The 72,089-nt window shown below is 38.6% G+C and overlaps 1 protein-coding gene and 1 long non-coding RNA gene across 2 annotated transcripts in view; one reads left to right on the top strand and one right to left on the bottom strand.

Annotated features, from left to right (window-relative positions):
* The first annotated feature begins 26,225 nt into the window (after positions 1-26,225).
* On the top strand, positions 26,226-39,804 carry LOC128641686 (uncharacterized). Its single transcript, XR_008399579.1, has 3 exons — positions 26,226-26,778; positions 27,181-27,266; positions 39,158-39,804. It is a non-coding gene; the product is annotated as an uncharacterized LOC128641686 (long non-coding RNA).
* A 19,073-nt stretch (positions 39,805-58,877) lies between these two features.
* RPL27 (ribosomal protein L27) overlaps positions 58,878-72,089 on the bottom strand; it is a 14,746-nt gene continuing 1,534 nt past the window's right edge. The window contains exons 2-5 of the mRNA XM_053699578.1: positions 71,695-71,777; positions 69,410-69,579; positions 62,523-62,633; positions 58,878-58,978 (exon numbers count right to left, since the gene is read on the bottom strand). Of these exons, the coding sequence (XP_053555553.1) occupies positions 58,930-58,978; positions 62,523-62,633; positions 69,410-69,579; positions 71,695-71,775 (411 nt within the window). The 5' untranslated portion in view covers positions 71,776-71,777 and the 3' untranslated portion in view covers positions 58,878-58,929. The remainder of the gene's footprint in view (positions 58,979-62,522; positions 62,634-69,409; positions 69,580-71,694; positions 71,778-72,089) is intronic.

Here is a 72,089-nt window from a genome sequence, read left to right as displayed (position 1 = left end):
GCCTGAATCATGATCTCAATGACCGATTCCAAAAATCCACGCTTAGATAAGATTAAGCGTTCAATCTCCAAGCAGTCAGCTTCAGAGAAACTAGATTTGGATGAAGGAAGGGCCCTTGAAGAAGAAGGTCCTTCCTCAACGGAAGTCTCCAAGGTGGAAGAGATGACATGTCCACCAGGTCTTCATACCAAATCCTGCGAAGCCACGCTGGTGCAATGAGGATCACCGACCCCTTCTCCTGCTTGATTCAAGCAATGACCCAAGGTAGAAGAGCGAACGGAGGAAATAGGTATGCAAGACTGAAATTCCAAGGTACCGCCAGAGCGTCTATCAGTACAGCCTGAGGGTCCCTTGACCTCAACCCGTACCTCGGAATCTTGGCATTCTGCCAAGATGCCATGAGATCCTATTCCGGCTGACCCCATTTGAGAATACGGCTGGAAAACACCTCTGGATGGTGTTCCCACTCCCCCGGGTGAAAGGTCTGCCTGCTCAGGAAGGAAATTGTGGGTCTCCGCCCAATGAATGATCTTGGCTACCTCTTGTATACTTGAACTTCCTATACTAAACTACAGATTATTTTTCCACATATACATATTGTGGGACTATTCTATATGAACATAATCGCTCTTGGTGTTGAATATACATAAGGTTTACAGCTATTATTGGAAGATCTATTTATATATTTTTTCATATACACATTACTATACCTGTATAACCGTTGAAGAGACAACACACCTTGATTGGATGGGAGTTTTCCAATATACAATTTTATCCCTTTAGGTTTGCATATGATACAGATGCAAATTTAGGGATATTGTTCAGTTCTTTTTTCTTTCTACCTCTGTCATGGCCAAGGAACTCTGAGTTCCTCCCTGATGGTTGATGTAAGCCACTGAGGTTATATTGTCTGACTGGAACCTGATGAACCGAGCCGAGGCTAACTGAGGCCAGGCCAGAAGAGCATTGAAGATTGCTCTTAGTTCCAGAATGTGTAGAACAGACTCCGACCGAGTCCATGTTCCCTGAGCCTTTAGAGAGCCCCAGACTGCTCCCCGTCACAATCACCCTAGAGGGTCTGCGAAAGCAGGTCCCCTGGGAGAGATGATCCTGAGACAACCACCAAAGTAGAGAATCCCTTGTCTCCTGCTCCAGCTGTAATCGCGGAGACAGATCTGCATCATCTCCGTTCCACTAGCTGAGCATGCTTAACTACAGAGGTCTGAGGTGGAAACGGGCGAACGGGATGATGTCCATTGCCGCTACCATCAGCCCGATTACCTCCATGCACTGAGCCACTGATGGCCGAGGAGAGGACTGAAGAGTTAGACAAGAATCAAAAATCTTTGATTTCCTGACATCTGTCAGAAAAATCTTCATTGATAAGGAATTTATTATGGTTCCCAAGAAAATTACCCTTGTATATAGAACTAAGGAACTCTTTTCCAAATTCATCTTCCATCCGTGAGACCGCAGGAAAGCTAACAACATTTCCGTGTGTGATCTTGCTTGTTGAAAGGAAGGCGCCTGAACCAGAATGTCGTACAGATAAGGTGCCACTGCAATGCCCCGCAATCGGAGCACCGCCAGTAGGGATCCCAGAACCTTTGAGAAAATTCTGGGAGCTGTGGCAAGACCGAATGGAAGAGGCACGAACTGGAAGTGTTTGTCTAGAAATGCAAACCTTAGAAACTTGTGATGGTCCCTGTGGATGGGAACATGCAGGTATGTGTCCTTTAAATCCACCGTTGTCATAAACTGACCCTCCTGGACCAAAGGAAGAATGGAACAAATAGTTTTCATCTTGAAGGAAGGCACTCTGAGAAATTTGTTTAGACTCTTGAGATCTAAAATTGGTCTGAAGGTTCCCTAATTTTTGGGAACCACGAACAGATTGGAATAGAACCCCAGACCCCTTTCCTGCATAGGGACAGGAACTATCACTCCCAGGTCAGAGAGGTCTCGTACACAGTGTAAGAATGCCTCTCTTTTTGTCTGGTCTACAGATAATATTGAAAGCAGAAATCTGCTCCAGGGAGGAAAGGTCTTGAACTCTAGCTTGTATCCCTGGGACACAATGTCCACCGCCCAGGGATCCTGAACATGCCGAACCCAAGCCTGAGTGAAGAAGGAAAGTCTGCCCCCCACAAGATCTGGTCCCTGATCGGGGGCAGGCCCTTTATGCTGTCTTAGACTCAACAGCAGGCTTCTTGGATTGCTTTCCCTTGTTCCAAGACTGATTGGGCCCCCAGGAAGGCTTGGACTGCTCCTGCTTGGAGGAGGGAGTGGAAGGATTTCCTTTGAAATTTTGAAAGGAACAAAAATTACTCTGACGTCCTTTTTGTTTATTTCTCTTATCCTGAGGGAGGAAATGTCCCTTTTCTCCCGTAATATCAGAAATTATTTCCGTCAAACCAGGACCAAACAAGGTCTTTCCCTTGTAAGGAATCGCCAAAAGTTTAGACTTAGATGACACATCCGCAGACCAAGATTTTAACTATAAAGCTCTGCGAGCCAGAATGGCAAAACCTGAAATCTTAGCTCCCAGCTTAATAACCTGAAGAAAAGCATCTGTAATAAAGGAGTTGGCCAACTTAAGGGCTTTAATCCTATCCTGGATTTCTTTGAGGGGGCGTGTCTGTCTGAATGGATTCAGACAATGCATCAAACCAATATGTGGCCACACTAGTGACCGTAGCAATACAAACTGCAGGTTGCCATTGTAAACCCTGGTGTACATACATCTTCTTAAGTAACCCCTCTAACTTTTTGTCCATAGGATCCTTAAAGGAACAACTATCCTCTATCCCTTGGGTACCGTCTGCCAAGATTCCTTGATAGAATCTTCTATAGGAAACATATTTTTAAATATAGGGGATGGAGAAAAAGGAATACCCGGTCTCTACCATTCCTTTGCATTGATCTCTGTAGCCCTATTTGGTACAGGAAATACCTCCACCATGGAGGGCACGTCAAAATACTTGTTTAGTTTACTAGACTTCTTAGGCTTGACTACGACAGTAGTGTCGGAGTCATCCAGGGTAGCTAAAACCTCCTTAAGTAACAAACGAAGGTGTTCTAGCTTAAACCTGAAGGATACAACTTCAGTATCAGCAGGAGGAATTACACTGTCTGAGTCTGAGATTTCACCCTCGGATGCTACCGAATTATCCTCCTCCTCAGGCTTCTGGGAGGGTGCATTTGAAATAGCAACAACTGTGTCAGTAAACTCACTTATTGATTGTTTACTTTTCCTCTTGCGCTTTCCCTGCAGCATGGGAAAAGCAGACAACGCATCAGAAACCGCAGAGGACATGAGAGAAGCAATGTCTTGCAAAGTAACTCCAGATGGAGTAATGGAGGAAGCGCAGGGCACTGGCTGTATGGACGCTAAGTTTCGGGACACTTGAGGAGAAAGCTGTGACATATTTTGAACATTGTCAGAAGGCTCCTGAACAGCATCCGCCCTAGACAATGTTGGCTCAGAAAAAAGTATTTCCCTATAATGTAAAGTTCTCTCAATACATGAGGAACAGAAAGGGATTGGTGGTTAGCATCAAAATATAAAGAACATGCAACATATTGCAGGGTCTCTTGGTCCATCTTTATTCACCCCAAAAAACTGAATAATTAGATAGAAATTTGATATTTTTTTAAAAAATACCCCACAAAAAACAGTTACTGTTCCTTTAAATCTTTTAAAATAGACTGCTTTATTTTTTAGCAAGAAAATAAAATGAGATAAGTACTAATTCAACACTCCGGACACCTTTACACCTCAGCTTAACTTTGCTGAGGTGCTTACCTGCCTGACTAATACCGGAGATTATAGGCTGTTAGATGATCCGGACTCAATCTATTTATTCTGGAGATGAGGTCCGCAATACGGCCAAAATCTAAGACAAAGTCTTCCGTGTCACAGAACACTGGAACTATGAGGGAAAAGTGCGCAACACATTTTGGCGCTTCCGTTAGCCCCGCCCATCGTGGGTGTTACAAGGAAGAAAAAAAAACTTCCCTCAGGTCTTTTAACCATAGTAATGCCGTTTTATCGTTACACAAGTTAAAAACACCACCTCTGAGCCTGTTCCCTGTCCCCAGTGCCTGCTATTACTGCCCAAAATAATTATTCTCCAAGTCATAAGAGAATCATTATATTATGTCCCATTATATAATTTATATTAAAGTGCCATCTTTTATTCTGAATGTTCCCCAGAAAATAAAAAGTCAGCACTTAACTTTATACATCTGCCCGGCAGCAGGGCAGCTCGCTAGGTTTGAGAGGCAAGATCCCTCACATGGACTTGTGGAAAAAAAGCAAAGACTGAATAATCTTATTCAGGCTTTAGAAATAAGGCAGAATCAGTATATGGGAGGCGCAGTGACAATTATACCACACAAGTTCCCATTGCTCTAAAGCCACCATTGCTCTACTGAAGAGACTGATATGGACTACAGCTACACACTAGGACAAAGCAGCACAATCTTGCACTACTTAAAAAATAATAAAATCTTGCTTGAAGAATCTTTTTCTAACACCTAACTTTACCACTTCTTTGCTCTAACGTAGGCAAAGAGAATGACTGGGGTTAGAGGAAGGGAGGTGATATTTAACAGATTTGCTGTGGTGCTCTTTGCTGCCTCCTGCTGGGCAGGAGTGATATTCCCAACAGTAATTAGATGATCTGTGGACTCATCGTGTCATTAGAAAGAAATATATATTTTATATGTATTTATTTTATATTATATACAACAGATATATGACTATCACTATACAAACAGTCGGTCACTATTCCAACAGAATTGTGATCCACTATTTATAATGCAGAGGAAATGTTATATTAAACTGTGAGCATGCTCAGAACAGGGCTGCTAGAGAAAAAAATAGCACAAACTATGTGGGAGAGCAACCCGATGGAGCGTGTCACCTTCTTAAAAGTAATAGCACATTTAATCAAGCCATAGTAAGATCATTAGGAGTTACAGAACACAATCTTTTCAAATGTATACAGTTATAGCAAACACCACTGATTAGTTTAGCAATGGCAAGATATGTAGGTAGTGTGCGGGGCCCACGTGAGTTGCACATGTATGGAAAATGGCCCGCGACTCAAATGAGTTTGACACCCCTGTTATATGGCAACAAACCTTTTGAATATAATATGAGATTTGGTCATTTTATTAGAATAACTAAATTAGTAGTTTCTATGTAACAATATATAATGGTTTTGTAATACAGTTCAACATGCTGAGAGGACTGTGGTTAGATCCTATGCAGCAAAAATAATAATTTCACTTTTAAGGAAAAACTTATAAACATTTATGCCAATGCAATAATAACTTGCACTTTTAGGGAAAAAGTAAATAAACCTTTATGCCAGCAAATTAGGCATTATGCAGTGACTTGTTTGTTACTTGCACTTTAGGTGAGATCAGCTCAGGTCTGTGCTGCAGTATATTCTTGTGCAGCTGAATTCAGAGTGAAAGCTGGCGGAGGGATCTCAGACTTTCTGCTTAGCAGTGATTGAAGAGATTCAGTAGATATCCTTGTGCAGCATGCAAAAATAGTTCCAAAAGGCTGAACAGAACAAGAGACAGAGGATTCCCAGACTGGCAGTTGTTGTCTCACTGTAGCAATAGAACAGAATATAACAGAAACTTGGAGTTCTCAATACAATAGTATAGTTGGTTGACAAGCCACAAACTTGCATTCATCAAGCAATGAATCAGGTGCTTGATGGTGATTAAAGGGACATGAAACCCAAATTTTTTTCTTTCATGATTTAGAAGGAGCATACAATTTTTAACAACTTTCCAATTTAGTTCTATTACCTAATTTGCTTAATTCTCTTGATATCCTTTGCTGAAAAGCATATCTAGATAGGCTCAGTAGCTGCTGATTGGTGGCTGCACATAGATGCCTCGTGTGATTGGCTCACCCATGTGCATTGATATGTCTTCAACAAAGGATTCCTAAAAAAATGAAGCAAATTAGATAATAGAAGTAAATTAGAATTGTATTCTCTATCTGAATCATGAAAGAAAAATGTTGGGTTTCATGTCCCTTTAAGTAGGTGTCTGGATACATTGTACTTCCCCTTTTCTTAAAGGTGTAGTAGTCTCTATTTTCTGAATATTAAATGGACATTAAATACCCTTTAAAAGGAGTCCACAGCAGGATGTGTTAGATAAAATACAGTACACATATAGCATGTCAGAATTAGCAGCCACAATCCAGGGGACCAAGGAACAGTTCACTAAACTATGGTTTTATTGGATCATGCAGAATGAACAGATAAATTATATTTAACCCCTTAGAGACCACAACGTACCCTGTACATCGCTGTATTATGACTTCCCTCCCTCCTGCAGGCCCACTGAAAAAATGCAGTCTCGCAAGACTACACTATCAAAAAACAAGCCCCATTAAAAGACCAGAGACATACAGGATACGTCGCTGGTCATTAAGGTGTTAAAGTGGGGACTACAGCTAACCTCAAAGACCTAGAAATAGGCATAGCTTTAGTAAGAGAACGAGATCTACCAAGATTTTCACTCTAAGGAGTAAATGGAGTGACCAGACATACCTCACCCTCACCTCAATATAGAATTAACTAGCTATAGTTAGATCTAAATGTAGACGACCACAAAAAAGGACCACACCATTGTTTTGCAATGTTTTATTTGTTACATAGTTTGTTTACAATATAAAATGAAAACTAAAAGAGTAGAGTACAATATAATAGAAGAGATAAGATTATTGCAATGTGAGATCTAATTGTAACTGGGCCAGGGGGATTCTGTCCTCGACAAATGTAAGTGTTCAAATAAATGTAAAAGGAGGTATAACTGAGCATCCACTTAAGATGGAGAGGGAAATTTCATCACCAACGAGGACACTAATTCACCAGATGGAATGGACATATGTGCAAGACTCTACTAGGATATGCATAGGAATGTTTCCCACAATCCAAACTAAGATACCTCCTTCTTTGCTCAATTATGTTGGGGTGGGCTGATGCTTGGTACATAATGTCAAAGAATTCTTTGTTTGTCACTTGTTGACATATGTCATGTTGTAATCTTGTTTTTTTATATTATTAAATAAAGAAATATTTCAAATAAAAGGAGGCCACAAATTCAGGGTAATTATATTTCACAGGTTTGTGGGTAATTATACTGTATATCACGGGTTTGTTAGTCTCCCACAGGGGATTAGCCTAAGCAAGAGCTGTGTCAGAGAGTAATGAGATGAGAAACCCCACCTTAGCTCTATCAGAGGGAAACGCTTGGGGTAACATCTCAAAGTATATGCCCACCTGGTTAAAAAAATATCTGCACTGATTAGGATCGCCTTCATATCGCTGGGGTAGAGGTGCAGTACCAAACATGCTCCTGGTAGGACTAGATGCAGCAGCGGTAACAGGAGCAGCCATAGGTTGTGGAGAGCTCTAAACCAAGTGTGCAGTGCGAGTCAGAAATGTTTGCAGGGCTAGTGCAAATTGATCCATGCGGTGATCCTGTTCCTCCATCCTGGAAATGACGTTGAGTAAAGGTGGATTATTAGCACCATCAGGATTCATGGCCCTTGTGTAATGTCAGGGTACCAAGAACCAGACAGAGAACGGAAATGCTAAATTAATCACAACTTTATAAAAAAAATAACAAAAAATAACAAGTCCAAAAGTCAAATGACAAGCCAGGAGTCAAAGCCAGAGCAGATAGATAGTTAAACGAGCCGGGTCAGGAATCGAAGCGAGTAGTCAGACGAGCCAGGGTCAGGAACACGAAGATCAGTGAAGTCAGGAACAAGCCAGGGATCAGGAACCAGAAGGGATGTCAAACAAGCCAGGTTATACACAGAAACTCAATGGCAAACAGGAGTGAGGCTGTTAAATAGGAAGTAATGACATCATCATTTTGGGACTGTAATCTGCCTCTCTCTGATGATGTTATCCAGTTTGACCATAAGAGGGAGCCTTGAAGTAGTGAGCAGCGTTACACACTCTGCTACAGGCAAGGAGAAAACACAGCTGAGTCTAAGATAAAAAGCTGCAAATAGCTAGTAAAGTCAGGGTGAAACCCTGACAATTTGGGACAATGATTCATTGACTGGAACATGATGGACCAAAGCTAAAGCATTTGGAACAATGATTAGTTGACTGGCACAAGATGGACCAAAGATAAAGAATTTGGCTGGGGGCATTGTTTTATATTGTGTTACATTTGCATTATATAAAATAAAATTGTTTGTTAAAGGGACAGTCTACTCCAGAATTTTTATTGTTTAAAAAGATAGATAATCCCTTTTTTATCCATTCCCCAGTTTTGCATAAACAGCACAGTTATATTAATATATGTTTTACCTCTGTGATTACCTTGTATCTAAGCCTCTGCAGACTGCCCCCTTATCTCAGTGCCTTTGACAGACATGCAGTTTAGCCAGTCAGTGCAGACTCCTAAATAACTCCATGGGAGTAAGCACAATTTAATCTATATGACACACATGAACTAGTACTGAATAACTGTGAAAAACTTTCAAAATGCTCTGAGCTAAGAGGCGGTTTTCAATGGTTTAGAAATCAGTTTGAGCCTTCCTAGGTTTAGCTTTTTAAAAATACCACCAAGGGAACAAAGCTAATTTGCTGATAAAAGTAAATTTGAACGTTGTTTAAAACTCCATGCCCTATCTAAATCATGAAAGTTTAATTTTGACTAGACTGTCCCTTTAATTAATAAGAATTGTGTTGTATTCCCTTATTTTAAATTAACAATGAAAGTGAGTATAATATATATTTGTATTTTGAATAAATGACAGCGACATATTTATCTGCTTAGTCTGTAATAGTATAAAAGTGCACTAATGACAATGACATGTTTCTAGGGTAAGTTTCTGCTGGGGACAAAATGTGTACTAAAGATAATGCTATCTTTATAGGCATAGTCCTTACTAAAGACAAAGCTTTTAATTACATTTCTATTGTGTTGCTATAGATTAACATATCTATAAACATTTGACAAAAATAACTAAACAACATTGTATTAATTGCAAATGCTTTTCAATAGGGAGATCTTTAGCAGCGTATACAGGCCAGGATATAACAGTACTGACAATACAGCAGCTTGTTGAAAGCAGCATATACAGGGATTTAACAGTTACTACTTACAGTACAGCAGCTTATCGATAACAGCATATACAGGGGTATAACAGTACAGCAGCTTGTTGATAACAGCATATACAGGGGTATAACAGTTAGTACTGACAGTACAGCAGCTTGTTGATAACAGCATATACAGAGATATAACAGTTAGTACTGATAGTACAGCAGCTTATTGATAACAGCATATATAGGGATATAACAGTTAGTACTGACAGTACAGCAGCTTGTTGATAACAGCTTATACAGAGATATAACAGTTACTACTGACAGTACAGCAGCTTGTTGATAGCAGCGTATAACAGTTACTACTGACAGTACAGCAGCTTGTTGATAGCAGCATATACAGGGATATACCAGTTAGTACTGACAGTACAGCAGCTTGTTGATAGCAGCGTATACAGGGATATAACAGTGAGTACTGAAAGTACAGTAGCTTGTTGAAAGCAGCATATACAGGGGTATAACAGTACAGCAGCTTGTTGATAACAGCATATACAGGGGTATAACAGTACTGACAGTACAGCAGCTTGTTGATAACAGCATATACAGGGATATAACAGTTACAACTGACAGTACAGCAGCTTGTTGATAGCACCGTATAACAGTTACTACTGACAGTACAGCAGCTTGTTGATTGCAGCATATACAGGGATATAAGTTACTACTGACAGTACAGCAGCTTGTTGATAACAGAATATACAGGGATATAACAGTAATTATTGACAGTACAGCAGCTTGTTGATAACAGCATATACAGGGATATAACAGTTACTACTAACAGTACAGCAGCTTGTTGATAGCAGCATATACAGGGATATAAGTTACTACTGACAATACAGCAGCTTGTTGATAACAGCATATACAGGGATATAACAGTTATTACCGACAGAACAGCAGCTTGTTGATAGTAGTATACAAACACACAGATAAAAACATACAAATAAACACACATACACACACATACATACATCTACAAATACACACATGCACACACATACAAATACACAAATATAAACACATACATAGTCATACATATATACAAAAACAAGCATACACACACACACATATATACACTCATACAAATACATAAATATGTGAACACACAAATACAGCTTTAAGCCCTACCTGGTCCAACACCTGATACAAATACACAACTAAAAATACACACATACACATAAACACATAAAAATACATGCACATACAAATACACACATATTGACAAATAGAAAAACACACACACATACACACATATATACAAACACACACATAAAAACATACAAATAAACACACATACACACATATACAAATACGTGTACACACATGCATGCAAATACATACATATTATACACAGGGGCGAAACTACAGGGGGTGCAGAGGTCGCAGGTGCGACTGGGCCCCTGAGGGTGGGGGCCCAGCTTTAAAAAAAAAATTAAATAAAAAACGTTAACCTACCACTTCCTGCACTGATATCATGTGAATGTGACATGACTACAGGGGTTAGTGTTTCTGTTTTACCCATTGGTGTTTATGTGTGTGTTTATGGTGTGTGTGTATTTATGTGACTGTGTGTGTATTTATGCATGTATGTGTGTTTGTGTATGTTTGTGGAACCAGCAAATTACAGACCTTGTTACTATTGCATGGGGGGGCAGGGGGTAAACAGTGTCACTATACAGTACCACTATATATACAGTATGGGTGGGTGGACCATGTCACAGACTACTATGGTCACTTTATAAAGTACTGGGCGGGTAGGGTCAGGCCAGCCATCTCACCGGCAGATTACAGACTGTGTCACTAACTTACTATATACAGTACTGGGGGGTTAAATAGTGTCACTATATATATATATATATATATATATATATATACAGTAATAGGGGGTCAGACCATCTCACAGACTGTGGGCACAGGGTACCTCCTTTTGCAGACATGTAATCTGATTCACATTTTTTTCTGTGTTAAATGTAAAAAAAAAAAAATGTATTAAATTCACCTTTTTTTTGGAGGGGGGCCCCTTCTTAGATTCTTGCACCTGGGCCCTGTGGTTTCTAGTTACGCCTCTGCATATACACACCTATATACAAACACACACACATACACACACATACAAATATACACATACACATATAGACATACAAATACATACATATGTACCAGTGACGTGCCTTCATAGGAGGCAGTTGATGCAGCGTCTCACCTCTCCTATGTGTGTATTACAATTTTTTTAAGTATATCTATAAAAAAAATGTTATGTACCCAAGGTACCCCCCCTTAGCCCCCACCCCTACCGCAGACTCCACCACCTTGATACCAAAGGTTGCCTAGCGACATCTGTCACTAAAGCATGTTCACAGACATATATGTGCATAAGAAGGGCACACACACACTGATGTGTCTTATATAACACAATACTCAGTGTGACAGTACTGCCAATAGCTGTCACTAACACATGCTCACAGACATATATGTGCATAAGAAGGGCACACACACACTGATGTGTCTTATATAACACAATACTCAGTGTGACAGTACTGCCAATAGCTGTCACTAACACATGCTCACAGACATATATGTGCATAAGAAGGGCACACACACACTGATGTGTCTTATATAACAATACTCAGTGTGAGAGTACTGCCAATAGCTGTCACTAACACATGCTCACAGACATATATGTGCATAAGAAGGGCACACAGACACTGATGTGTCTTATATAACAATACTCAGTGTGAGAGTACTGCCAATAGCGGTCACTAACACATGCTCACAGACATATATGTGCATAAGAAGGGCACACACACACTAATGTGTTTTATATAACAATACTCTGTGTGAGAGTACTGCCAATAGCTGTCACTAACACATGCTCACAGACATATATGTGTGTGTGTGTGCCCTCCTTAGGCACATATATGTGCATGTGAGCATGTGTTAGTGACAATTATTGGCAGTACTCTCAAAGTCAGTATTCTGTTACATCAGACACATGGGTGTTTCCCCTCCTTATGCACATATATATATATATATATATATATATATATATATATACCTGTGAGCATGTGCTAGTACAGTTGTTATTGGCATTATATTCCTTGTTAGTTATACACAAGACAGCTTCAGAGGACAGCCTAGAAAAATGTTTCTATGGGGAGGCAAAAGATAAGACCTACAGCTTACTACTAATAGTAGTGTGGTATTGTAGTCATGAAATGTAAAGTTAGTCAGTGCTGCTACAGAAAACCTATTACTGGATACAATAAATAGAGTCTGTCTCCTTTCTCAGCTATAAAGACTGAACAGTATCACCCAACAACAAAAGTACCATCATTAGTATAAAATATATACGGTATACTGTGAGGCTGCTGTATATTTAGCATTCATTGGCCTCTATTTAACGACAGTGCGGATCAGGTCCACCAGACCTCGCTGAATACGGAGAGCAATACGGAGAGCTGCTGGTGCAACGCCGCCCCCTGCAGACTCACGGCCAATGGTCCGCCAGCAGGGGGGTGTCAATCAACCCGATCATACTCGATTGGGTTGATTTCCGGCGATGTCTGTCCGCCTGCTCAGAGCAGGCGGACAGGTTATGGAGCAGCGGTCTTTGTGACCGCTGCTCCATAACTTGTGTTTCTGGCGAGTCTAAAGACTCGCCAGAATAACAGGGGCCATCAAGCTCTGTTCGGAGCTTGATAGATAGGCCTCATAGTGTTTATAGCCTATAAAGAGGTTCTTGCATTTGGTAAGAACCCCTTTATAGGCTACAAACCTATAAGTACAGAAAAGCATTCCTTCCTAGTTATGAATAATGAAATAACTTTGCAATATATTTTCATTATTTTTTTGCCCCCTTTCTCATGTAATTTAGCACTGAAAGTTGAGCAATTTCTAATTATCAGAACACGGAATGCACCTTGCTGACTTTTCAAGGCTAAGCCTGCTACATATCTGTGTGTCCCTGTGAGGGTGTGTGCATATGTCTGTGTTTTTTATGGGTGTCTCTGTGAGATTGTGTGTGTATGTCTGTGTATTCTGTGGGTGAGTGAGGGTGTGTGTGTATTTATGTATTTTCTGTGGGTGTCTGTGTGTGTGTGTGTGTGTGTATGTCTTTGTGTGTTTCCTGAGGCTGTCTCTGTGGGTGTTTCTTTGGGTGTATGTGCAAGTTTGTGTTTGAGTTTGTGTGTGTGTGTGTCCATTGTCTGTTCCTTTTAAGGACATATTGACCTTACTACTGATTATTCATATCTTTCTACAGACTTTGAGACTAATGAGACCTTTCCGGAAGTCACCAATCCACCACTTAACCTTTCAATTATTGTTTAGGCAGTTCAGGGTCCTTCCTTTCAGCAACTCCATGCTGTTGGCATCATATAGTTGGCATCTTCCTTGACAAAAAGATAATCAGAACTCCATATTTTGTCTTGTAAATCTCCTTTTTTGACAAAACTGTAGTCTACCTCATTACTTGTCAGGCCATTATAAACTAGAGCTGGATGTCTGTGTCTGAGTGTGTTTGTGTGTTTCTTTGCATGTCTGCTAGAGTGTCTATATGTGAATCCTTATGTGTGAGTGTGTGTTTCAGTGTATGAGTGTGTCTGTGTTTCTGTGTTTGTGTGTTACTACTTTTACAACATTTCCAAGTTTGACTACACTTAAGAATAAAGTGCATATATGTTTTAGTCACTTGGTCACAATAATGTCTAAGTGGGGGGGCCTGATCAATGGTTAAGTAGGAGGCCCCAAAATTTCTAGTGGCGGCCCTGGATATGTGCTATGTTTGTGCTGATTTGTGCCCCAAAAAACAAACATTTGAGCTGGTTTGGATTTGGATATATTGAACGTTATATTCCATTGGATTTTCCACCCCATGTAATTAAATTGCAAAAATATATATTCCATTAGTTTGTGCTTTGTTAGTGCTTATTATTTGTGTTTGATGTACAAGAATTCACAAGTATAGTGTTTTTTAGTCAAACAACCATGTTTTAATGATGATGCGTTTGGCTGTATTTTTTTTTTTTTTTTACCAATCTTGAATATTGTTGAAATATTGGTATTTATATAAATGGCTAAAAAAAACTTGGCAAAAACGAAATATCAGGTGGTAAGTTATTGATGTTTACATGTAATCAACTCAGTGATTCAAAGTACCATTAAAGGGACACTGAACCCAAATTTTTTCTTCTGTGATTCAGATAGAGCATGCAATTTTAAATAACTTTCTAATTTACTCCTATTAGCAAATGTTCTTCATTCTCTTGGTATCTTTATTTGAAAAGCAAGAATGTAAGTTTAGATGCCGGGCCATTTTTGGTAAACAACCTGGGTTGTTCTTGCTGATTGGTGGATAAATTCATCCACCAATAAACAAGTGCTGTCCAGGGTTCTGGACTTTCTTTTTCAAATAAAGATAGCAGGAGAACAAATAAAAAATATAATAGGAGTAAATTAGAAAGTTGCTTAAAATTGCATGCTCTATCTGATTCACAAAAGAAAAAAAATTGGATTCAGTATCCCTTTAATTATTTAAGGACATGCTCTAATTGGTCAGAGAATGTAATTTTGTCATTAGCAAAGCTATAAATCTATGCATAGATCAAAGGCAGTTTCTTCTCTGGACCAGCAGTACTCCACAGGTCCTGAACCGTACTTTAACTATGAGTTTAAACCATTAGTTGCACTGCGTTTTTTCGTACAGTGCCGAAAAAATAGTTTTCCTTCTGTTGCATATGCACTGGAAAATATATTAAAGGGACAGTGTACACCAATTTTCATATAACAGCATGTAATAGACAATACTATAAAGAGGAATATGCACAGATACTGATCTAAAAATCCAGTATAAATCCTTTTAAAAACTTACTTAGATGCTCCCAGTTTAGCTCTGTTGATGAGGTTAGGCTGGGACGCATAGATAAAGGGGCTGAGAAAACAAAAGGAGCAGACCCCCCCGCCCCTTTTCCTTGCATATGAAAAGACAGATAACATAAACAGGAGCCAGCAGGAATCTGTAAACGCATATATACATCTGGCATTGTGGGTCATGGTTAGGTTAGGAGTCTGAAAAGCATCACAATGTTATTTAAAAAATAAGCAAAACTATACATTGTTACAAAAACAATACCAGATGCGCTATATAAATGTATAGTCTACAAAACATTTATGCAAAGAAAAATCTAGTGTACAATGTCCCTTTAAAGACATGGATGTGGAGGCGGAGCCAACAGCCGAACTGAGAGGAAGCAACTAGCATAGGCTCCGTGTAAAAATAATATAATTTAAACATTTTAGCCAAAAAATACACCCTAATATTAATATATTTTGAGGAGCAAAGACCTGTGACACCCTGCAGCCCAACTTTCATGATTTTAGAGCTGTGAGAAGAGCGGCAACGAAATACTGCTACCGGGCGGCAAAGACCCGCTCTAACATCCAAGAGCCGGGGACTACACACCGGGACACAAGTCACAGACCAACAGGCAAGCAGTGACTCCGGAGGGACAGAACTCCGCTCCGGAACCGACTGAGCAAGCCTTCAAGCCTTGGAATCACCGGAGTCATCAACCGAGACACGGATATCCAACCTAGACATACCGGAGGGGTAAGCAAAAAGCCCGAGTTATCCCTAGGACTAACCCCCAAAGCATCAACCCATATTGACAAGGGGTCAGACATTTAGGTGGGGGAGCCATACCATAATAAAAATAGAACGCAGACAAGAGGACAGTGGCGTGAAAATACGCCATTTTGAAAGCAGCGCCACATTATATCAATGCTACGGCCTCACTAATAAAGACTGCGTAACCCCACATAAATATACCTAAAAGGGAAAAGAAAAGGCTACAAGAACAGGAGCAGATCACTCTCAGAGGCTCCTAATAGGGCATTTATTTGAAAATTGGTCCCGGTTAAAGGAAATTGCACCACAGTGAAAATAGACGATAGTACACTCCTCATACACATCAAATCAACCTACTCTTCAAACTGTAATCACACTATATGTCAGTAAACAGTAAGATAAAGCAGCAGCAAGGGGAATTAGTTTCATTACCCCACGTACACAGACAGAAACCTGCTGAATAGTCTGTCCCTCAAACACAGATACCACTAGACAGCTGCAGGGCCAGCTCACAGGAAATCTAAAACCCTCTAACTGCAGACATCCTCACTGCTGTCCTGGAGTCTCAGATAGGGGTGCACTACAACTTCTGGGAGTAGAAGAAAAAAGATTACCAGAATCACCCTAAATATATACATATAAAGATACCACAACATCACTGATTTCCGAGAGGAAGTGGGGGCTGCAGAAATATGAAACTGTGTGATGGGCCTAATGTTTGAAATGTGAACAACTACTTAGATTATGCTGGGGGAAAAGATTCTTTAGCTACAACAAAGAAAACTGCGTCATATTGATGTTTATGATGATATAGAAATAACATTCACAACTCTTGTTGCTATTTTTAACTATTGCCTGCTTTACTAATTACATCAAGGAAAACCCAGGGTCACGCTAACAAGTGAGGGGATATAGGTTGCTACAACTGCCAACTTTGAACACGACTGCAGCCTAAACAGCTACTGAGCAAAGGGGCTATTCCCTTATTTATTTCTCTTACCTCCCTCCTTTTTTGCAAATCTCTTGATTACACTTACCCAACTCCAAAATGGCCACTAAAAGAGCCACTAAGGGCGATAAAACAATCAAGCCAACAGCCATGTCAACATTTTTTAAGTCTTCCCAAACAAATAAACAAACTTTGGGCACAGAAGCAGACGAAGAATCTGACACTGAAGCTCATCAACAATTAGAAGATGACAGCCCGATAACAAAGGCTGACCTTAAGCTCTTGGTTTCCAAAAAAGACATTGCAGATAACTTCGAGAAACTTTGGGAGAAGATCGATTCTATACACTCATCAGTAACAAGCAGCCTCTCTGAATTCAAGACTGAACTACTTGAGATGGGTAATAGAGTCGAGACACTGGAAGATCAAAAAGACGCCATGGTGGAACAAGTAGATGAAATATCCCAAGACTTCGCGACACAACAACAAATGTTAGAAGAATTTCAAGACAAAATGGAGGACTTGGAGAATAGGAGTAGGAGGAACAATATCCGCCTTAAAGGGGTTCCAGAAGAAGTCACTCCTGCGGATATCCCAGCATACCTTACCCAACTCTTCACTCAAATTACAAATTCTCCATCAGACTATGTTTTTCATATCGAGAGAGCCCACAGAGCGCTAAAGCCTAGGCCTAAACCAGGTCTGCCCCCAAGAGACATTATAATTAAACTAACATTCTTTCCGGATAAAGATAAAATTCTGCAGGCTGCAAGGAAAAATCCAACCCTCAAATATCAAGGCAACGTGATACAGTTCTACCAAGACCTCAGTGTGCGAACACTTCAGAGGAGGGGAACATTACGCCCTCTTACCACTATACTCAGGAAACACCAAATACAGTATAGATGGGGATTCCCATTCGCCCTGCATATAATAAAAGACTCAAAGACAATTACACTAAAAGACCCAGAAGACATCCCAGAGATCTGTAAGATCCTATCTTTAGAAATACCTAACATCCCTACAGCAACAACGACTCCGACAAGGGGTAAGAACACAGACAGGCAACCAGACCCACCAAAATGGCAGACAATAAACAATAAAAAACAAAAAATCAGAGAAACAAGATGGAAAATTTCCTAGAAGACCCTTCGTAAGACCAGAGCAAACATGGATACATACTCTCCACAACAAAGGGATTGGAGAAGAACGATGATTAAAGAGACTAACTGAGATAACTCTAGTTTGCCTTACAAACACATGTGAGGAAGAAAGCATGTGTGTTTTGACCCTCTGCGGGGACATTGAAAGGGAGCCCCACTTTTGGGGCTCTCTTCCAGGCTGCGGTTGCAGGGGTCCTATGATGCAGTTGGGGACACAGGTCCCCCCAGCATAACAGACTTTTTTTTTCCTTTTTTACCTTTGTGTATCTTCACAAAACTTTACAGTTTACCTATTGAGAGCCCTATGGTTAAGGGCTTCAGACAGTTATTTACTAAGTTTGCATAATGTATTTTCTTTTTGATTCCCTCCTCCCTCCCAGTGACGACACAACAATGATCACCTACTCTAACCATGACTTACGGGAAAACATCCAGCTAAACATCCAGTCTAGAGACTCTCAGGTAATAGATATCTTTATACATTACACTAAAACACATAAATCAACATGCTCCCTAAAATAAAGATACTATCCCACAATGTAAGAGGGTTAAATACTGATGTTAAAAGGTGCATCGCAATGACACAATACACATCTCTACATGCTAATATACTATTCCTCCAAGAGACCCACTTTCTCGAGAACAACATCCCAAAATTTTGGGGCGAAACACTTTAACATACACTATCACTCCACAGCAACATCTAAAAAAAAGAGGTACATCTATTCTGATCCATTCCTCACTCAATTTCACACAAGAAAGTATACTATCAGATACTGACGGGAGATACCTGATAGTGAGAGGTAGAATTTCAAATTCAGAAGTAACGCTCTGCAATATATATGCGCCAAACGAGAATCAACACGAATTCTTCAAACACATATCACACCTACTCACACAGTGGTCACACACTAAAATATTTTTAGCCGGAGATTTTAATATCACCATGCTGCCTATTAGCCCAAATAACAACAAACCCTTAACCAAGAAACAATCCAGACACAATTGCATAGTTAAATCAATTAAAGACAGCCTATTACCTCACTCTCTGATAGAAACTTGGAACACTCTATATGGCCCAACAGGAGAGACCACATTCTATTCGGCAGCACATAAGACCTATGTTAGGTTGGATTATATATATGTGAGCCAGATCTTACAACCCTTACTCAACAGTTCCCAGATACACACTTGTGTGTGGTCTGACCACTCAATCCTCACCTTACAGGTGGAGGGATTGTGTGACCCGAAGAGAAGTAAAACGTGGACCTTTGACCCGTCATATGTCAAAAAACCCCAAACACAGGACAGCGTACTTAAACAATTACTGGAATATTGGCAAATAAACACAGACACTGCTAGTAATCCAGGAATTACATGGGCAGCACACAAGGCAGTCATAAGGGGGATCCTCATTAAAGAAAAAACAACACAGGTCCAGCAATATAGACAACAATTAAAACAACTTCACACCGAAATTGAAGAATTAGAGAAAAGACACAAACACTTCAAAATTAAAGCTATCCAAAACATTCTCAGCACCAAGCGAACTGCATTAGCCTCACTACTTCACTCACAAGCAACAAAGGCCATCCATAAAATTCAGGCACAATACTTTATATATGCAAACAAGCCAGATAGGTACATGGCACATAAAATCAGAGAGAGATGTAGGAACCCTGCGATCCCCGCTATCGAGACACCAAACAACACCCTAACATCACACCCTCAGGAAATAGTAGACATATTCGCGACATACTATGGAACATTATATGATGGGAAAAAAGTTTCACATAATGAAGAGACAGACACATTAGCCGCAACATTTTTCTCCCAAGATTTGTTACGAACAATATCCAAAGAACAGGGGGACGCACTTAACGCACCAATTTCCTGCATGGAAGTATTAGGGGCTATTAAGGATCTTAAACCCGGGAAGGCGGCGGGACCAGACGGCTTCCCTGCCAAATACTATAAACTTTTTAAAACAGCACTAACCCCACACTTAGTTAAATTCTGTAACTATATTATGGAGGGGGGAAATATACCACCAGAACTACTAGCTGCTAAAATAGTGGTGATTCCCAAACCTGCGAGAGACCATAGGAAATGTCAGAATTATCGCCCAATATCCCTTATCAATCAAGACCTTAAAATTTTTACGAAATTTATAGCAAACCGTCTCAAACATGTTGTCCCACATCTAGTTCACCCAGATCAGGTGGGTTTTGTCAAAGGTAGAGAAGCCCCAGACAATATACGGAAAGTGACTAATCTCAATCAAATTTTGGGGGAGACACGAACGCCTTCTCTGCTCCTCTCTTTGGATGCGGAGAAGGCGTTCGACAGGATTGATTGGGACTACATGTTCTTAACATTAAGTAAAATGGGATTCGAAGGGGCATTTATAAAAGCCTTGAGAACTATCTACTCATGCCCGGGAGCGCAAGTCTCAGCAGCAGGTTATAAATCATAACCGTTCCCAATCCGAAATGGGACCAGACAGGGATGTCCCCTCTCCCCACTGCTTTTTGCGCTATGTATAGAGCCACTAGCGGCTAAAATTCGCTCGCAGCCAGACATAACGGGGATCAAGATAGACGCTTCGGAGTATAAATTAGCCCTCTTTGCGGACGACATTTTACTGACCTTGACAAACCCATTGATAACCCTACCCAATTTATACCAAACAATAAAGACTTTCTCTGACATTTCGGGGTTTAAGATTAATCCAGAAAAATGTGAAGCCCTACCAATCGCAATCCCCCAGCAAACCCAAACATTACTAGAAACGAACTTCAACTTTAAATGGATGAAACACACTCTAAAATATCTAGGAATACACCTCCCGACCTGCCACACACAATTATATAAAGTAAACTATATCCCTTTATTCAGACAAATTAAACAAGACCTCTCAAAATGGAAAAGCTTTAAGTTTTCATGGCTAGGTAGGGTAGCAGCAGTGAAAATGAATGCCATGCCACAGATTTTATATCTATTTAGAACTCTTCCCATTAAAGTAATAAAATCAGACTTAGAAGCAATACAGAAAGAAATATTGTGTTTATCAGAGGCACCACAATGAATAGGATAGCAAAATCGGTCTTAATCAGACATAAATCGCTAGGGGGAATTGGGGTCCCTAATCTACTAGATTATTACAACTCTGCCAGACTAGCCCAAGATACTCTACTTTTGAAAAGATCTAGGGAGGTTATATGGCCCACTCTAGAAGCAAAGATGGGAGGCTGGGGCGAGACAGATGCAATAATTTGGGATCCCGAGACAGCACAAAAAAACGGAGGGAGTCCCAGACCTTACACCACAATCCTAACGGTGAAGACATGGAATACAGCTAGGACAAAATATCACCTCCTACCACAATATTCCTTATATGTACCAATAAGATACATAATCCCAGGAGAACTTGGGGATCAACTCAAGAAATGGGAAAATAAAGGCTTGTACAGTGTAGCGGACTACATGGCGGGTGGGAAAATACTTTCGTATACCCAACTACAGTCGAGACTAGACCCACTAAAGCTACATTGGTACATGTACTTACAGATCTCCTCGGCTATGCAATCAGACCTTAAACACCCACGTGATGACACTACCACCTTAATAGAAACTCTCGGCAAATCAGAAAGCCGAGATAAACGTACTATCTCTTTACTTTACATAAACATACAATCCACCCAAAACACCACTAAAACTCCAACTATGCTGGCCTGGGAGCAGGAACTACACATTTGTAAAGACATCAAAGAATGGGAAAAAATATTTCAGGAAGCTGAGAAAGGACTTATAAGTGTAGATCTGAAAGAAAATGTTGCTAAAACCATATATCGCTGGTATTTGACCCCCATAAGAACAACCCACATGAGTTCGCGAGGGAATAGATTATGCTATAGAGGGTGCGGGGAAATAGGAACATATAAACAATTGTCGGCCTTCCTTAGCCTGATCCTAGATGAACACATTATCCTCACAATACAACAAGCTCTTCTTCATGAACACATCCACACATATAACAAACATATTAACACGTTTATCAGGATATTATGCACAATCACGAGGATCTGCATAGCTAGGTACTGGAAAACCGGAGTGCCCACCTGGACAGAAATACTCAATAAAACTCATCACACATACACTATGTATGAGATAGCATCAGGTATTCTAGACAATAAAGACACGGTTCAAGCCGTATGGTACTACTGGATAAGTAAATAGAATTTACTCAGATGAGTTAGCAGGAAGACAAATCTTTAAATGGTCAGAGTTAGATGCACATATTAGATAAACTAAAGAAAACTGTGTCGTCACTCCCCTTCCCTTCCCATACATCCCCACCCTTCCCTTCTCTTCCTGGTAATACACCTAAATTATCTAACCTCACCTCTGTATGTAATCCCACTTTTTGAATATGAGGATATCACTAGGTATGATAGAATATCTTGGATATAAACACTTTCTGACAATGTATTGATATGAACGTAGATAGATAGAGTATATATCAAGATACAACAATCTATGAGAAGTTATTTATTGTTCTAGCAGAAAGTTAGAGTAAGTAAAGGAGGCCTCTGGGCATCTATAAGACTATATTACCACTATATAAATAGAGATTTCGAGGACTCAAATAACTACAACCAGAAACCTATAGATTGTTGACGTTTACTGTTTAAATTGATCATCCTATACTCCAATTCTATTGTAAACTTACCTCATAATACACCTCAATACAGAGGTCGCCAGAGGGAAGGATCCTTGGTTATTTGATTGTTAAATAGTTATTATTTACTTCTGTTCTTTATTAAACTAATAAAAAATATTTAAACATAAAGACATGGATGTGTACAGAAAAAATGCACTGCAGCTAATAAAGAGCTGACATCTGAAAAAATGTGCTGGAGTACTGGTTTGTTTGGTTAACTCCTGGTTTGCCTTGTTAACCATCAATTAACTCTGAGCAAGTGGGGATTAATATTAACCCTTTAGTGACAGGGTGAAAGTGCCTACATCGGAACACCTGTTCCGATGTAGACAAATTGAAACTACACGATCGTGCATACGATCGCGAGATTTCAATTATTGGATCGCATCTGGGGGGCGTCCCTACAACCCTAGGAACGCCCTCCAGAACGCGATCAAGTCCTAGAAGCACAGAAGGCTTCAGGACAGCCGTTTGTTATGACGTTCTATTCCATCATAACGGCTTTAAAGCCCAGTGTAATTATGACGGAATAGAACGGAATAGAACGGCATAACGGTGTTAAAAGGTTAAGCAAGTTGGGGTTAAAGTAAAGGCACAGTCTACTCCAAAAATGTTAATATTTCAAAAGATAGAAAATCCCTTTATTACCCATTCCCCAGTTTTGCATAACCAATACTGTTATATTAATACACTTTTTACCTCTGTGATTACCTTGTATCTAAGTCTTTTCTGACAGCCTCCAGATCACATGACTTTTTATTTATTATCTATTGACTTGCATTTTATCCAATAAGTGCAGTGTCTGCCACAACCCACCGGCGTTATAACAATTTTATCTATATGGCTCACATGAACTAGCACTCTCCTGCTGTGAAAAGCAAATAAAAAAGCATGTGATAAGAGAGGCTGTCTTTAGTGGCTTAGAAACAGGCAGAAATTTAGAGGTTTAAATGTTATAAAGTATAATAATATAACAATGTTGGTTGTGCAAAGCTGGGGAATGGGTAGTAAAGGCGTTATCTATCTTTTTAAACAATAACTATTCTGGTGTAGACTGTCCCTTTAACTTGGCATACTGGGGATTAACATGGCAACAAATGGATTAATATGGCCAATAGGTGGTTTATGAGGCTTAATGGAGCACAAATAGTATATTGTTATTAATGCTTTAAGTACTTGAGATGTAAAAGTTTGTTTTTGCACCACAAATGCAGCAGAAACTATTGGTTTATTTTGTTTTTGCAATTTACTTACATGAGGTGCAAATCTGCACAAATGTTGGTTTTTGCTGCAAAATTCAGCACAAACAAATGATGTATCTATATTTGTACGGTTTAATTACATGGGGTAGAAAGAAGGCAGTGATTGAAGTCACATGGGCTAAAATAAAATGTGCAATGTCCATGAAAAGAAACTGGCAAAAAATTTTGTTTTTGCAGCACACATGTAGCACAAAGGAATGGTATATATGTTTTTACAATTTAATTACATAGGGTAGAAAGTGAGTGGAGATTGAGGACACATGGAAAATAATGTGCAATATCTCCAAAACCAAATCAGCACAAATGTTCAAATGTAAAGAGTGTGCCCAGGCGCCAGACAAACGGAGGCTAAGGTAGGTACAAAATATAAAATTTAAATTTAATAAACAATAATTACAATAAGAGTTAGACAATAATTACAAATGGCATGGATCCACGCATAAAATAATATAAAAATACATAAAAATGACAATGAAAAACAGTTAGATAAAATCCTGCAACAATGGTTAAAAATTCAAGGGTAGAACCAAAACAACACGTGAATAGTAGTGTGTATAGTGCGTGTAAATGTTACAAGTGGTAAAGTCAATAATTCAATGATCCTAGTGAAAAAATCCTAGTGAAAAAATGACTGTCAATCCTGTGGGGTAGTGTAGTGTAAAAAATCCAAAAGTATGAAATCAAGACTTAATTAAACAAACCAATGTTATTGGACGTGTCCAATTGTAGTGATAACTGCCCCTAATACTATCGATACCAGCAGGTACTGGGCCAAGATGGAGAAAGATGCTGTGAGGAAAAAACCTGTGAAAAAAAGAAATAGAACAAATGTGTTGAATAATCAAAAATAAATCCTCCAACTGAAATAAGGCTTACCAGTGCAGGTCTACGTGTTTCGGCCCTCTCTAGGCCTTTATCAAGACTGGTTTGGGATGTAAACTGATGGCCTTATATAGGGGTTGGTAACTGACAACCGGAAGTGCCCAGCAATAACCGTTTCCGGTTTGACGTTTATTTTACATAACAAAAATTAAACTCTGTAACTTTCTAAACAAAGTGACTTGTGAACATATTCAATTTAATAGTAGGAACAACTCTAAAAACATATGCGGCTAGCATAATTCACTTATATTTGGCCTCCGTATGTCAGTGACGTCATTTCCGGTGGGGAGATTGCGGCAAGAAATTGGGATCGGTACTTTATCCAATCGATCTACAGTTTTCAATAATGTTTTGATGTTCTGTATTAATTTCATTTAATAAAAGTAATTCAATATTGGTATTAAATTTAAGATTATGCCGCTTATTGATGATGATCGTAAAACACTTATCTCTATTGACATACAATATAAGTTGAATGTAGCGCTTTTGGTATAGGGCTACTGGTGTGTATGGAATACATTTTGATTCTAGCATACAGATATGTGTCAGTAATAGACTTAAGTTTTCAGAATGAAGTGCCAATAGTACTTGAGGGGAATATGAATAGATAACTGCAAGTTAAGAAAGCTAAAATAGCTATATGATAATATTCAATGATCATAATTATGAGTGTGTGGTTAAGGGGAAGGGACTGCGAGTCAGTCCTATCTTGAGACGTATCATGAATGAATGGATATCTGAGAGTCAGTCCTTTATTGAGGCATAGAGATGAGAAAGCTAGTATAGCTATATGTTATATAACATTCGTATGGTCATAAATATGAATGTATAATTAAGGGGAAGGAATGTTATATACCATACGAATGTTATATAACATATAGCTATACTAGCTTTCTCATCTCTATGCCTCAATAAAGGACTGACTCTCAGATATCCATTCAGGATACGTCTCAAGATAGGACTGACTTGCAGTCCATTCACCCTTAACCAAACACTCATAATTATGATCATTGAATATTATCATATAGCTATTTTAGCTTTCTTAACTCGCAGTTATCTATTCATATTCCCCTCAAGTACTATTGGCACTTCATTCTGAAAACCTAAGTCTATTACTGACACATATCTGTATGCTAGAATCAAAAGTCTATTACTGACACATATCTGTATGCTAGAATCAAAATGTATTCCATACACACCAGTAGCCCTATAACAAAAGCGCTACATTCAACTAATATTGTATGTCAATAGGGATAAGTGTTTTACGATCATTATATCCAATCAGACAGCATACAACGAACACACCTCTGTTTTAAGCAAATACTCCAGCCCAACCTATCAACAATCCAATCAGGCGTGACGTCACGACCAATAGGGGCTCTTGAAAAACGGCTCACTAGCGATAATTAAATAAGCGGCATAATCTTAAATTTAATACCAATATTGAATTACTTTTATTAAATGAAATTAATACAGAACATCAAAACATTATTGAAAACTGTAGATCGATTGGATAAAGTATCAATCCCAATTTCTTGCCGCAATCTCCCCACCGGAAATTACGTCACTGAGATACGGAGACCAAATATAAGTGAATTATGCTAGCCGCATATCTTTTTAGAGTTGTTCCTACTATTAAATTGAATATGTTCACAAGTCACTTTGTTTAGAAAGTTACAGAGTTTGATTTTTGTTATGTAAAATAAACGTCAAACCGGAAACGGTTATTGCTGGGCACTTCCGGTTATCAGTTACCAACCCCTATATAAGGCCATCAGTTTACATCCCAAACCAGTCTTGATAAAGGCCTAGAGAGGGCCGAAACGCGTAGACCTGCACTGGTAAGCCTTATTTCAGTTGGAGGATTTATTTTTGATTATTCTACACATTTGTTCTATTTCTTTTTTTCACAGGTTTTTTCCTCACAGCATCTTTTTCCATCTTGGCCCAGTACCTGCTGGTATCGATAGTATTAGGGGCAGTTATCACTACAATTGGACACATCCAATAACATTGGTTTGTTTAATTAACTCTTGATTTCATACTTTTGGATTTTTTACACTACACTACCCCACAGGATTGACACCACTCAATATCACATCACCTTTGGACAATTTTTGGGGGGGGTTTTCTGAGATTTTTTTCACTAGGATTTTTCACTAGGATCATTGAATTATTGACTTTACCACTTGTAACATTTACACGCACTATACACACTGCTATTCACGTGTTGTTTTGGTTCTACCCTTGAATTTTTAACCATTGTTGCAGGATTTTATCTAACTGTTTTTCATTGTAATTTTTATGTATTTTTATATTATTTTATGCGTGGATCCATGCCATTTGTAATTATTGTCTAACTCTTATTGCAATTATTGTTTATTAAATTTTAAATTTTATATTTTTTACCTACCTTAGCCTCCGTTTGTCTGGCGCCTGGGCACACTCTTTACATTTGGCTTATCTGAGGTGATAGCTAGGTATCACCACCCTGGGCATTTAAGGTATAGTTGGCGCTGGGGTATACCTCTGTTTTACAGCACAAATGTTCAATTTTTCTGCACAAATCAGCACAAACAAATTATATTTATATGTATATATATATATTTATATACTGTATATATATATATATATATATATATATAAATTTAATTACACGGGGTAGAAAGTGGGCATTGATTGATGTCACATGGGCTAAAATATAAAGTGCCATATCTCTGGAAAAACTAAACAGGCCTAAATGTTTGTTTTTGTGGCACAAATAAATGGTACATATTTTTTCATGATTTAATTATATGGGGTGGAATGTTGGCAGAGATTAGGTCACATGGGCTAAAATATAAAGTGCAATATCTCAGAAACGAAACCGGCACAAATGTTCATTTTTGCAGCAGAAAGCAGCACAAACGTAGCACAAATGAAAGGTGTATATATATTTTTTACAATTTAATTAAATGGGGTGGAAAGTGGGTGGAGATAATGTGCAATAGCTCCAAAACCAAACAAGCACAAATTTTAGTTTTTGCGGCACAAATCAGCACAAACATACTAGAAAAAAATGGAATACATATTTTTGCATTTTAAGTATATGGGGTGGAAAGTTGTTGGAGATTGAGGCCACATAGAATATAAAGTGCAATATCTCTGAAACCAAACCAGTACAAATGTTTGTTTTTGCAGCACAAATGTAACACAAACGAATGGTATATATTTTTTTTTTTTACAATTTCATTACACTGGGTGAAAAGCGATAAAGTGCAATATCTCATTAATTAAACTGGTGCAAATGTTCATTTTTGTGGCATAAATCTACACAAACATAGCATAAACAGTTTTTTTTTTTTAATGATTTAATTACATGGGGTGGAAAGTGGGCGGAGATGAGGTCACATGGGCTAAAATATAAAGTGCAATATCTCAGAAATAAAACAGGCACAAAAGTTCATTTTTGCCGCACAAATCAGAACAAACGTAGTAAACGTAGCACAAACAATTTTTTTTTTTTTTTTCATAATTTAATTACATGGGGTGGAAAGTGGGTGGAGAAGAGGTCACATGGGCTAAAATATAAAGTGCAATATCTCATAAACAAAACCTGCACAAATGTTCATGTTTGCAGCACAAACTAATGCTGTATTGTTTTTCACAATTTAATTACATGGGGTGGAAAGTGGGCGGAGATTAAAGTCACACAAGCTTAAATATAATGTGCAATATCTCTGAAATGAAACCGGTGTTCTATTAGATTTTGCTCCCTTGTCAGAATTTGCTACCTCTCAGTGCACTTGCTCAGTATTACGAAATCGCAATCTACATATGTTAAAAAGGAATGTGTGGAATGCAATGATGTAATCAGCAGCAGGCGTGCAAAGGAGGTAGCAAATTCTGACCAGATTTTTTTGTGGCCAGGGCATGCACGGGTGATGAAATCTCAGCTTATTACATGGAAAGAGTAAAAGTAACATTTATAATACATGACCTGGTAAAATAAACGCGCTTTCATCGTCGCCAATTATAAATGTCAAAATTTAAAGCAATGCAAACATAAAATGTTTGCTCCTTTAATTTACTTCCTTAAAATGTATTTTATTACACCTATGCAAAATGCAAAGCCTGCTAAACATATGAATCATGCAACTAAATTCTAGCCTTTCCCCAGTCCTTCTGCACATTCACTGGTTGCATAGCTTGTGTGTAGCATTAGCTCTGCAGTAACACTGAAAGGTCATGCATAGACAGCAGAACTCACACCTGCATTATTTGGCACAATGGTTGGGATTCAGAAATAAAAAATAAAAAAGGGTTGATCACTGGTGTGTGACTTACAATGTAACAATCTTTCAACTAGTATGGTATATTGAAAGATTTGTATTTATTTTTTTACATAACAGAGCTAGAAGGGTTACAATTTTCTTTAAAGAGCCATAATAAAAGATACTGTTTTGTAGATGTAAAATATATTTTACCAACACATTACAAGTTGAAGTGAATGTAAAGTCACCCCTATTGCTTAACACAATATTGTTAAGCTATTCAAATAAGGAGGAGTTTAATTAATCGATTTTAACAATCTTAGCAATAAATGCAAAATTATACCCTTTAAACTCTATTTTTATGCCGCGCTTCCTCCGCCCGCCATGTTGTCCCTCAATATTGAAATGAATGACAGCTACTCTAGCTAATCCGCATCCCCCCCCCCCCCCCCGGGTGTTCAACCCCTTTTTCGATACTTCATGTGCTTCTTCAGCGCATGCGTTTGAAAATGTTATCTTATACCAAAAAATTATATCTGAGCAATTATTTAGGCTAAAGAGCAAAAAAATAGCAAAAAAATAAACATAGCGGTTATGATACAGATGGGTAAAACCGTAATTAGGAGGCAGCTAATGTAACAAAGATTACATTCACTTTAATGACTTTTCTTTTCTGACTAAGCAATTACAAGTATATGGAATTATTATTATTTTTTAGTAGAAAAAAGTCCCTTTTGCCATGCTTTCAAAACACCCACATTTTCTTCCCATTGAATCCTGAGGTCCAATCAGCAGTAACTTCCGCCTGGACCTCAGCAGTGTGCACACACACATAACTGCAGTGATCATGCATGAGCTCTACTAGGCTAAAGCAGGAGAATTTCAGTGCTGTCTTGGGGAAAACGAAGCTAAAACTCTGTGCAGCTGAGAAATAAAAAAAAACTCACTACAAAGAGGTTGCCTAGGCAACCAGGAGGTGTTTCCCTTTTTGTATCAAGTGCAGAATGCGTCCTGAACTCGTAAATATGAGCTGATCTGTGTTCTATCAGAATTTGCTACCTCTGTGTGTGCATGCTTTGTATTACGTAATCGCATTTAACATGTTAAAAAGGAATGTGTGGAATGTAATTAAGTAATCAGCAGCAGATTTTGACAAGGAAGTTGTCCTGTCGGTATTTGCTACGGCTAGGACATGTGCGCATGCCCAATTGAATTGTAATTGAATGTGACAATAATGTAAAAGAAATACAAATTCCATATCAAAATAATATATATAAACATCTGGAAGACCGATTATATCTGGGATAAATTCCCTGACGGCTAAATTATCTGAATATGTGGATACTTTCTTAAAACTTATGGTAATGGATTTAAAATCATTTCTTAGGGATACACTGCAACTATTACAAAGTATTGAGGGTATTAAATGGTGGAAGCCCACATATCGATGGGCTTCATTAGATGTATCTGCCCTGTATACGTCTATTCCCCATGATCGTGGTATTGCGGCAGTAAGTCTTAAAGGGACAGTCTACACCAGAATTGTTATTGTTTAAAAAGATGGATAATACCTTTATTACCCATTCCCCAGTTTTGCATAACCAACACAGTTATATTTATATATTTTTTACCTCTGTGATTATCTTGTATCTAAGCCTCTGCAAACTGCCCCTTTATTTCAGTTCTTTTGACAGACTTGCAGTTTAGCCAATCAGTGATGGCTCCCAGGTAACTTCACGTGCATGAGCACAGTGTTATCTATATGAAACACATGAACTAACACCCTCTAGTGGTGAAAAACCTGTTAAAATGCATTCTTAAAAGGCGGCCTTCAAGGTCTAAGAAATTTGGATTCAATTAGGTTTGTACTAGAGAAACAGTATTTCTGTTTTCAAGATTAACTCTATCTACAGACCAATGGCACTGCCATGGGGACAATTTTTGCACTTAATTTGGCATATATATATATAGTACTTTGAAGATAGAATGATCTATGGCAACAATAATATATTGATAATTTGGGAAGGAGATGAAAACCTTTGGTCCGATTTTGTAATGAAACAATCAGAATGATATGAACTTGAAGTTCACACAAGTTGGAGATACACATTAAATTAACTTTTTAGTTTGTGTTTTTGTTCTCAGTAGATGATAAGGTGTATAGTAAACTACATAGAAAAGAGACAGACACTAATGGGTATCTGGACGCATATAGTGCCCATCTTCCAAAATGGATAAATAATATTCCATATGGCCACTTTCAACGTACAAGACTAAATTGCACTTAAATGGAAGATTTTGAGGAAGAATCTGAGAGATTAAAAACACAATTCTAGATAAAAAATCAGCAACGCGTTTCTCAGCCAGGCAAGGCTGTTTCATCAGGCCTGATAAAACAGCCTTGCCTGGCTGAGAAACGCGTTTCTGATATTTTTCTTTTTATTAAAGTAGGTTATTACTTACCACTTGCTGCCTGTCCTTCATTTTTTATTTTTTATAACTCTGATTTTTTTTGGATCATACATATTCATTATATACTCTGTTCCAACGATACTAGGCCATATAGGCACCCTCTTGTGTTTTATACCACCCTCTACAGGTTACTACACCTTGATCAGAGGCCAGTCTTCTGGGTGACTGCCAATTGATCCCAGACTACTCCTTCCACACCATTAGGGGTGTATTACTAAATGTGAGTGAAATCATCAGCTGAACTTTGACTCCTATTACCCTACAATATTGGGCCATGTGGCGCTTCTGTTCTTCTCTTTCTACTACAGATTACTGATATCAGTGGCGGCTGGTGAATTTTTAGGATGGTGGTGCACAAGACTCCGCCCCTATGAGAAAGCCACGCCCCTTTGAAAAGTCACATCCCTTTGGAAAAACCACGCCCCTTTTAAACAGCCACACCCCTTTGAGAAAGTCACGCCCCTCAGATGGCCCCACCCATTTGAACCAGCAGTGTTTTTGGTCATCATCTTGTTGAAATACCCAGCCCCTGGGCCCTGGGGTAACTTAAACTAAAGTTTGTGACTGATTCCTCAACATTATTCTCAAGTATCTGCTGATATTGAGTGGAATCCATGAGACCCTCAACAAGATTCCCAGTACAGGTCTTTGGAGGTGGTCTGTGGGCTGTTTTTGACCGTTCTTATCATCCTTTGCCTATCCGATATTTTACTTGGCCTGCTACTTCTGGCCTTAACAAGAACTGTGCCTGTGGTCTTCCATATCCTCACCATGCTGACTATGTTCCTCACAGTGGACACTGACATCTTAAATCTATGCAATAGCTTTTTGTAGCCTTCCTCTAAACCATGATGTTGAGCAATCTTTGTTTTTAGGTCATTTGAGAGTTGTTTTGTGGCCCCCATGTTGCCACTCTTCAGAGGAGAGTCAATTGGCCACCTTAAAATCTTTTCTCATGATTGGATACACCTGTCTATGAAGTTTAAGGCTTAATGGGCTCACCAAACCAATTTTGTCTTCCAATTAATCAGTGCTAGGTAGTTACAGGTATTCAAATCAACAAAATAACAAGGGTGCACAAATGTATGCACCTGTCTAATTTTGTTTTGATGCATATTGCACATTTTCTGTTAATCCAATAAACCTAATTTCACTACTGAATTTTTACTGTGTCCTTCATTTATTTGATAGATCAAAATGAAATTACTGATCCAAACAGCCAATTATTTATAACTGAAAATCATGGAAATTGTCAGAGGTGCCTAAACTTTTGCATACAATTGTATATGATTTCATGCACTCAAACTGTATTAAAGTAATGTACTCAGATATGAAATATATTTTTATGAAATGTAACATCAATTATATATAAATACTATGCTCCAATACAGCTCACAGGCAGGATATCTAAAAAAATATACAAAGGGAACATTTGTTAAAGTTTAAGCTTCAAAAGATTCTTTACTTCATCGCTAAATGAGATTAGATCTCTACAAACAAGATAACCATGTTACCTCTCTGGGGTGACAGAGAAACAATTCTGTACTTTAGTTCAGATATGCTCAATCTTCAGGAAAGTAAGTAATTATCCCTTGTATGATATACAAATGATGAGACTAACAATACTTTTGAAGGTGTGAATCCACATATACGTCTGGAAAGGTTTTCTAGCTCAGAATCGATGCAAGCATATAGAAGACAAAATTTCATATGAAATGACTTGTACCTAATTTTCATATAGTTTTATATACTCCTATACTTTATTAAGGAATGACTTCAAATATGGAATATATTTATATTAAAGTGGGATAATAAGGAAATATAAATATTGTTACAATAAATTAATCACTACAGAATTCTAATTAAATGCAATGTAATATCATATAATCATATAATATATGAAATGATTAATCAATTGATTTCAAATAGTTAATAGTATAGCTGATTATTAGTATCATACTAAGTATTAAATTACAATCCTTTTAAGTCTCCCAATATTTAATGAATCATCGCGTTCATCATGTCCTCGAAGTGAAAGCTCAAATGCGCCGGAAAATAGAATACAATTCATAATTTTGGAAATAACATAACGATTTGTGGTTACTTGATCATTGTGTTTTTTAACATTCAAACAATATGCACTGACAAGTTGTTGGCGAATATCAATCCTTCATAGCAAATTAAACTCTAATGGGGAGTATAAATGTGATTGGTAGCAATTATTTATATTTTTGGAGTTAAATGTGATAAATCGGCGACACCATAATTCACCCAACTTGAATCACCACTTTGTTTTTCAAACAGGAGACAATAAAAACAAGATCCTGTTTGCAAAATGACTATTAAGCTAATCTCTTAAGATATTATCAGTAGGAATATATATATTTATATATATATATATATATATATATTTATAATATTTAATATTATGACCATGTCTAATATTTAAATTAATATACAAGAATCCATGCTCTTCAGTATACCCATGTTTAGTCTTAAAATATACATGCTCAGTTAAATTATATAATAACATATATTAACCAAATGATTAATCAAAGCTGCAAAATAATAAGTATCTTGAATGTACATTTATGAATATATATATTCCTGGATTTAAAGAACCTTCCACTTTATAGAGAAATAAAACCACATCTCAATTATTGTTGCCCAAGCCCCCAGTGTTCGATATTAGGCAATGCAGCCAAAGGCCGTGGCAACATTAAGATAAATACACCAACATTTTACTTTCTACAAAAGAAGATTATTTCTATTACACTAGTGCTTAATAATTAACTTCAAAGGTAAAGATTAAAACAGAATGTTGATAACTCAAGTACAATTTTTGTAAATTAAGTCAATCCGCCTGTCTTTTTTTGAGGCAAATAAATCAATAACATTTTCGGTGAATGTAGGCATGTCATTGATCAATTGTTTTTCAATTGTGAGCATGGCTAGAGCAGTCAGTCTTTCCTCAGTCATGGTGCTCCTTAGAAATGTCTTAACTCGTTTTAAAGTTGAGAAACATCTTTCAGCCTCAGCAGTTGTCACGGGAATAGTCTAAATAATTTGCAACAGTTTGTTGGTCTCCGAGAAAGTACTGTCCAAGTTATTTTCTATTACAAACTGTAGCAGACTGATGGCACCATTCATATTTCGGAAATCTGGTCTTCTGTAAATTACTCCTAGTTCAGTTTTCAGGCGATCTTTCTGTAATATGTCATAAACAGCTGATGTTTGTTCAAGAAGCTGATTTTCTCGTAATCTGCAAATTTTTCAGCTTGGAGGAGAGAAACAGCCGAGTAGTGAGTTATAAAAGAAAATCTATCTTTTACTTGATTCGTGATAACATCGCATATCTCTTTAGCTGCCACAGTCTGAGTAATGTGAATATTTTCTCTCTTCCTTTTCCTTGATGTTTCCTCTGTTTCTGATATCGTCATGATCACTGTGTCCATTCTTTTCCTTTCGTTTTCAATTGTCTGCTGGAAAGTGTTAACATGTTTTCGAATAAGTGCCGCGTCTGTTAGTGTTTTCTGAAGTTGGTTGTATAACACATCTACATGTGGCATAATATTGTGAAAAACTGAAAGCCAAAACACAAATACCGAGTCTTGTAACATACGCCGAATAGCCCCTGCTTGATTTATTGCTATTTCTTTTTTCGATGTTGACTCTATTTTTTCCATACATTCAATTAACTGTTCCCTGTTTTCAAACACTGTATTGACGGTTCGACTCTTGAAATTCCACCTGGTGGCTGAACCATGAGGTATCCTTCTTCTAACAGTTTCATCTAGAATAGCTATCCGTTGTGGCGAGTTACTAAAAAAGTTAGTAATGTCACTTAGGTTAGAAAAAAATACTCGAACTTGTTGATTCTGACTGCTTGCTTGGCTGACAATCAAATTGAGTTGATGCGCGTAGCAATGCACAAAATGTGCATTCTTGTAGGTACGTTTAATTATAGCCTGAACACCTGCATGCTGACCACTCATCACGTTTGCACCGTCGTAACTCTGGGATATCAATTTTTCGGGGTTGTCTATAACTTTTTCCAAAGTATTTTGGATACATGTAGCTATAGATTCTGCATCATGTCCAGCTGGATTAGTGAATTCCCAGAATCTCTCAACCGGTTGACCGTTACCTATAATGTATCGAAAAACAACAACCAATTGGAAGGCAGATGAAACATCAGTAGTTTCATCTGCTATCACTGCTACAAAACTTGCTTTTGAGATTTCCTTTTTTATTTGGTTCTGGCAAACAGTAAGCAACAGTCTAATAAATCGTTTTGAATTTCTTTTGACGTTCCTTTAAAAACAGTGGCACTAGCGAGATGTTCTTTTAGAGATGCATCAAGTTCTGCTGATAAGTTTATAAGACCTCTGAAAATGCCTGGCTGTAATGAATCCTCGCGTTCGTCATGTCCTCGAAGTGCAAGTTCAAATGCGCCGCAAAATAAAATACAATCAATTATTTTCGAAAGAACATAACGATTTTTCGTTACTTGCTCATTATGTTTTTTAATATTTAAACGATATGCACTGTCAAGTTGTTGTCGAATATCAAACCTTCCTAGCAAATTAAACTCTAATGTGGAGTTTAAATGTGATTATGAACAATTATGTTTATTTATTTTTTGATTTAAATGTGATAAATCGGCGACACCAGAACTCACCCAGCTTGATTCACCACTTTGTTTTGCAATCAGGAGACAATAAAAACAAAAGAGTCTGTTAGATAATTCACAGCCACAAATCCATGGATATTTATCATATACCTCGGGTTTGAATTCTCTTTTGAAATCTCTAGTTTTACATTTTGTCACCTGGATAAGGTTAAGCCTAGGTGTTGGCCTGAGCATTTTAATTTCAATTTTTCTTTCCATGGGTAACGTTGAAAAATGTAATTGCTTTAGCTCAGACACACTGATTTTACTAAGTGCCATCTTAACTGTTAGTTTACACACAAAGAACAGTCCTTTGCTGTTATAAAATATATAACTTTAACTTGGTAAGTTGCCTTGCGGCTCTTATAAAATATATAACTTGTAGGTTAGTAGTTTTGCTGTTATAATATAGATATATATATATATATATAACTTTGAGACAAGTAGTTTTGCTGTTATAATATATATATAACCTTTAGACAAGTAGTATTGCTGTTATAAAATATAAAACTTCACTTAATAGGCAAGTAGTTTCGCGGTTGTTATCAAATATATAACTTGTAGGTAATTAGCTTTGCAGCTGTTATAAATTATACAACTTGTAGGTAAGTAGCTTTGAAGCTGTTATAAAATATATAATTGTTTTAAAAACTCTGAGACTCTCTGCAATCTGCTAATAATTCTAAACTAAAATAGTGTTTTAAATAGTATAATTACAGCAGGCAGCAGCCGTGACAGCCATCAACGGGCAAGGTCAACTACAGTCTAAAACTAGTAGGCAAGTAGTTTTGCGGTTGTTCTAAAATATATAACTTGTAGGACTGTAGGTAAGTAGCTGTGAAGCTGTTATAAAATATATAATTGTTTTAAAAACTCTGAGACTCTCTGCAATCTGCTAATAATTCTAAACTAAAATAGTGTTTTAACTAGTATAATTACAGCAGGCAGCAGCCGTGACAGCCGTCAACGGGCAAGGTGAACTACAGTCTAAAACTAGTAGGCAAGTAGTTTTGCGGTTGTTCTAAAATATATAACTTGTAGGACTGTAGGTAAGTAGCTGTGAAGCTGTTATAAAATATATAATTGTTTTAAAAACTCTGAGACTCTGCAATCTGCTAATAAATCTAAACTAAAATAGTGTTTTAACTAGTATAATTACAGCAGGCAGCAGCCGTGACAGCCGTCAACGGGCAAGGTGAACTACAGTCTAAAACTAGTAGGCAATTAGTTTTGCGGTTGTTCTTAAATAACTATAACTTGTAGGTAAGTAGCTGTGAAGCTGTTATAAAATATATAATTGTTTTAAAAACTCTGAGACTCTCTGCAAACTGCTAATAATTTTAAACTAAAATAGTGTTTTAACTTTAACTAGTATAATTACAGCAGGCAGCAGCCGTGACTTTTATAACTTGTAGGTAAGTAGCTGTGAAGCTGTTATAAAATATATAATTGTTTTTAAAACTCTGAGACTCTCTGCAATCTGCTAATAATTCTAAACTAAAATAGTGTTTTAACTAGTATAATTACAGCAGACAGCAGTCGTGACAGCCGTCAACGGGCAAGGTGAACTACAGTCTAAAACTAGTAGGCAAGTAGTTTTGCGGTTGTTCTCAAATATATAATTTGTAGGTAAGTAGCTGTGAAGCTGTTATAAAATATAAAGCTTGTAGGTAAGTTGTTTTGCGGTTGTTATCAAATATATAATAACTTGTGGTAATATAACTAATATACTCATAATTTATATTTTATAATAAATTATACAGTTAATATAGCAGCAGCAAACTGCTTTTTTGAAAAAAAACTTTTACATTTTTTTGCAAAACTTGCAATCTAATTAATTATCTGCTAAATACTTAAAATATAAGAATAAAGGCAAGCAGATTGTTTTAAAAGTAGCACTCCCTAGTCCTATAATGATTGATCTAATCTAAGTATCTGGCTGCTGCTAATTAAAAAAATAAAGGTCTTTTTCTACTGAGTTACTCACTGTCTAACTGTTCAGGGGACAGGGCCCCAGCAAGAACTAAGAAGTCTCTCTCAAATTATGAGAATTATTAAGGTCCACCGTCCAGCAGGAGGGGAGCTAGTTTTTTTTTTTTTTTTAATTCTGCCCAAGTGAGTCAGTGAAAGCTCCACTAACTCTCCCTATCTTCTAGGCTCTAAATATAATATTAGTATATTACAATACTAAGTAAGTGGCAAGTGCTGCTGTGTAAACAGTGTAACTGAGTCTGTAATTCAACAGGTCAGTAATTAAATTTTTGGGTATCGTTCAGTTCTTTCACTCCTCTCCGCTCAACAGCAAACTCAACAATGAATTTTTTGCGCCGTTGATGCGGGGAGGAGCCGGTGATGACGTATCCGGCATGATGCGGCATCATCTTTGCAGACCGTGCAGCCTATCAGAGAGGGCACAGCCAGGCTGAACTTGTCTGTTCTAGAACGCCTGTTGATGCGGGGTAGGAGCCGGTGATTACGTATCTGGCATGATGCGGCATCAATCAATCATGGTGCACTGCAGACCGTGCAGCCTATCAGAGGGCACAGGCTAAACTTGTCTAGAACGCCTGTTGATGCGGGGGAGGAGCCGGTGATGTGACATGGTGCATCCTATCAGAGCACAGGCTGAATATGTCCCTCCCCACTCGCACAGTTCAGCGTGTGCGATCAAGCATCAATATAGAATTGCTTGAGGCTGGCCCAAATGCCTGCAGACTGACATAGACATCACTGACAGAGCCCTATATCATGCCTATCGCACGTGCGATTTTTTTATTAAAGAAACACACAGACACAAAAAAAATTTTACTTTTATTTTAAAAAAAACACATCAGAATGTTATTTTTGGGGGTTAAAAATAAAATATCATTTTTCCAATAGGGGGCTATTGAAAAAATTATATTTTATTCAGCATAATTTTTTTATTTATTTTTTTCTCAGCATATGACAGTTTATTTATTTTTTCTCAGCATCTGACAGTTTATTTTTTTTTTCTCAGCATCTGACAGGGGGGCACGTGTGCGAGTGTACAAATGGAGGAGCCTCCACTGACTGATATTGAATCGTGGCCTTGATCCTCCACAGATAGCTGCCTTTCCGGAAATCCTTTCACATCTGTACTGATATCATTATAAGTTATTTATGAATTTTTACACATTGTGATAATCACTGTTAGCAGGAAGTATTTATTATTAACTTAGAATATTCTTTAATACACTCTTGCACAATCTGACATTATTATTGGATGTTCATTTTTATCTCTTTATTTTTTATTATAATTTTTTCAACAATTTTTACTTTGTATATTTCTTATCATGAGAGTTTACTTTACAAACCCACTGTATCACAATTGCAATTACAAAATGATTTTATTTTTTTATATTTTTACATTTCAAGGGCGCCCCCTGTTTTTTGCGTATTTATTCATTCTGGTTGATGCTGTTGCTTTTCTTAATGCAGTTTTGTTATTGCAAGCTGATTGTGTATATAATGTACAGGTAGTACTCAAGTGAATAATAGTTCTGAGCGCTTATACCGATATTAATTCAGGAATTGAGGCTTTATATGAGCCTTATACCTTTATTGAACAATTAAAGTGGATTTTTATATGATCCAATACATTGTGAGTAAAGATCATCTATCTTATCTTATTGGTATTTGTGTTTTAATGTGGTGTGCCCACAGTGTACATAAATATTTTGTCTGGATTATAGTATTATTGATTCCCACTGTATACCAGACGTCTTGGATAATTAGTCGTCACAGCTATTTGCAGTTGCTAATATACAATTTTATCTCACTGTATGTATACTGTCTTAAATGGAAGACCGACTAGCAATTGCTTGACCGTGTATAACAATTAGAGCTGTAAAATAATCAAATATTGTATCTTATTTTTGATCAAGTCCTAGCGGTACTGGTATATGCCCGCCTAGGTTCTGACGGTTAATCCGTACTTACTTAAATACTGGTATTAGAATGGAGGTGTGTGACATATTATGCCCAAATTATAAAGGTGCTGGCTTCTAACAGCCTTGATTATAACTGTTAATCTATAATTGCTATAATGACAAAATGAGAATAGCGATGTGTTGTGATTTATACAGTACTGGTATACAGTTAATTCAGGTAGCCCTTCGATTATAAGTCCCCCTTAGTTTAGCTCAATTGCTTTTAATAAATGGTATAGCGATAGGTACATCTCTATATATTATTTATCATTGTCTCCCATCCATGAGATTTGACATCTTATAATAGATAAAATTAAATGATCACTATTGTCAACAGCATAGGTATGGATATTGGCGTGACCTCTTGTTAAAATCTATATATGTTATATCATGTGTGTATTCTCACGATAGAGAAAACATGTGACAATATAAAGGTCTACCCCCCCCCTTCGGTTTGCTTAAATCAGACAATATGAGCGTCTCAACATATTGTAAAATGCTGCTATTCAGCCCACTTCAGGATAATTACAGGAACAAGCCCCATATGATTGTGCTGTGCTCGATTCCGCTAGTTAAGCTTAGTAGCAAATAGGTATAGACTGGTTCTATCTCAACATGTTGGATTAAAAGGCGTCCTAAACACTACTCTGACGCGTTTCACCCGTTGTGGGCTCTCTCAAAGGCAGCGAGCCGCCCGGTGTTCACCGGTACCCAGAAGCTCCGCCTGCCTAGATAGTTAATTGGATACGAGGGCTGTCCATAAAAATGGACTCCGTTAACTACAGATGGTATATACCTGTAGGTGTTGGGTATAATCTGGAGTTGGATCTCATTGATAAAAGGATTATCATTAGTTAGATTTATCCTAATATGTATATATAAATATTGGTTCGAAAAGGAAAATATGAATAGCTCTAATTCTGATGTTTTTAGGTCATTGTGCATAATGAATTATCGGGTCGGTATTTCTACATTAATGCCTTATCTGTTTGATATAATACGGTTCCATTATTTATGCACATACAACTTGTATAGTGTGTATTGTTGAATCCTTAGATTAGTATAATAAATGTTACTGATCATTCCACAATATTCTTTGGAGATCAATATTTATATTTTATATCCTCTTCTGGTTGCTGGCTTCTGAATGTCCCTTGTGGTAATATCCCTAATTTTATGTACAAAGGACAACTTGATTGTCCACACAGTACATTATTTTGGGATTAGTAGTTATATGAACTTGTTACCATAAGTTTATTAACCTAGGTATGAACAGTTTTCGATAATTACCTTTATATATTTCATAGTCAAGAATATCTTGATCTCTACCTGTATTTTACTATCACATACACTGTGTGCAGAATTATTAGGCAAATGAGTATTTTGACCACATCATCCTCTTTATGCATGTTGTCTTACTCCAAGCTGTATAGGCTCGAAAGCCTACTACCAATTAAGCATATTAGGTGATGTGCATCTCTGTAATGAGAAGGGGTGTGGTCTAATGACATCAACACCCTATATCAGGTGTGCATAATTATTAGGCAACTTCCTTTCCTTTGGCAAAATGGGTCAAAAGAAGGACTTGACAGGCTCAGAAAAGTAAAAAATAGTGAGATATCTTGCAGAGGGATGCAGCACTCTTAAAATTGCAAAGCTTCTGAAGCGTGATCATCGAACAATCAAGCGTTTCATTCAAAATAGTCAACAGGGTCGCAAGAAGCGTGTGGAAAAACCAAGGCGCAAAATAACTGCCCATGAACTGAGAAAAGTCAAGCGTGCAGCTGCCAAGATGCCACTTGCCACCAGTTTGGCCATATTTCAGAGCTGCAACATCACTGGAGTGCCCAAAAGCACAAGGTGTGCAATACTCAGAGACATGGCCAAGGTAAGAAAGGCTGAAAGACGACCACCACTGAACAAGACACACAAGCTGAAACGTCAAGACTGGGCCAAGAAATATCTCAAGACTGATTTTTCTAAGGTTTTATGGACTGATGAAATGAGAGTGAGTCTTGATGGGCCAGATGGATAGGCCCGTGGCTGGATTGGTAAAGGGCAGAGAGCTCCAGTCCGACTCAGACGCCAGCAAGGTGGAGGTGGAGTACTGGTTTGGGCTGGTATCATCAAAGATGAGCTTGTGGGGCCTTTTCGGGTTGAGGATGGAGTCAAGCTCAACTCCCAGTCCTACTGCCAGTTTCTGGAAGACACCTTCTTCAAGCAGTGGTACAGGAAGAAGTCTGCATCCTTCAAGAAAAACATGATTTTCATGCAGGACAATGCTCCATCACACGCGTCCAAGTACTCCACAGCGTGGCTGGCAAGAAAGGGTATAAAAGAAGAAAATCTAATGACATGGCCTCCTTGTTCACCTGATCTGAACCCCATTGAGAACCTGTGGTCCATCATCAAATGTGAGATTTACAAGGAGGGAAAACAGTACACCTCTCTGAACAGTGTCTGGGAGGCTGTGGTTGCTGCTGCACGCAATGTTGATGGTGAACAGATCAAAACACTGACAGAATCCATGGATGGCAGGCTTTTGAGTGTCCTTGCAAAGAAAGGTGGCTATATTGGTCACTGATTTGTTTTTGTTTTATTTTTGAATGTCAGAAATGTATATTTGTGAATGTTGAGATGTTATATTGATTTCACTGGTAAAAATAAATAATTGAAATGGGTATATATTTGTTTTTTGTTAAGTTGCCTAATAATTATGCACAGTAATAGTCACCTGCACACACAGATATCCCCCTAAAATAGCTATAACTAAAAACAAACTAAAAACTACTTCCAAAAATATTCAGCTTTGATATTAATTAGTTTTTTGGGTTCATTGAGAACATGGTTGTTGTTCAATAATAAAATTAATCCTCAAAAATACAACTTGCCTAATAATTCTGCACTCCCTGTACACAAGTATGTTTATGTATCTTGTGTGGAAATATTCAGATAAAGAGCTTAGTTCTAGGTATTCTGGAAAATTTTTTATAATGAAAGTGCTGTAGGCCCTGTGGAATCATTCTTTATTTCCACACATTTTTTTCATTGTATATAATATTTATGCGCAAGCACCAACCCACAAACAGTAATATATAGAATCAGTAGTGAGGAACCATACCACGTTTACCTCACACTAACTCTACAAATATAGAGAGAAGTGGAGATTGCCTACAATAGTGCCATTGTTAACCCTATCTTTCTGTAATCTGAAAAATCCCGTTATTAAACATTTCATCGACATTCACAGCAATAAAGCATCAGAATTTTCTATTAAAGCAATTTAACAGGTTTCCATTGGACCAAAAAGGGGGCAGTAGATTGCTGAAACTGTGGAAACACTTTCTGAATACCTAATACGTTTAAGGAATTTACATGCGAGTGTACTCTTTTCTCTGAAGTTATCGCTACAAAGTTACGCCAATTAACTGATGGGACATTTTGACTTTTACACAATTCATTAAAACACATTTCATATCTAAAACACAAAATATCGATATACAACAACATATACAAGAAGAATCTCATAAGAACAAAGTCCAAATAAGATAAACAATGGCTTGTATAAAGGACCTGCTTGAATAAAAACTTCCAGAGCAAAGTGGAAAAAAAAGTATTTCCAATAAGCGATATTGCACAAAATGATCATTTTGTGTGGTGCCCTATTACTCTCGTCGTGTGAACATGCACCTTATAACCGCGCCGGATCATTAACCTCCCAGTGTAATAATGTACACCTTATATTGGAACTTAGTCATCTGTAAGAGTTCTGCTTCACTTTCAGTGCAATTTCACTTATTGGAAAGACTTTTCTCTTGACTCTGGAAGTTTTTATTCAAAAAAACATAATTTATGCTTACCTGATAAATTTATTTCTCTTGTGGTGTATCCAGTCCACGGATCATCCATTACTTGTGGGATATTCTCCTTCCCAACAGGAAGTTGCAAGAGGATCACCCACAGCAGAGCTGCTATATAGCTCCTCCCCTAACTACCATATCCAGTCATTCGACCGAAACTAGGCGAGAAAGGAGAAACCATAGGGTGCAGCGGTGACTGTAGTTTAAAATTTAGACCTGCCTTAAAAGGACAGGCCGGGCCGTGGACTGGATACACCACAAGAGAAATAAATTTATCAGGTAAGCATAAATTATGTTTTCTCTTGTTAGGTGTATCCAGTCCACGGATCATCCATTACTTGTGGGATACCAATACCAAAGCTAAAGTACACGGATGAAGGGAGGGACAAGGCAGGTACTTAAACTGAAGGGACCACTGCCTGTAGAACCTTTCTCCCAAAAATAGCCTCCGAAGAAGCAAAAGTATCAAATTTGTAAAATTTTGAAAAGGTATGAAGCGAAGACCAAGTCGCCACTTTGCAAATCTGTTCAACAGAAGCCTCATTTTTAAAGGCCCAGGTGGAAGCCACAGCTCTAGTAGAATGAGCTGTAATCCTTTCAGGGGGCTGCTGTCCAGCAGTCTCATAGGCTAAGCGTATTACGCTCCGAAGCCAAAAAGAAAGAGAGGTTGCTGAAGCCTTTTGACCTCTCCTCTGTCCAGAGTAAACAACAAACAGGGAAGATGTTTGACGAAAATCTTTAGTTGCTTGTAAGTAAAACTTTAAAGCACGGACTACGTCCAAATTATGTAAAAGACGTTCCTGCTTTGAAGAAGGATTAGGACACAATGATGGAACAACAATCTCTTGATTGATATTCTTGTTGGAAACTACCTTAGGTAAAAACCCAGGTTTTGTACGCAGAACTACTTTATCTGTATGGAAAATCAGATAAGGAGAATCACATTGTAAAGCTGATAACTCAGAGACTCTACGAGCCGAGGAAATAGCCATCAAAAACAGAACTTTCCAAGATAAAAGTTTGATATCAATGGAATGAAGGGGTTCAAACGGAACTCCTTGAAGAACCTTAAGAACCAAGTTTAAGCTCCATGGAGGAGCAACAGGTTTAAACACAGGCTTAATTCTAAACAAAGCCTGACAAAATGCCTGGAGGTCTGGAACCTCTGCCAGGCGCTTGTGCAAAAGGATAGACAGAGCAGAAATCTGTCCCTTTAAAGAACTAGCTGATAATCCTTTATCCAAACCCTCTTGGAGAAAGGACAATATCCTAGGAATCCTAACCTTACTCCATAAGTAATTCTTGGATTCACACCAATGAAGATATTTGCGCCATATCTTATGATAGATTTTCCTGGTTACAGGCTTTTCTGCCTGTATTAAGGTATCAATGACTGACCCGGAGAAGCCACGCCTTGATAAAATCAAGCGTTTAATCTCCAGGCAGTCAGTCTCAGAGAAATTAGATTTGGATGAATGAAAGGACCTTGTAGTAGAAGGTCTTGTCTCAGAGGCAGAGGCCAAGGTGGAAAGGATGACATGTCCACCAGGTCTGCATACCAGGTCCTGCGTGGCCACGCAAGCACGATCAAGATCACCGATGCTCTCTCCTGTTTGATTTTGGCAATTAGTCGAGGGAGCAGAGGAAATGGTGGAAACACATAAGCCAGGTTGAAGAACCACGGTGCTGCTAGAGCATCTATCAGCGTCGCTTCTGGGTCCCTGGACCTGGATCCGTAACAAGGAAGCTTGGTGTTCTGGCGAGACACCATGAGATCCAATTCTGGTGTGCTCCAACGATGAACCAATTGAGCAAACACCTCCGGATGGAGTTCCCACTCCCCCGGATAAAAAGTCTGACGACTTAGAAAATCCGCCTCCCAGTTCTCTACACCTGGGATATGGATCGATGATAGATGGCAAGAGTGAGTCTCTGCCCAGCGAATTATCTTGGAGACTTCCAACATCGCTAGGGAGCTCCTGGTCCCCCCCTTGATGGTTGATGTAAGCCACAGTTGTGATGTTGTCCGACTGAAATCTGATGAACCTCAGGGTTGCTAACTGAGGCCAAGCTAGAAGAGCATTGAATATTGCTCTTAACTCCAGAATATTTATTGGGAGGAGTTTCTCCTCCTGAGTCCACGATCCCTGAGCCTTTAGGGAATTCCAGACTGCACCCCAACCTAGAAGGCTGGCATCTGTTGTTACAATTGTCCAATCTGGCCTGCGAAAGGTCATACCTTTGGACAGATGGACCCGAGATAGCCACCAGAGAAGAGAATCTCTGGTCTCTTGATCCAGATTTAGCAGAGGGGACAAATCTGTGTAATCCCCATTCCACTGACTGAGCATGCATAATTGCAGCGGTCTGAGATGTAGGTGCGCAAATGGCACTATGTCCATCGCCGCTACCATTAAGCCGATCACTTCCATGCACTGAGCCACCGAAGGGCGCGGAATGTAGTGAAGAACATGGCAGGAATTTAGAAGCTTTGATAACCTGGACTCAGTCAGGAAAATTTTCATTTCTACAGAATCTATCAGAGTTCCTAGGAAGGAAACCCTTGTGAGGGGTGATAGAGAACTCTTTCCCTTGTTCACTTTCCACCCATGCGACCTCAGAAATGCCAACACTATGTCCGTATGAGATTTGGCAATTTGGAAGTTTGACGCCTGTATCAGGATGTCGTCTAGATAAGGGGTCACTGCTATGCTCCGTGGTCTTAGGACCGCCAGAAGAGACCCCAGAACCTTTGTAAAAATTCTTGGGGCTGTAGCTAACCCGAAGGGAAGAGCCACAAACTGGTAATGCCTGTCTAGAAAGGCAAACCTTAGGAACCGATGATGATGATCTTTGTGAATCGGTATGTGAAGGTAAGCATCCTTCAAATCCACTGTGGTCATGTACTGACCCTCCTGGATCATAGGTAGGATTGTCCGAATAGTTTCCATTTTGAACGATGGAACTCTGAGGAATTTGTTTAAGATCTTTAGATCCAAAATTGGTCTGAAGGTTCCCTCTTTTTTGGGAACCACAAACAGATTTGAATAAAATCCCTGTCCTTGTTCCATCTGTGGAACTGGATGGATCACTCCCATTATTAGGAGGTCTTGCACACAGCGTAAGAATGCCTCTTTCTTTATCTGGTTTACAGATAATCTCGAAAGGTGAAATCTCCCTTGTGGGGGGGAAGCTTTGAAGTCCAGAAGATATCCCTGAGATATGATCTCCAACGCCCAGGGATCCTGAACATCTCTTGCCCACGCCTGGGCGAAGAGAGAAAGTCTGCCCCCTACTAGATCCGTTGCCGGATAGGGGGTCGTTCCGTCATGCTGTCTTAGAGGCAGCAGCAGGCTTTCTGGCCTGCTTAGATTTCCAGGCCGGCTTGGATTGTGCAAAAGTTCCCTCTTGTTTTGTAGCAGAGGAAGTTGATGCTGCACCTGCCTTGAAGTTTCGAAAGGCACGAAAATTAGACTGTTTGGCCCTTGATTTGGCCCTGTCCTGAGGAAGGGTATGACCCTTACCTCCAGTAATGTCAGCAATAATTTCCTTCAAACCAGGCCCGAATAGGGTCTGCCCCTTGAAGGGAATGTTAAGTAATTTAGACTTTGAAGTCACGTCAGCTGACCAAGATTTAAGCCATAGCGCCCTACGCGCCTGGATGGCGAATCCAGAATTCTTAGCCGTTAGTTTAGTCAAATGAACAATGGCATCAGAAACAAAAGAATTAGCTAGCTTAAGTGTTCTAAGCTTGACAAGTATTTCAGTCAATGGAGTAGCTGTCTGAAAGGCCTCTTCCAGAGACTCAAACCAGAACGCCGCAGCAGCAGTGACAGGAGCAATGCATGCAAGGGGCTGCAGGATAAAACCTTGTTGAATAAACATTTTCTTAAGGTAATCTTCTAATTTTTTATCCATTGGATCTGAAAAAGCACAACTGTTCTCGACAGGGATAGTGGTATGCTTTGCTAAAGTAGAAACTGCTCCCTCCACCTTAGGGACCGTCTGCCATAAGTCCCTTGTGGTGGCGTCTATTGGAAACATTTTTCGAAAAATAGGAGGGAGGGGAAAACGGCACACCCGGTCTGTCCCACTCCTTAGTAATAATTTCTGTAAACCTTTTAGGTATTGGAAAAACGTCAGTACACACCGGCACCGCGTAGTATTTATCGAGTCTACACAATTTCTCTGGCACTGCAATTGTGTCACAGTCATTCAGAGCAGCTAAAACCTCTCCAAGCAACACCCGGAGGTTCTCAAGCTTAAATTTAAAAGTAGACATATCTGAATCAGGTTTCCCCGAGTCAGAGACGTCACCCACAGACTGAAGCTCTTCCTCAGCTTCTGCATATTGTGACGCAGTATCAGACATGGGCCTTAAAACATCTGCGCGCTCTGTATTACGTCTAACCCCAGAGCTATCGCGCTTTCCTCTGAATTCAGGCAGTCTGGCTAATATCGCTGACAGGGTATTATCCATGATTGCCGCCATGTCCTGCAAAGTAATCGCTATGGGCGTCTTTGATGTACTTGGCGCCATTTTAGAGTGAGTCCCTTGAGCGGGAGTCAAAGGGTCCGACACGTGGGGAGAGTTAGTCGGCATAACTTCCCCCTCGTCAGAATCCTCTGGTGATAATTCTTTTAAAGATAACAGCTGATCTTTATTGTTTAAATTGAAATCAATACATTTAGTACACATTCTCCTATGGGGTTCCACCATGGCTTTTAAACATAATGAACAAGGAGTTTCCTCTGTCAGACATGTTTATACAGACTAGCAATGAGACTAGCAAGCTTGGAAAACACTTTAAATCAAGTTAACAAGCAATATAAAAAAAACGTTACTGTGCCTTTAAGAGAAACAAATTTTGCCAAAATTTGAAATAAGTGAAAAAAGGCAGTTAAACTAACGAAATTTTTACAGTGTATGTAACAAGTTAGCAGAGCATTGCACCCACTTGCAAATGGATGATTAACCCCTTAATACAAAAAACAGATTAACAAAACGAAAAATATGTTTTTTAAACAGTCATAACAACTGCCACAGCTCCTACTTTTGAAGCCTTTTGAGCCCTTCAGAGATGTCCTATAGCATGCAGGGGACTGCTGAGGGAAGCTGAATGTCACAGTTTGTAATTTTAACTGCACCAACTGTAACTTTTATACTATAACAGTGGAAAGCCTCAGGAAACTGTTTCTAGCCAAAAATAAAGCAAGCCATGTGGAAAAAACTAGGCCCCAATAAGTTTTATCACCAAAGCATATATAAAAACGATTAAACATGCCAGCAAACGTTTTATATTGCACATTAATCAGAGTATTTACCTCTGATAGCAAGCCTGATACTAGTCGCTATTAAATCACTGTATTTAGGCTTTAACTTACATTAATCCGGTATCAGCAGCATTTTCTAGTAAATTCCATCCCTAGAAAAACTTAACTGCACATACCTTATTACAGGATACCCTGCACGCCATTCTCCCTCTGAAGTTACCTCACTCCTCAGACATATGTGAGAATAGCAGTGGATCTTAGTTACTTCTGCTAAGATCATAGAAAAACGCAGGCAGATTCTTCTTCTAAATGCTGCCTGAGATAAAATAGTACACTCCGGTACCATTTAAAAACAATAAACTTTTGATTGAAGAAAAAACTAACTATATTTTACCACTTTCCTCTTACTACCTCCAGCTATGTTGAGAGCTTGCAAGAGAATGACTGGATATGGCAGTTAGGGGAGGAGCTATATAGCAGCTCTGCTATGGGTGATCCTCTTGCAACTTCCTGTTGGGAAGAAGAATATCCCACAAGTAATGGATGATCCGTGGACTGGATACACCTAACAAGAGAAAAGTCCTTCATACAAAACATTGTTTAGATCTTAATTGGTACTTAGTTCTTATGAGATTGTTTTGTATATGTTAAATTTTACATATGTAAAACACATCAATATATAAGAAATAGTAAATTATTTTATCAGCCATTTATAATGGACGTAGCATTTAGAAACGCACCGAATATTGTTTTTACAGGTACTTCGGACTCCTATATTTATATTCTGTTGCTTTTTGCAAGACAGAGCAGTACTTTTTCTAATTCCCTTTTCCCCCCTCTGTCCTCAGCACAATTAAGTGTAATAGTAATAAGTGCAGTTCTGAATTTACAATGATAAATCTTTTGATCCAACAAAGTTGATTTAATAAGACGCTGAAACTACAAAAGTAACCACTTTAGTTATCTCTCTCATAATCATTGTCCAACATGGAGATTAGGGGGACCCCACCAAACATGGTACCTATCTGTCCACATCCTCCTCTAGCATAAAGCAGCAGATTTTGGATATATTGATCCAGTCTATAGGGTGTAAAATATGAAACTACTTTGCAGATATTTGTTTCCTTGATACCCATAGATGACAAAGATCCCATATAGCTTATCTTTTGTATTTTTAAATCTTCTGCAGTGTAGCAGTCAGACCCCCCCCCCCCCCCCCCCACTTCAAGCAAATGTTCTCTAGGGCCCTCCACCCCACTTTTTTTCCTGCAATGTAGGGCCATCCCAATGCCTCTGCTGCTGGACCAGCCTCCTGTTTCCCCACTAACATCGCCTGCTGGCAGCAGTCAACATTTAGAGACTGACAAAGTGTGTCACCGTCCATAGTGATCAGGCATCTGCCAATTGGTTTAAAAAAAAAAAAAAAAAAAAAGTAACTTAAAAGGGCCAGTAGACATCATGTAATTACAAGACATTTATGTTGTTTTAGATCCTATGAGCCAAGTCTAAACATTTTGCTGTTTTTTTCAGCAACCAAAATCCACCCACTATTTGCCTAATTTAGATGAGCCAATTTGGGCTTGAGTCTGTAAAATACCAGCATGCCAGGTAATGAGATCCTGATAATAAAATTAAAATACAGACAACTATAAATGTTGAATGATTTCCTGCCCGCAAAATTAACTGGTAGGAATGAAATGGCTTCTGCATACAATGAAACTTAACTTAGGGGGAAAACCCCAACATGTTCTTTCATGATTTGGATAGAACATACAATTTCAAACAACTTTCCAATTTACTTTTATTAAATTTGCATAATTCTCTTATCCTTTGCTGATGGAACAGTATTTCACTACTGGCAGCTAGCTAAACACATCTAGTTAGCCAATCATGAGACACAAGTGTGCAGGCACCAATCAGCAGCTAGCTCCCACTAGTATAGTGCATATTGTTTTTATATATGTGTATATATATATATATATATATATATATATATATATATATATATATATATATATATATATATATATGCCAAAAAACGAAGTTGAAGCAAATGGTGCCAATAGCGGTAAAAAGTTGATTTTTATTTGTGCAGTCACACAATTAAAACATGGGGATAATGCAAAAATAGAACAAATTAAGCAACAAATATAGGCATCAAAAAGGTTGCTGACATAATCATAGCTAAAGAGTACACCTGTTAACTTTATGTACCCTACCTCTGATTCTTATTGGTTGAAAACAAGCATGCTCAAATTAACTCTTTGATGTAACAAATTGGTGAATCCAATCTTGGATCTAAGGGAATAACCTTATTTAGTAAGTTGCTAATGTTCAAACATGATCTAATATAACACTCTGCCAATTCCGTATACTAAAATATTATAACCAATAGATAGAAAACAGTAGTTTACTTGATGTTTTATAGATACCAGTCTTGGATTTATTGAATTATATATATGTCAAAATGCATATAAAAATCTATACAAAGAATCTAGAAAACTATAGAAAAATATGGTATAGGGAGATACAGAAATAGGGAATCTTAGAAAATTAAAATGAACTCTTTGAAAGGATCACTTAACTTAAGACATGATAAGTATATGATGGAAGATAAACTAAATCTATCTCTCATGGTTTACAACTAAAGATTAGGTTGAACTAATCATTAGGTAGGTGTGTTTTATCAAAAAAAATTCTTTAATAAATAATGAAAAGATATTATTACTTCCAATAATTAATTAAATCATATTCAGAGTTCATACCTTGGGGAACCCTTGTCCCAAGTTTAAAAATCCAAAACATCTCCCTCTTGCCCAGCATTTTGTCCCTATCACCTCCCCTTGGAGGTGTATTCACCTTTTCTATGGCTTGCCAGCGAAAGGTAGATAGGGATTTATTATGTTCTTTAGCAAAATGCTGGACAAGAGGGGTGATGGCTGTGCCTGAACTAATGGTAGATAGGTGATTTCTCATCCTTTACGTGTTTACGTCATTTGAGGTGAGACCTACGTATTGGATGGAACATTCAATATATGTGATAACATAAATCACATAAGGGGTAGTACAGTTAAGGCAGGATTCTATCTGGAATCTCTCACCTGTGCTCATAGACTGAAAACTGTTAGTAAAGAGAGCAAATTCGCAAGGTCTGCAAGATCTCTTTCCACACCTGAACATTCCCTTATGTTGTAACCATGTACTCTTGGATTTGTTCTTAGAAATACAGGAAGGAGACAGAATATTCCCCAAAGTCCTACACTTTCTGTAAGAGCATTTCAAACCTATGTCTACACTTTCTGTTAGACGATCATCAGCAGCCAGTAATTTAAAATGTTTCTTTACAATTCTACATATATCACCATATTGGGCACTGTATTCAGTGACAAAGTATGACCCTTTTGCCTTAGAATCAGAGGTAGGGTACATAAAGTTGTTAACAGGTGTACTCTTTAGCTATGATTACGGCCGTGTGCCGAAACATGTCAGCAACCTTTTTCATGCCTATATTTGTTGCTTAATTTGTTCTATTTTTGCATTATCCCCATGTTTTAATTGTGTGACTGCACAAATAAAAATCAACTTTTTACCGCTATTGGCACCATTTGCTTCAACTTCGTTTTTTGGTATTTAACTATATCAGGATTAGCATTGGTGCTCAGTGGTTTTGTATGCTCCATACGATACCCCTAGTCAGCGTGGACAGCTAGACTTCCTATTGGATGATCGCAGGACATCTACATCCCAGTTGAGGAATCTAATTCATTCCATTGGACAACCATCGACACGTGGCACGCCACACACGCACAGGCGCAACTACAGCGTCTTTCACAACGGAGATCACAGAGGCAAGACTGCCAGGCTGTGAGCGGGCCTTCAGTCTGTGAGTATCTGGACGGATTCATGACAACTGGAGTACCTCCTCTATAGCAGTGGTAAGTGGGCATAACCGCACAGCGGTATACACTACAAAAATTGGCTATGGAAGCGTAATGTTTATAAGACCCATACCTGCTATATGAATTGAATTTAATTGATTAATAGGAGGCAACCTGTGAACGTCTGATATACCTTATTTTGGGACTGTCTTTCTATACTTTTGTGTATGTGGATAAGGAAGTGCTATGGGCGATCGCTACTAGGGGTTTAACATAATAAGATTATTATCTACACAAATGGACTGTTAGATTTGAGACAGAAAATTTCCTTTTTGTTTTGTTTATTTACTGTGCAATTCCTGATATACACAGTTTTGTAGTCTCAATCACTACACACATGGAGCATACTAACATGGAGGGTACTATGAACTTTTATTCACTCATGCCATTGGCAGATAGGGAATGTATGGATTTGGATAAGATTTTTTTCAACTAACATTACGGATTACAACTTGAGCTGTTTGTTTGAAGAAATGGAGAAATTACTTATTAAAGAAATGAAACTGCAGTATGATGTATGGACATTTGAGAGATTTTTAAAATTGAATCTGATACCTAGAGGGTTAAGACTCAGCAAATTTCCAACATTTGAGGTGCAGGATGAGGAATTTATTGAATCATGGAATGACATTCTGTCAGAGTGTTCAACTAGACTGATGTTACTCCTGGTCTCATACAAAATGAAATTGTTATCAACTGTGAGAGAAGAAATTGGAGTACTACAAACAGAAATGAATCTAAGGAAAAATGAACTTGTTTGATAATATATTGAAATCTACACTTACTGAGATCAAAACCTGTTTTGAATCTAAAGCACACTAAATTTGTCAGATATAAAACTGATTATGATGATAAAAATGTATATGTGTGGAACAGAGCAGAAAGAACAAATACTAGGAGACTACAAAACAGGGGCAGGTCTAGAAGTAGGAATAGAAATAGTAGGAACAACAGGTCACCAAGTAATCAGCTAGCATTAACATCAAAATCAAATAGCACTAATACAATAGAAGGGAGACAGCTAACTGACAGTAACCAAGACCAGACCACTCACACTAGCATACCGAAACCTAATCGTAATGTGAATTTCCAAGAGTCTAATAAACAGGTAGTAGTATGTAATGATGAACAGGGAGCTAGATCCAAAGAAACAAAATCCAAGGTTAAATCAACAAATAAAGGATCCAAGTATGTAATGACCCAACAAACTAGTCAAACTAATCAAGATAAAACAGAGTTTGAGAAGGTTTTTTACGTAGCACCAGAAAAAAACGGTATAGGTCACGAGCAAGCCAGGTATCCTCTGAGAGGAAACAAAACGAGCACGAAGTACATATGAATAATGTAATCAATTTGTCTTCCAGAGTACTAACTAAAGAGCATACAAAAGTATTGAGTCTGGGTTTGAATTTCTCTCCAACTAATACATTTAATGTTTTTGAAACAATGCTAGACTTAAATAAATTGATTAGAAATGTAACTTTAAGGAAATTCTTTACTGAAAATCAGACAGATGGGAGAGATAGGAGTCAAACTGAATCTCTAAGTCTTCTAGAGACTCAGAGTATTACTTTCAGAGAAGCCTGTGACATTAACACTCTTAATATCTTGGCTTCTGAGAGCCACATGGATATCAGCTCTAAACACAGAAATGAATTTAGTGGCTTTAAACCCTCCTCTGAATTCTACCCTATACATTAGAGGTACTATATTGGAAACATTCTTTAAAAGGGTTGAGAAAGATCTTATAGCTCTAAGTCAGAATACTACTTCATCCAGTAATTTGTCTAAAAATGCAAGAAGGGCTCTAAATGAGTTAAAACTAATGGATGATATTACTATTCGTAAGGCAGACAAAGGAGGTTCCATAGTAATAATGGACAAAACAGATTACATCAGAGGCCTTACGCCAGCTACAAGATACCAACAACTACGTTCCTCTACGAGGAGATCCAACTCATATGTATCAGGGTGTCCTTAAGGAAATTTTGGATGATGGATTGGAGGATGGGCACATTGATGAATCTACGGGGGAATATCTATTTGTTAAATGCCCCGTTGTGCCCATCTTCCACCATCTACCAAAAGTACATAAGAGCTTGGAGGATGTAAAAGGTCGTCCTATCATAAGCGGAATTGGCTCTATATCTGAGCACCTTTCAGAGTGGATTGATGCGATTTTGAACCCTTTGGTTCTTCAACTACATAGCTATCTGAAAGACACTAAGCATGCCATCAACTTACTCGAAAGTGAGAAGTGGGTGAAAGGTACATATAGATGGGTAACAATAGATGTAACCTCACTTTACTCTTCAATTCCACACGAAAAGGGCGTTGAGGCCATTATTTACTTTTTGAACAACTTCACTGATTTTTCTGAGGAACTTATTGGATTTAAGAGGGTCACTATGTATCTCCTGACAGAATTTCTCTTCAAACTTGAAGTAGTTGTATATCTCCAGGAGGTGTGGGACAGCAATGGGCGCTAAATTTGCGTCAATCTCTATATGGGATGGTGGGAGCTGTCCCACATCTTTGGAGATCAGAATACATTTAAGGCCAATGTTGTGTTTTACAGGAGATACATAGATGACCTAATATGGAAAGGTACTGAAAGAGAACTTGAGAGCTTTGTCACTAAGATTAACGATAAGGATTTGGGTTTAAAATTCACCTTTGAACACAACACTGACAATATTTCCTTTTTGGACCTTAATATTAAGGAGGCAACAATGATGGTTCAATAATATGTGACACATCGTAAACCAATCACACGTAACACACTGCTGCATGCTAAAAGCTGCCACCCACCACATGTTCCTTTTGCGGTAGCAAAGGGACAGTTCGTAAGACTTAAGAGGAACTGTACAGAGGAGGCAGCTTTTATCAGGCAAAGCATTGAACTAAGAAAGCGTTTAAAGGAGAGAGGATACTCAGATAAAGTTCTTGATAGAGCAGAATATCAAGTAGCCAGACTAGACAGGAATAAACTATTGAGCAACAAGATAGTGCTAAAACATCTAAGGCAAAAGGGTCATACTTTGTCACTGAATACAGTGCCCAATATGGTGATATATGTAGAATTGTAAAGAAACATTTTAAATTACTGGCTGCTGATGATTGTCTAACAGAATGTGTAGACATAGGTTTGAAATGCTCTTACAGAAAGTGTAGGACTTTGGGGAATATTCTGTCTCCTTCCTGTATTTCTAAGAACAAATCCAAGAGTACATGGTTACAAAATAAGGGAATGTTCAGGTGTGGCAAGAGATCTTGCAGACCTTGCGAATTTGCTCTCTTTACTGACAGTTTTCAGTCTATGAGCACAGGTGAGAGATTCCAGATAGAATCCTGCCTTAACTGTACTACCCCTTATGTGATTTATGTTATCACATGTATTGAATGTTCCATCCAATACGTAGGTCTCACCTCAAATGACGTAAACACGTAAAGGATGAGAAATCACCTATCTATCATTAGTTCAGGCACAGCCACCACCCCTCTTGTCCAGCATTTTGCTAAAGAACATAATAAATCCCTATCTACCTTTCGCTGGCAAGCCATAGAAAAGGTGAATACACCTCCAAGGGGAGGTGATAGGGACAAAATGCTGGGCAAGAGGGAGATGTTTTGGATTTTTAAACTTGGGACAAGGGTTCCCCAAGGTATGAATGCTGAATATGATTTAATTAATTATTGGAAGTAATATCTTTTTTATTTATTCAAGAATTTTTTTTGATAAAACACACCTACCTAATGATTAGTTCAACCTAATCTTTAGTTGTAAACCATGAGAGATAGATTTAGTTTATCTTCCATCATATACTTATGTCTTAAGTTAAGTGATCCTTTCAAAGGGTTCATTTTAATTTTCTAAGATTCCCTATTTCTGTATCTCCCTATACCATATTTTTCTAGATGATTTTTATATGCATTTTGATATATATAATTCAATAAATCCAAGACTGGTATCTACAAATTATCAAGTCAACTACTGTTTTCTATCTATTGGTTATAATATTTTAGTATAGGGAATTGGCAGTGTTATATTAGATCATGTTTGAACATTAGCAACTTACTAAATAAGGATATTCCCTTAGATCCAAGATTGGATTCACCAATTTGTTACAGCAAAGAGTTAATTTGAGCATGCTTTTTTTAACCAATAAGAAGAGGTAGGGTACATAAAGTTGCTAACAGGTGTACTCTTTAGCTGATTACGGCCGTGTGCCGAAACATGTCAGCAACCTTTTTCATGCCTATATTTGTTGCTTAATTTGTTCTATTTTTGCATTATCCCCATGTTTTAATTGTGTGACTGCACAAATAAAAATCAACTTTTTACCGCTATTGGCACCATTTGCTTCAACTTCGTTTTTTGGTATTTAACTACTTATATCAGGATTAGCATTGGTGCTCAGTGGTTTTGTATGCTCCATACGATACCCCTAGTCAGCGTGGACAGCTAGACTTCCTATTGGATGATCGCAGGACATCTACATCCCAGTTGAGGAATCTAATTCATTCCATTGGACGACCATCGACACGTGGCACGCCACACACGCACAGACGCAACTACAGCGTCTTTCACAACGGAGATCGCAGAGGCAAGACTGCCGGGCTGAGAGAGGGCCTTCAGTCTGCGAGTATCTGGACGGATTTGTGACAACTGGAGTACCTCCTCTATAGCAGTGGTAAGTGGGCATAACCGCACAGCGGTATACACTACAAAAATTGGCTATGGAAGCGTTATGTTTATAAGACCCATAACTGCTATATGAATTGAATTTAATTGATTAATAGGAGGCAACCTGTGAACATCTGATATACCTTATTTTGGGACTGTCTTTCTATACTTTTGTGTATGTGGATAAGGAAGTGCTATGGGCGATCGCTACTAGGGGTTTAACATAAGATTATTATCTACACAAATGGACTGTTAGATTTGAGACAGAAAATTTCCTTTTTGTTTTGTATACATATAAAAAAATTTAAGTAGACAACGTAAAGGTATTGATAAAGGTCCATTTTGGCATATGTGCCGCTATTTGACCCTTAAATACAATTAAAGAAAAAAAAAATTGCCGCTTACTGCAGTTGCGCGCCACATTTCTGACATTTCCCAGCAATGAAGAAGTTAACCAGTTAGCAGCCTGTCTACCAGAAACAAATTTATTAGTTTGCATTGTATTACCAATTGCATTTATTTTTCTGTTTAGGGAGCCCCCGATATTGTTCCATAAGGTAGGGACACATCCCTCCATAACATTTATGCAGTGTAGGGAACCCCCCCCTCCCCTGCCCATTTGCCACCAACAGATGAGTAACAGTGTCACTCATATGGTAAGGGAGCATATAAAGGCAGATTTTCTGCTACCTGGTTGCAGCTTGTGCTGTCCAAGTTGAGTAGTGACTGCCAACAGGCGCCTCTGTTGTATAAAGGTATTAAGTCAGTGTGCTGGGCAAAGTACTGTGTGATATAGTACCTATGTCCAAATGGCACAAGGGGTTAAGTGTTTTTCCACCCCATGCCTTCTAGACAATGGTTACGTAAAGTCAAAGTACACATACATGACTGTATAATAAAATTGTTATGAACCAGTAGTTTATTCAACTAACAGATTTTACACTTTCACTCAAGCCATTTAGAAAATGTATATACAGTTTTTAGTAAGGCTGTTAAATAAAAAAGAAACTTTTGGAACAAATTTATTTTTTTATTATTTGTACAACCACAATTATACAGATTTAGAATCGCAGCTTCTGGAAGAACCATTTATTTCTTCCTGTTTTGTACCTGTAAAAGAAAAAATAAATTAAATAAATCTGATAAAGCATGCTAGCAAGCTTGACAATGAGCACAAACTGACAAAAAAACCAAAAACAAACATTTCAGGATTGCAATCACCGAAACTAAAAATATCAGCCAGTTTTCACAGATGGTAATTGATCACAATCTTGCTTTTTTTTTTAGACAAACCCCAATGACATACTCTGCAATACAGTCCCAAAATTACATTATTCATTTATTTTTTGCAGTATAAAGCATCACTTATTGGTTCTATTTATTAAGTTAAACAAATTCAATGACTGACTTCACATTTGAAGTATCTGCAAAATGATTCAAGGGTACTAAAAATTCTACATTTGAGAAACTTAAATTACCTTTAAAATGGCTCAAATCTTGTGCAATTTTAAAAATCTTACTAGTTTGGCATTGCTAAAGCAGCAGTGCATGGAAATGCTACCAATAAAGGGCCATTATAGCTGAAAAATGACATGCCCTTATCTGTTAGAGCATGTTATATGTCAAGACTACACATGCAGTACTGTAAGTTTAACCCCTGCAAAAGGGGTTAAACACAAGTGCCACTCAAGACCAAAGTGAAAACACATTGGTCCAATTAGCAGTGCTAGTTGCGCATCTAAGTCATGCAACTAGCACTGCCGATTAGATCAGTGCAGAGTTCTGCTCAGAACCAGCAGTGCCTCTGCAGGTCTCAAGCGGCACTTTTGTATTTAGCCCATTGGCAGTGCTTAAACACACAGTACTACAGGGAATAGAGCATGTCATTTCTCCACTATAATGGCTTGAAGCAACCAGAAGCACAACGTACACATCAGGCATTTTCTCACTTGTCATTACATAGATTAACAATTTTTTTTTTAAATGTAATCAGGTGTGTAATGGCTTTCTATGAAGTGAAAAGTATAAATTGTATAAATGAGCATTGAGTGTATATATGTGTATACAGGGCATATGAATAGCCCGGTCGCCAATGGCGACCTAAATTTCTTGCGGGCAAGTAAAATTTTTAAGTTACCAGCCTGAGCGGCGACCTGACATTTAAAGTGGGATATAAGAAGCAATAATAAAAAATGTCAAATTGCCTTTCACATATGCACACACGGGAAAGGAGGGTAGAAAGGGGAGGTTCTTTCTGTTAAATGCATTCAAAGACCTCCCCTTATCTCCATGGCTCTTGGTCTATTCCTTGTCAGTTGCTACTTCCCATCCCTAAAGTTCTCTGCACGGGAAGACATCCTGCTAGAGCAGTGAGTGTTTCTTCTCTGTGTATTAAAGTGACTATATAGTTATGGTAGGCAGCTTGCTCACTACTCCGGGGTCCTCTGCAGTACTTCAGCACAATGTACACGATCAAGCTGCCTACCATAATATAGAGCAGTGCACAATTTTTCTGGATGCTAATGCTCCAAAAACGGACTACCAATCCAATTAGTAGAGAACATACCATCTCCATGCACCTAGTCAAATCTGCTAGCGCAGCACTGACAGTCGCGCTAGTAGTTGAAAGGCAGCTGGGCAGAAAGGGGAAATTTTTTTTTTTTGAATGCTTGTTATGTCACTGTTCATTGTCCAGATAAATGCAGTACCGCTCACAGCGCTATAGTGTGAAGGGTGGCAGCATTAAATATACTTAGTCAATCATAACCCCCCACATATGCTGAAGTAAAAAAAAAAAAAAGCTCAATTATATCTTTTTTTCCTTAGGGGGGAAATAAGTCAAGACGTACATACAGTATTACAAAGATTATCTGTTTTTTCTACCTGGTGATAATAAAAAGGCTTCAACTTTAGAAAATATTTTTCTAAGTCCCAAATATTAAGCAGCTTGCAGGGCATTCAAATTGGGACCTTTGTCTGCAACGCTTTGTTGGATGGGATTACAAGAACACTATTTATATTGCCTTTTTACATAAGATATATACACACGGGCGACTAAAGTTTCTTGCGGGCTGGTATGTTTTGTCATTTACTCGCCCGGGTGGGCGAGTGGAGTTTTTGGGTATTCATATATCTATCTCTGGTCAACTGTATTGGCTTCAGCGGTATGGAGAAAAGCTTGCAGTAATGGTTTTGCTGTACTTTTAGATCACTGCAGCATGGGCAGCCAGTTTATTATGATCTATACATTTGATGCTTCATATTACACATTTGAGGTTTGATTTTACTTAGTTTAGTTCCCCCAGTGTGTCACTGTCTGCATCAGCTATCTGCCTTCATATGGTAAAGGGAGTACAATCAGCGCTACCATATATGAAGGCAGATGCTTTCTGCCTTTGGCTGCAGTCTTAGCTGTCAAAGCTGACAGCAAGGACCACAGCATTAGGTAGAAGGTTGGTTTTTGGTACTAAATCACTAAGGTACACTGAGCAAAGTACCCAGTGACGTAGTGCCTACGTCCAATAGGCAATATGGGGTTAAAATTTTGAAGAGCACAACATTCTAATTAGGGCAATTTAAAGAGACATTAAACATTTTTTCTCACGATTCATATAGAGAATGCGATTTTAAACAACTTTTCCAATTTACTACCATTATCAAATTTGTTTCATTCTCTTGAATTAGCAGTATTGAACTACTGGGAGCTAGCTGAAAACAAGAGGCACACATGTGGAGCAACCAATCAGCAGATAGTGTCCAGTACTGCACTGTTGTTTCTGATCCTAGTTAGGGTATGCTTTTCAGTGAAGAGAACAAAAATTAAATTACAAGTAAACTGGATAGTTGTTTCAAAGGCAACAACCTCTTATGCAAGGGAAAATGTGGATGTTTAGATCACTGTACCCAAAATAAACTTACATTTTAAAATACATTTTTTAAATTGTTACAGATCTAGCAACTTCAGAAAACTAAGTCACTATCATTAAGGCATATAAAACTCATTGTAATCTTTAAAAAAAAAAAAAAAAAATTGTTTCAAGTAGTGATATTCCGGGCCTTCCTCCAATAACTGGGTTGCTTTAGGCAATGCTTCCCCGGGGGAAAGCCGTGATTGGAGGAAGGCCGGAATAGTCATTGCTGACTAAGGAAGAGTCTTGTGACAGGCTGGCAAAGTGATGGAGCGGCTTTCAAGATGACTAGGTAAGTATTTCTACAAATATGGTGCAATGTAAAGTTTCATCAATGAAAGTGCCCCTCTTTTTAATAGTATTTTTAAAAACCGAAAACTACTTGATAAAACTTTACATTCACTATAATTTGTGAAGGGGTTATTTCTTTCTGTCAGTGTCCCTCATCAAGTGTCCTGTGGCCTTTACAGGAAGGCAAAGTAGTAGCTTTTCCTTTGTCGAGGTTGCCCATGCTTAACGTGTGACAGTAGAACTTAAGCTATGCAAGGTCAGCTCTTAAAGGCCATGGCTACTCAGAATTTTTAAGTGCTTATGTTGCAAGAAAACAAGTTTGCCGATAATGTTTTTTACGCTTTCATATTTTTTTTTTTTTTTACTAAAGGCACACTTTCATATATTAAATACCAAATTTGCACCCCCCCCCCATACAAAAGTAACCACAAACTAAGCACATTTTGTATACCAACCTCTCCTCAAATTTTATTTTGGCCTCACGCCGGGCTTTGCGTTTCAGAGCTGGGTCTCTAAACACATCCTTGTTCACCACAGCCTTGTCAAGAGGGATATCAACCGAGTATCTGAAATAAATGTACACAATTTATGTGCATCTCTAAAAACCATGTGAAAAAACAGCCCAAAATGTATTCTTACCTGATAAATGTATTTATTTTTTGACGCGATGAGTCCACAGATCATCTTAATTACTAAAGGGAAATCCCCCTCTTGGTCAGCAGGAGGCGGCAAAGAGCACCACAGCAGAGCCGTTGGATATCACCTCCCTTCACTCCCAACCCAGTCATTCGACCGAAGTAAAGGAGAGAAAGGAAGTAACAAGGTGCAGAGGTGTCTGAAGTTTATAATAACCAACAACCTGTCTTATACAAAAGACAGGATGGGCCCTGGACTCATCGTGTCAAAAAAAGAAATCAGGTAAACATACATTGTTTTCTTTTTAATGACACGATGAGTCCATGGATCATCTTAATTACTAATGGGAACAAATACCCAAGCTAGAGTACACAGATGATACGGGAGGGACAAGACACAGAACATAAACGGAAGGCACCACTGCTTGAAGAACCTATCTCCCAAAAGTGGCCTCAGCTGAGGCAAAGGTGTCAAATTTGTAGAATTTTGAAAAAGTGGAGAGGACCAAGTTGCAGCCTTGCAAATCTGTTCCACTGAAGCTTCATTTTTGAATGCCCATGAGGAAGCAACAGCCCTTGTGGAATGAGCCGTAACTCTGGAGGCTGCTGTCCAGCAGTCTCATATGCTAAACATGATACTTTTCAGCCAAAAAGTAGCCGTAGCTTTCTGACCCTTAAGTTTTCCCGAGAAAACCACAAACAAGGCAGAAGACTGTCGAAAATCCTTAGTCGCCTGCAGATAAAATTTTAAGGCAGGAACCACGTCCAAATTATGGAGAAGCCTTTCCTTCTGAGAAGGATTAGGACACAAGGAAGGAACAACAAACTCTTGATTAATGTTCCGATCAGAAACAACTTTAGGAAGAAAACACAGTTTAGTACATAGAACTACCTTATCTGAATGGAAAAAGGGGGATTCATACTGCAAAGCCGAAAGCTCTGATACTCTGCAAGCAGATTAAACAGCAACAAGAAACAAAACTTTCCAAGATAACTTCAAATCCAAGGAATGCATAGGCTCAAACGAAGTCCCCTGAAAAACCTTAACTAAATTAAGACTCCAGGGAGGAGTAACTGGTTTGAACACAGGCCTGATTCTGACCAAGTCCTGACAAAAAGATTGTACATCTGGAACATCTGCCAGACGTTTGTGTAACAAACTAGATAAAGCAGAGATTTGCCCCCTTAGGGAACTTGTCGATAATCCTCTCTCAAAACCCTCCTGGAGGATAAAATTCTAGGAATCCTAACTACTCCATGAGTAGCCTTTGGACTCACACCAATAGAAATATTTATGCCATATCTTATGGTAAATCCTAGTTACAGGCTTATGAGCCTGAATCATGGTCTCAATGAGCGATTCAGAAAATTCCCACTGGGATAAAATTAAGCGTTTAATCTCCAAGCAGGCAGCTTCAGAGAAACTAGATTTGGGTGAAGGAAGGGCCCTTGAATTAGGAGGTCCTTCCTTAACAGAAGACTCCAAGGTGGCAGAGATGACATCTCCACCAGATCTGCATACCAAATCCTGCGAGGCCAAGCCGGTGCAATGAGGATCACTGATGCCCTCACCTGCTTGATTCAATGACCCGAGGAAGGAGAACAAACTGAGGAAATAGGTATGCTAGACTGAAGGTCCAAGGAACTGCCAGAGCATCTATCATTTCCACCTGGGGGTCCCTGGACCTCGATCCGTATCTCGGGAGCGTGGCATTTTGTCGAGATGCCATGAGATCTAATTCCGGCTGACCCCACTTGAGAATCAGGCTGGAGAACACTTGCGGATGGAGTTCCCACACCCCCGGATGAAAGGTCTGCCTGCTCAGGAAGTCCGCCTCCCAGTTGTCCACCCCTGGGATGAGGCTTGCCGACAAGAAGCAGGAATGGGCCTCCGCCCAGTGAATTATTTTGGTTACCTTTGTCATCGCCAAGGAACTCCTTGTTCCCGATTGATGTAAGCCACTGAAGTTATGTTGTCCGACTGGAACCTGATAAACTGGACAGAGGCCAAGCGAGCATTGAAGATCGCTCTCAGCTCCAGAATGTTTATAGGAAGAACAGACTGAGTCTAAACTCCGAGCCTTTAGAGTGCCACAGACTGCTCCCCACCCTAGAATGCTGGTGTCTGCTGTCACAATCACACAAGATTGTTTGCGAAAGCAGGTTCCCTGGGAGAGATGATCCAGAGACAATCACCATTGAAGAGAATCCCTTGTCTCCTGCTCTAGTATTAGAGGAGACAAATCCGCATAATCTCCGTTCCATTGCCTGAGCATGCTTAAGTGCAGAGGTCTGAGATGGAACCGAGCAAACGGGATGATGTCCATTGCCGCTACCATCAGCCAGATTACCTCCATGCACTGAGCCACTGATGGCCGAGAAGTGGACTGAAGGACTAGACAGGTATCGATAATCTCATTTCCTGACCTCAGTCAGAAAAATCTTCATTGATGGGGAATCTATTATGGTTCCCAAGAAAGTTACCCTTGAGTTTAGGACTAAGGAACTATTTTCCAAATTTACCTTCCACCCGTGAGATTGCAGGAAGGATAACACCATGACTGTGGGATCTTGATTGTTGTAAGGATGGTGTCTGGACTAGGATGTCGTCCAGATAGGGAACCACTGCAATGCCCTGTAACCGAAGCACCTCCAACAGTGATCCCAGAACCTTTGTGAAAATTCTGGGAGCTGTGGCAAGACCGAAAGGAAGAGCCACGAACTGGAAGCGTTTGTCCAGAAAGGCGAACCTTAGGAACTTGGGATTCTTGTGATTGGGAACATGCAGGTACGCGTCCTTTAAATCCACTGTTATAAATTGACACTCTTGGATCAACGGAAGAATGGAACAAATAGATTCCATCTTGGACGGTACTCTGAGGAATTTGTTTAGACTCTTGAGTTCTAAAATTTGTCGGAAGGTTCCCTGTTTTTTTGGGAACCACAACCAGATTGGAATAAAAACCCAGACCCTGTATTGGAACAGAAACTATCACTCCCAGGTCGGAAAGGTCTTTTACACAGCGTAAGAACGCCTCTTTGTCTTGTCTACAGATAATCTTGAAACCTGCCTCTGGGAGGAGAGCTTTTGAACTGAGTGAAGGAAAGTCTGCCCCCTATATGATCTGGTCCCGGATCGGGGGCCAACCCTTCATGCCGATTTTGGTTCAATGGTGGGCTTCTTGGATTGTTTTCCCTTATTCCAAGACTGATTGGGTCTCCAGGAAGGTTTAGACTGTTGCTGCTTGGGGGCAGAAGAGGAAGAATTTCCCTTGAAATTTAGAAATGAGCGAAAATTGCTCTGTCTTCCCTTTTGCTTGTTCCTCCTGTCCTGAGGAATAAGGTAACCCTTACCTTCCGTAATGTCAGAAATTTCTGCCAAGCCAGGTCCAAACAAGGTCTTCCCCTTGTAAGGAATCGCTAAAAGCTTAGATTTTGAAGAGATATCCGCCGACCAAGGTTTCAACCATAAGGCTCTGTGAGCTAGAATAGAGAAACCTGAAATCTTTGCTCCCAGTTTGATAACTTGGAGGGAAGCATCTGTAATAAAGGAATTAGCCAATTTAAGGGCCTTAATCCTATCCTAGATTTCATCCAGGAATCTGTCTTGATAGTCAGCTAGTGACGGTAGCAATGCACACCACTGGCTGCCATTGTAAGCCCTGGTGCACATACATCTTTTTGATTAACCTCTCCAATTTCTTGTCCATAGGATCTTTAAAGATACAACTATCCTCTATGGGTATAGTAGTTCTCTCAGCGAAAGTGTAGACTGCTCCTTCCACCTTGGGGACTGTTTGCCAAGCCTCCCTAATAGAGTTGGCTATGGGAAGCATCTTCTTAAATATAGCAAATGGAGAAAAAGGGATACCCGGTCTCTCCCACTCCTTAGTAATAATCTCAGAAGCTCGGTCTGGAACCAGAAACACCTCTATTGAGAAAGGTACCTCAATATATTTGTTTAGCTTACTGGAATTTTTGGGAATAGCAGCGACTGTGGAATCTGTCTAATGTAGCTAAAACCTCCTTAAGCAGGAGACTGAGGTGCTCTAGCTTGAACCTGAAAGAAACCACTTCAGTAACAGCAATAGGAATCACACTGTCAGAATCTGAACTTTCACCTTCAGATGCTACTACGGTATCCCCCTCAGGCTTCTGTGAGGGTGCATCCGCAATAGGAATAACTGCATCAGAAACCTTGCTTACTGAATGTCTGGTTTTCCTCTTACGCTTTCCTTGTAACATAGGAAAGGCAGACAATGCATCTGAAACCGCAGAAGACATGAGAGAAGCAATGTCTTTTAAAGTAACCCCAACTGGGGCCATAGAGGAAACGAAGGGCACGGCATGTGAGGGCTGTAAAACGTATATTGTGCATTGTCGTTAGAATCCTGACCAGCATCCTCAGAAAATGTTGGCTCAGGAAACATTTTATCCCTGTAACTTAGTCCTCTCAATACAAGAGGAACAAAAAGGGGATTGGTGGTGCCACATTGGCATCAAAACATAAGGCTCAGGTGACATTTTGCAAGGCCTCTTGGTCCATTCTTATACTTAATGAATAGAACTAATAGCAAAAAATAAAAATATGAAAATTAACCTTTTAACGCCGTTATATTCCGTCATATTTACACTGGGCTTTAAAGCCGTTATGACGGAATAGAACGTCATAACAAGCGGCTGTCCTGAAGCCTTCTGCGCTTCAAGGACTTGATCGCGGTCTGGAGGGCGTTCCTAGGGTTGTAGGGACGCCCCCCAGATGCGATCCAATAATTGAAATCTCACGATCGTATGCACAATCGCGTAGTTTCAATTTGTCTACATCGGAACAGGTGTTCCGATGTAGACACTTTAACCCTGTCACGAAAGGGTTAAGCTTGACCAAAAAAAAAAAACAAAAAAACAAAACATTAGTCACTTAAATTTTTAAACATAATTTACTATACACTGTAGAATGCAGTCAAAACTATAATTAAACAAAAACTTTCAAACACATCTACACCTCAGCGGTCTGCTGAGGTACCTACCTGCCCCACAACACCAGGACAAACGCCCCCCCCTCTAGCAAGGAGATGATCCATATAGAAGCAGGAAACGACATGCGATAAACCGCTTCTAGAAACGCTTGTCTAGCATGAAAACAAGAGTGTCTAGTCGGCATGCAATGTGAGAAGTACGTCACTTAGCCCCGCCCCTCGTGGGCGTCTCTTAATCTCCTGGTCGGCATTGTAAAACTGCCAAAATAGAATTATATTACGCAGCAGTTTAAGCCCCAGTGCCTGCTATGCTGTCTAAACATGGAATCCCCTTCTTTAGAAAGGATAATGTCTCAATAAATATAATAAAGCTTAAAAGCCTTTTCCTTGAAGTAATAGTGCTCACTTTTCAAAATAAATAAAGTAAGCACCTACCTGACTAATGCCCGACAGCAAGGCATCTCACCCGGCTTGAAATGTCCTTTCCCCTCACATAGGCATGTGCAATAAAAGAGACTGAGTATTTCCCCTCAGATCTTTACAATTAGGGCAGAATAAACATTATGAGAGGCACAGTGAGAATAATGTCCCACCAGTTCTCATTGCTCAAAAGCCACCACTGCCCTACTGAAGAGACTGATGTGGACTACCGCTACACCCTAGGACAAAGCAGCTCAACTTTGCAACACTTATAAAGATTCTTCAATCAAGAGTTTATTTTTAAACACCTCACTTTACCACTTCCTATCACTAACCTAAGCAAAGAGAATGACTTGGTTGGGAGTGAAGGGAGGTAATATTTAACAGCTATGCTGGGGTGCTCTTTGCCGCCTCCTGCTGACCAGGAGGTGAATATCCCATTAGTAATTAAGATGATCCGTGGACTTGTGTCATTAAAAAGAAAATCATACTTCTAACAAAAAGATGGCCTGGGATCACTACGGGCTATGCAGTAAAAAGTCAATTTACATGTATAAAAGCATGCTAAACTTTTTTTCTCCCTAAATATAAAGAAAACATCTCCAGTAGATTTGTTTTAACAGTCTTTCAAACCATAATCCTTGAGTATACATAAAATATTGTCTATTTCACCTTTGTAAAATTTAAAGTGGCCGATTACAGGATAGACCAAGAATCCTACAGTTCAGTCACACTGGCAATAGAGTATTCTGGGAAACAGTTAAGGCAGATGCAGAGAATATTTGAAATGCAGTAGTCACTGAATATGGAGGAGTCAGCTAATGGTTTTGTGTAGCAACATTATAGATCTCTCCAAAACAATAGAAGAGCTGTGGCTCCCTTGTCTAAAGCCCATGTAATATAATGGGGAAAAACAGATGCTTTTACAAGCGTTTAGCTTTGCCCATGCATGCTACAGCTCTAGAATCCCAACCCCCCCTCCCAAAAAAAATCCCCCTATACATTGAGTACGTTACAATGTCTTACAGGGACATAAACACTATTAAATAAAATGAAGTATCCAAGGCAAATATTTGCCTGATATGCAGACAGATAAACAAATAACACTATGCTTGTTAAGTCGAGAAAACTCAATACTCAAGTGAAACTGAAAAGCCTGCAATTTTCAGTTACATTGAGAGGATAAAAAAGCTATTGTAAATTGTTTACTATATATAGTTAAAAAAAAATGTTTAAAAACCTAAGAACGTAATGTAAAAATGTGTATGTCCATGGGTTATCAGTTGATATTAATGTAATACAACTACCAACCTGGTTGGCATGAGATGGTTGTAGTTATACACCTTCACAAAGGACTTGATCTTTGATCGCTTGGCAATCCTCTTCTTGCCCATAGTGGCAGTCACCTTGCGGGGATAGCGATCTATGCCAGCTACAAGGGCATGGCTGTACTGCCGATCTGAGGTGCCATCATCTACATTCTGAAAGAGGCAAAAGACCGGCTGTGAAACAATCTGGATATAATCAAAAAGTTTTGCTATAAAAAAATAAATAAAAATCAGATTACTGGTTTAATAAAGTAATGTCTTAATTTTGAAGATGTATCCATGTGTAATAAGGGACACAACCTAATTTTTATTCCAACTTTCTAATTTACTTCTATCTAAGTTGCTTAGTTAGTTTGGTATCCTTTGTTGAAACATACCTAGGAAGACTCAGGTGGTGGGAACTAGCTGCACATATGCATCTTGTCATCGATCTACCAAGATTTTCAGCTAGCTGCTCCTTCAAAGGATACCAAGAAAATGAAGCAAACTTAATAGTACATTGAAAAGCTGTTTAAAAATGTATGCTCTGTTTGAATCAAGAAAAAAAAAAAAAAAAAAAAAGAAAAGAACTCATGCTCCTTTAAGGTAAAATGATTCCAGTTACCTGACAAACTAGACGCCTGGTAGGATACTGTTTGACAAACGGCTAGCACTCTAAACAATGTGCCCAGCTACTTACCATACTGCCCACAATTAACTGCCTGATTCTCTTGTGGCAGCAAACATGACAGATTGCATAGCTGCACAGACTCTTGAGGTATAATTGTTAAAACTACAGCTTTAGAAGGACCATTAGTGATGAAATGACATGCTTTGATTCATTACAGCATGCCATTTTATCACTAGCAATGCTGCAAAAGCTAGGTGTTCAATCCATATTTAAAGTATCGCTAGGAACCTGCAGAGTACTGTCCCTAGCGGAAACAGATGCTGATCCATTCAGTAACGCTTGCCACACAACCCAGCTGTGCAACTAGCACAAGAGATAAGCTCAGTCCCATTTTCCGCTCTGCAGGTCCAGAGTGATACTTTGACTATTCATCCTAATCCATTAGGAGAAACTAAATAGCTCTGAAGCAATAAAAGAATCAAGTCATGTCATTTTACTGACATGACAGCCACTTAAATACTTGCATACAGTTTTTAAAGCTTGCCACCTCAATGTATAATTTGACGCAACAGCCAGTAAATAACTGATATGGGCCTATGAAAAACTGGAACAGTGCATTTCAAATACAGTTTATGTACATTTAAAGGATTAGAAAAGTCAAAACTAAACTTGCATGATTCAGATAAAGCATGTAATTTTAAGACACTTAAAATTCCCTTCCATTTCCAAATGGGCTTTGTTCTTTTGGTATCCCTTGTGTAAAAAAATAAAAATAAAAAAAATCCCACACTAGTGGGAGCTAGCTGCTGATTGGTGCCTGCAAAAGGCGTCTTGTGAATGGCAAACTAAATTTGTATAGCTAGCTGCCAGTAGTACAATGCTGTTCCTTACGCAAAGGATAACAAGAGAATGAAGGAAATTTGAGAATAGAAGTGGAAAGTTGTTTAAAACTTTTATCCAAATCATGTCCCTTTAAAGTGAATGTAAAGTTTCATGAATCTTTGCCCGTTTTTTTTTTTAAATGATTAGAAGGGGCACTTTCATTCATTAAACTTTTACAGTACAGCGTTTGTTGTTTTTTAAAAAAAAAAAAAAAAAAAAAAAAAACTTACATTTTTCTTTAGCAAACAGACTGCGATTCTCTGCCCAAAACTCCTCTATACTTAGCACTTCAATGATGAAACTGGCTTCCTCCAATCACAGCCTGGCCTTCACGAGATGGACACTCTGGGGTGCATGCCATGATTGGAAGAAGTCGGTTTTGTCATTGAGGAGGTAATTAGAGGAGCAGCAGGCGGAGAGTCGCATTCTGGGTTTGCTAAAGAAGTTATTTAAAAAAAAAAAAAACACCAAATAAAAACGCTGCAATGTAAAGTTTCATGAATGAAAGTGCCAGTTTTTAATAGAATTTAAAAAAAAAAAAAAAAAACAGGAACTCATTCATGAAACTTTACATTCACTTTAAGCTTTCAACTGCTCTGAATTCACCTTTACATTGAATAAATCTAGCAGAACCCAAAAACATTAAATTTGCAATTTTATTCTATAAGTCTAAGTCATTCATTTGCTATATGGCATGAACTTACCAAAAAAAAAAAAAAAAAAAAAAAAAAATACTAAAAGGGGTAAGTAGGAATATTGCTATACAAAGTACATACCTTGACAATGACAGCCTTTCGACCTGCATAACGTCCAGCTAGGACAAGGACAACTTTTCCAGGTTTCATAAACTTGCCCATTGCTGCAAAGAAAACAGAACATTATTTCCCCTAACAAATGAGGTGCAGATGAACTGCCTTTAAAAGCTACAATCACCTGCACTGCTACAAACTGAGTGTACAGTGTTCATATGCAAGGGTACATTAAAGAGACACTAAACCCAAGTTTTCTCTTTCATGATTCAGATAGAGCATGCAATTTTAAGCAACTTTCTTATTTACTCCTGTTATAAATTTCTTAAGCACCCTGGATAGCACAGGCTGATTGGTGGCTACATTTAGCCATCAGCAAGTGCAGCCTAGGCGCTGAACCAAAAATGGGCTGGCTCGTAAGC

The sequence above is a fragment of the Bombina bombina genome, chromosome 1, assembly GCF_027579735.1.
Source record: "Bombina bombina isolate aBomBom1 chromosome 1, aBomBom1.pri, whole genome shotgun sequence".
Lineage (NCBI taxonomy): Eukaryota > Metazoa > Chordata > Amphibia > Anura > Bombinatoridae > Bombina > Bombina bombina.
Note: the sequence above shows the minus strand (reverse complement) of the source record. Positions and strands in the feature narration are given on the sequence as shown.